Below are 71,471 nucleotides of genomic sequence, written 5' to 3'. Positions count from 1 at the left end.
GCTTTCTTTAGCATGATCTTATAAAATTAGAAGCCAATGAAAATTGAACAGAATTCAAAAAGTTTATTTCTTTAATAAAACTATCAACTTTGCTTTTAAACAATCAAATTTTCACAAAACTGTTTAGAAAAATTTCTTGAAATTTCTAAAATCAAAAAAACTATTGTTAAATGTTTTTTCTTATATTTTAAATTACAATTCCAAACAAATTTTCTCTTGCTCGGCCATATTAAATTAATTTTGTGTCTTAAGTCTTTTGTTTTGCCATTAACAAATCAATACGTGAGTTGTTTAAACTTGCACACACACACTATTATAAGTTATTTTTTTTACATTTATATAAAAATGTAAAATGTTTTAAACAGAATTAACACACTTTTTATACAAAATTGTTGTTGTTGTTGTGGTTGCTGTTCTTTAAATCAAATGACATTTTATTTAAACACAAAAACTCTCTGCATCTAAAGAGCTTTAAAAGAAGTTCTCTCTATTTCTTTTAATGAACAGAGTAATTGTTTAAATTAAATTATTAAACAGTTAACATTAAAAATTATACAGTTAGCAATAAAACAAATTGAGCAAAATTTTCAATTACTCAATTAAATTTGCATAACAGAGAGAGAAATTTTAAAATATTTTTGACAAAAATTACTGTAAATTTGCGTTTTTTTCTTTAGATTTATTATATTTAGGTCTTTTTACAGTTACTTTAATGTAAATAAACTTTAGCTTTTTAAGGTTTGTTAATCAGGTTTGTTATTGTTTTTTTAGTAATAAATAAATAATTTCTATTGATTTGCAAATACAAAAACCTTAAACAAAATTGAAAGTGTTTAAATCATTAAGTAAAATGACTTGACTCATTTAATACAATTTTTTAATAAAAAAATTAAATAAATTATTAAAATATTTATAAACTATTTATTTTTTTATTTTACAAATATAAATTATTTTCTTTAACTTGGTATTCCCCTTTCAAACCAACAAACTGACTCATTACTTTCAAGACCTTTAAAAAATGTTAAACATTAATAAAGTAAAACCTTCAATCAATCCTCTACAACTTCTTTTAAAAACCATGACACATCATTTCATATTGCTTCCCAACGCCATCATGGTTTTAATAACATAAATTATCAGAAAATACAACAAAATTTTTACAGTTTTTTTTAAGAAAAATTGCTTTAAATTCCATTTTAATGTTATTTTAGCGTTTTTTTTTAACTGCAACAAAGGATTTTTTTGCTAAAAGCTAAGAAATAAAATCCACTAAGAATTTAAAAAGAAATCAAACAGCAACAGAACCAGAAAATTAGTCATTTCCCTTAAGGTAAGTTAAACTGCTAATAAAATATTTATTTAAAATTAAATACAAATAATAAAAAAAACTGATAACCTTTAAAATATTTTATATTGCAAATATTATTTATGTCTCGTTATTTGATTGAGGCGTGGATTATAACAATAATTTTAAATGACAATCAATATCATTATGTTTAACAGTATTTTTTTCATTTTTTGCAACTTTCCGGTTTGTCTGGTTAACAGTTTTTTTTTAACTTAAGGAGGACTAACTAAGAAATATACATATATATTTTTTGTTCCACCATATTGTAAATGACTTAAAAATAACATTTATAGTTATTTCCTACTTTCAAACTACCAGCATAATTTTTTTTATTATAACATTTTAATGTAATTCTTATACTATTTTTAGTTTCCAAAATGACATCTGTCCTTTATTTATGGTATTTTGCGGTATATTGGCAATAAAAGTTTACGACAGATATTGTGCACAATTTAGTTGTGTGTTAAAAACTTGCTTTAGACTTTAATTTAAAAGCTGAAGTATAGTATGATAAGCTGCAAACAATGTGCTGTGTTGCTCTCATTATTATATGGTTTAAAAGGTACTTAAAAAGTACCTTTAGAAAAATGAAAAAAGTATCATAAATTCCCTTTTGTAAACTTATATTTCAAAAGATGATAAGAACCGGATGAATAAATCTTCATCCGGTTCTGGTTAAGTTCTAGTTCAGTCCTAGAACTGAACTAGAACTGAACAAGAACTAAACTAGAACTGAACTAGAACTGAACTAGAACTGAACTAGAACTGAACTAGAACTGAACTAGAACTGAACTAGAACTGAACTAGAACTGAACTAGAACTGAACTAGAACTGAACTAGAACTGAACTAGAACTGAACTAGAACTGAACTAGAACTGAACTAGAACTGAAGTAGAACTGAACTAGAACTGATCTAGAACTGAACTAGAACTGAACTAGAACTTAACTAGAACTGAACTAGAATTGAACTAGAACTAAACTAGAACTTAACTAGAACTGAAATAGAATTAAACTAGAAACCTAGATGTGTTTAATCTACATTGCTAAAGTATTTTCACAGCTCCGAGATAAATGTAGACAAAATTCTTAAAAATTTAATTTTTGGGGTTTTTGTTTCAAATTTTGAGAATCGCGGGATTGATTCCTTTGACCTTTTTACAAAAATTTTTAAACTTTTTATTTAGAATAAAAATTTCAAGAAATATTGAAAATTTGAACAGTTTTTAAAACTTGTTCATAAAATTCTTAACGGTAGTCAGAGATGGAAGATTTAACTTAAAAAATAAAATTAAATATGTTACATATTTTTGTATTTAATTAATTTATTTTTTTCAATTTATAAATATTATCTGCTCTACTTTTTGCGATTTTAAACATTTTTTTTTTCAATATTTTGTAAAACTAAAAGTAACAATTAATTTTGAAATGCTACATAAATATTACTTCATGAAACTCGAAACCCAATTTTGAATCAATAAACTATAATTGTTATAAATTAATTAAAGCATACAGGCGAAACCAACAAAGCGGGGGAATTGGTTTAAATAATACAATAGAAACTAAAACTCTTTAAGACGTCATCCAAACTAAACAAGAAATTTAAACAAGCTAAAAACTTAATTTTACAATAAAACTTATGAAAGAAACTATAAAAGTGAAAGTAAAACTAAAAAAACCAAATAAAATTATACAAGCAAAAAAAAAATGGAAAAAACTAGTAACCAAACTGAAGAAAAGAGTTAAAAAAGCTTTTTTTCTATTTTTCAAAAAAGCATTAAAGCGCAACAATGAAATAAAGCGAAAAAAATGAAAGAAAAAAAGCGAATGTTGAACTATTACCACAAACTAAAGCGCACACGCTCTAAAGATACAATTTGAAAACAACTGGATGGACAGACAGACAGACAGACATACTAACTACTAGTACTACTAAGCTATTTATTTGAATTGACCAAGCGAGCATTAAATCTAAAAAAAATTGTATATAAAATTTATTCTACCGCTTTTTTTGTATTTGTTAATAAAACATGAAACAAAAGCTGCAACAACAACAACAAAAAGAAACAAAATTTAACTTAATGTTGTTTTCAATTCGGTTTCATTTTATTTTTCTTTCTTAAGTTTTAAACACGAGAACACCAATATGAATGTGCTAAAATTATTTCATTAAAAGTCTTTGTTTAAAAGTGAGACCAGTTTCATTTAGACTTGTATTTAAAATAATGAAAAATAAAAAAACTGGCTGACTGACCGACCGACCGACCAAAAATACTGGTCATACAAAGAAACTGAAAACTTGCAAAATACTTTATATATTTTTTTGTTTTATATTTTTTAATAATTATTTTAATCTATGGTGGGTTTATATATGTACATATTGTACGAATTAAAACTGAATTTTTTTTCTTTATTTTTTGTTAAATTTTTTGTTGAACTCGTATCCGCCGTGAAGTAGAATTGTATGCAAAATGTTAAGTTTATAATACTTGTTTCACAATTTTTGTTTTATTTGTTTATTTTTTTTTTTTTTCTGTAAATACCAAATTTTATATCCTCATTTTAGAAACCGTTATTATAAACTTGTTTATTTTTAAATTTAATTTCATTTTTAATTGTGATAATTTCTAGAAAATAATACAAAAATCTTAGAAAGCCTACCTTACTTGAAAGTTTGTTTCTTAAGTCTTTTGTTTTAGTCTAGGCATGCAAAGTAATGTAGGTAAGTAATTTCCATATATTCAAAGTAGAGCTACATTTAATTAGACTTGTTTTAAACAGGATTTCTAGAATTTCTTTGTTATGATTGTTTAAAAAAGAAAGTGTAAAAACAATTTTACTTTTTGCGCTATTTATTGCCTGCAAATATCAACTGACTTAAACTAGAGGTGAACTAGAACTGAACTATAATTGAAGTAGAACTGATCTAGTTCAGTTCTTGTTAAGTTCTAGTTCAGTTCTAGTTCAGTTCTAGTTCAGTTCTAGTTCAGTTCTAGTTCAGTTCTAGTTCAGTTCTTGTTAAGTTCTAGTTCAGTTCTAGTTCAGTTCTAGTTCAGTTCTAGTTCAGTTCTAGTTCAGTTCTAGTTCAGTTCTAGTTCAGTTCTAGTTCAGTTCTAGTTCAGTTCTAGTTCAGTTCTAGTTCAGTTCTAGTTCAGTTCTAGTTCAGTTCTAGTACAGTTCTAGCTCAGTTCATGTTCAGTTCTAGTTCAGTTCTAGTTCAGTTCTAGTTCAGTTCTAGTTCAGTTTTAGTTCAGTTCTAGTACAGTTCTAGCTCAGTTCATGTTCAGTTTTCGGTTAGTTTAGAGGCTTAACGTTTGATTTGAATGTCAACAAATTTAACTTTCGGAAAACATAATGTTTTTTTTATATGAAGGTTTCAAATAAGTCACAATATCTCATAAACCTGTTGAGATCGGATTTAGCATTTCTAAATCCTTATGTTTTGGTCTTTGGATTTTGACTTATTCAAAGTTTGTAGAATTGCCTTATAAAATATCTTCGAAGAAAGATAAGTAGTTATTCAGTGGAAAAGTAAGTACTTTCACTTCGATCCGATATTACTTGTCTGCTAAACGTCTTTAGTAAAGTTCCTATGCATTAATCCTTTTAAATATCAGATATCTCTTGAACAGTTTTCAAATTAAAGCCCTTTTTAAAACTTGTGTTTTGTAAGATAGTTAGTTTTGAATATATTTCCTTTTTTAACAATACTTTTCTGAATATATCGCTGCAAAAGTCGTTAAGAAACTTTTATTTTTGAAAATAACTCGATATCTTTAAAATTATAGAAAGAATCAGGCTTAGGGAAAAGTTCCAATAAAAAGTTACACGCATCCAAAATTGCAACGAAATTTGTCCGGTATATCCTTACTATATCCAGTATAGGAAGTATTTCAGAGGATTTTAATATATTATTTCAAATGTATGTTCTCTTTTCCTTCATTTAATATCACGTTACCATCAGTCTCAAGATTTTAAAGTACTCTATCACTTAAGAATACTAATTATGACATCTTTTCTATAATTCTTACCCCAAAAACTAACTAATTAAATATTCTATGAGCATAGTTTGTTTCACACAGAATCTCTATTTTTTAAAAAAGGAAACATACAAATAGTTTATAATTCCTATTTCATTTAGTTTTATTTTATTTTAATTTTTGTTTACTTTTTTTGATTACTTTTTTTCCTCAAAAAACTCTATTCGAAGACAAAGACATTGCTGGAATATATAAAATTTTGCGGTAAAATAATACAAAAACAAAATTTGAACCGGTTTCATGTATTTAAACAGGAAAAATAGTTTTTATTTTTATGAACATAACACAAAACTATTCATTGAATTTTTAACTTGAAATGCGACAATTGTTGGATTTTAAAACATTTTTTATAAAAGAAAAAAAAAACGAAAGAAATCATTATTTAAGACGGACAGATTTTGGTATTTGAACATGTCAACTAATAAAGAAACCAGATAACTTGTAATGTGTAATTCTTTAATACAGGGTGTTTTCAATTTAGTTTAACACTTCAAAAAAACGGAATGACTAATAGGAAAAATATGTTTAGTGATCACTTTGTAAGTATTTACTCTTAAAGTATAATGTCCATTCAATCCTCAATGACTTTTATTATTTAAATTATTTTAAAAACTTTTTTTAATACATTTAATAATGGGTGTTGTAACGTCAATGTTATACATGTTATGGTTATCTATTGTAATTATTGAAAAAAAACTCTACTTTTGTGTTTATTTTTTCTATTGTCCAAAAATTCCGCCCACCTGGTGTAAAAATTCGAATAAATGTACTTTTTGTAGCCAAATGTCTGTACAATCATTTATTTTAATTAAAAAAATTTCATTTCATTGTTATTTCTTTAACTTTAAATTACTTAGCCATTCCTTTTTTGGTGTTGAAATTATTGCTGTTCAATAATAAGTTTTTTAGAAAGTTAGTTTAAAAAAAATTGTAATAATATAAAGTATTTATAAGTAAAACTTAGAAATTATGGGCGTTATTAAGGCTTTACTATTAATGTTTAACAAATTATGCCTTTTTTTATAAAAATTTTAATAATATTTATTATGAAACTACATCTTAATTTGATAAAAAAATTAGCATCTGAACTTTAGAAAATTTTGTGAAGTTCTATAGAAAACAAACGTTTTGAAAGCTTTTCTATGTAAAAAGTTTTGATAGAAAGCTTTTATATAAAAATTTTCAAAAGAAAGCTTATATATGTGAAAAGATTTTCTTTATATAAAGCTTTTCTATAGAGCTTTTTAGAAAAAGTTTTATTTTATAAAAAAGAATAGAAAGAGTTTTATGAGAAAGCTTTAGGCATAAAAAAAGTTTTCTAAAACAAAGTCTAAAGATAACGTTCGATAAAAGCCGTTTCTATAAAATAATTATAACAAAAGTTTTTAAGTGGAAAATGTTTCATAAAAAAGCTTTTCTATAGAAAAAGTTTCTTAAAAAAGCTTTTCTATAGAAAATATTTCGATTGAAAAATTTCTACATAAAAGTTGCGTTAAAAAACTTTTCTATAAAAAAAACTCTTTTAGATAAATAGTTTCATTAGAGGTTTAATAGAAAGCCTTGCTATAGAAAAAATTTCTATGCAAAGTTTTATATAACAAAAAGGTATGAATGCTTTACTATAGGAAAAGTTTCATTAACTGAATTTCTTCAAAAAAAATTTATGTTTCTTCTATAAAAAAAGTTTCTTTATAATGTTTCTTCTATAGAAAACTTTCCGTTTAAATGTTTTTATATAGAAGAAGTTTCGTAGTAATGTTTTTGTATAGGAAAAGTTTCGTTTCAATGCTTTTCTATAGAAAAAGTTTCATTAGAATGTATCTTCTATATATAAAGTTTCGTTGGAATGTTTTTGTATAGGTAAAGTTTCGTTAGAATGTTTTTCTATTTAAAAATGTATCTTTACAACGTTTTTCTATAGAAAAAGTTATATTAGAATGTATCTTCTATAGAAAATGTTTCGTTGGAATGTTTTTCTATAGAAAAAGTTTCGCTAGAATGTATCTTCTATAAAAAAGTTTCGCTGGAATGTTTTTCTAAAGTAAAAGTTTCGTTAGAATATGTTACATTAAAAAAAGTTTCATTAGAATGTTTTTCTATAGAAAAAGTTTCATTACAATATTTTTCTATAAAAAAAGTGTCGTTAGAATGGTTTTCTATAAAAAAGTTTCGTTAGAATGTTTTTCTATTAAAAAAAGTATCTTTACAACATTTCTCTATAGAAAAAGTTATATAAGAATATATCTTCTATAGAAAAAGTTTCGTTGGAATGTTTTTCTACAGAAAAAAGTTTCGTTAGAATGTATCTTCTATAGAAAAAGTTTCGTTAGAATGTTTTTCTTTAGAAAAAGTTTTGTTAGAATGTTTTTCTTTAGAAAAAGTTTCGTTAGAATGTTTTTCTATAGGAAAAGTTTCGTTAGAATGTTTTTCTATAGGAAAAGTTTCGTTGGAATGTTTTTCTTTAGAAAAAGTTTCGTAACAATGCATTTCTATAAAAAAAACTTTGTTAATAATGTTTTTTGTACAGAAAAAAGTTTCGTTAGAATGTTTCTTCTAAAGAAAAAGTGTTCAAACGACACTGTTTCTTTCATAGAAATGTTTCGTGTGGAAACATTTTCAATAGAAAAAAATTCTAAAGAAATAGTTTCAGCAGGTGTAGCACTTTCAATATAAAATAGTGTAAATAGAAAGTTTTTATATAGAAAACAGTTTCCATGAAAAGCTTTATTAAAAAATGTTTCAATAAAAAGCATTTATATAAAAGAATTATTAATAAAAAGCTCTTTTAAAGAAAACAAGCTTTAATAGAAAATAAGCTTTAATAGAAAGCTTCAGGAGAAGACTTTTCTATAAAAATTTCGTAAAAAGTCCTTTTAAAGGAAAAGTTTATATTGTAAGATTTTCTATTAATTATTTTTTCGATAAAAGCTTTTTACATAAAACATTTGGACCGAAAGCTTTTCTATCAAAAACGGTTTCAATAGTAAGCTTTACTGTAGATAAATCTTTTTTATTTAAATTTCTTAGCTGATTTCAAATATGTATTTAATTTCCTAAAATTATTAAAATTAAATTTTTTTTTAAATCTTCATAAATTATTTTAAATTTTAAATAAACGTTTAACCCAATACTAATGTTGTTAATTTAATAATTTAAAAACAAATGTTGCATTTATAAAACACATTTAAATGATATGCCAAAAAATACATTAATGACCATTTGACATTTAACAATAAACAAACAGAACGTAACAAATACAAAATTTATAATAATTTTAACTAAGTAAAAGCTGTTAAAACGTCAAAAGTTTTTATTAAGATGGTAACGAGACAAAAAAAATATAAATATATTATATATTTATAAATAACTTGTTTATATTAACATACATATATAAAGACATAAATAAATTTTAAATAATTTTATTTGCTTTATGTTAAAGCATTTACAACTTTAAAACAAATTTCTTACAAAATTTAAAAGTAAAATATAAAAAAAATTTAAGCTTCGACCGTGACAGGACTCGAACCTGCAATCTTCGGATTCGAAGTCCGACGCCTTATCCATTAGGCCACACGGTCCTTGTGTTTAGCTTACAACGTTTGTTTTATTTAAAACGCAAATTTTCATTAATTTCATGTAATATGGTTAACAAGGGATGCTTCATTTCATTACAACCGACTGACTGAGTTGTGTATGACCTTAGAGAAACCACCCTTAATGATGTTATTAACAGATGCGCATGCATCAGTCAGTCCCCTATAGAATAAAACACATACATACATACATATACTAGACATCTGTATCATACTCTTAATCGGAGTAAGTAGTAACCCGGTAGGAAAATTTTGAATTATTTTAAGTTTGTAGTTTGAAACTTAAATCTTTTCCGGTTTAAGTTTTAATTATTTTTCAGTTTTCTTTAGCTATTTTTTTCACTACAAAACACACCCTTTAATGACCAGTTTATGTTTTATTTTTTGCAAAAAGTTGAAACAAAGTAAAAATGCTGATAAATAAATAACTAATCATACTTTCAAGGTAAACTACAATTTTTATTTAAAACTATTAATTAATGCCAATACCAGCCAGTCAAAGGTACCACCAGCAGTTAAATCTCAATACAAAATGTTTCATAAATATCAAGAAAATTTGCAAATACAAATTGTTACATCTAGACGACTAAATAATGCAAAATCTACATATATTCGATCAAAATATTTAATCTAAACTTAAAATCTATAATTTTATAAAAATTATACATAATTATAGCGAAACTATGTAGTAAAATATATCATAGGTCAAAGGTTATTGCATTTTTCTTAACACTTAATAATTGACATCGAACACATATTTAATTAAAAGTTTTATTAAAATAATCTTTTCATTCAATTTCAACTTGACTTTACTGAGAATCGAACCTGGTATTTCAAATTCGATGTACGATATTCGTTGGATCTTAAGCCTCTAGGCTACAGCAAGCATTGCCTGACAATTCCAATTAAACTAAACACTATATACTCTATACGGCCTGGTTCTTGAAAACTTTACTTTGGTGTTGTTATACCCTACACCACTATAGTGGGGAGGGTATTATACGTTTGTGCTGATGTTTGTAACATACAAAAATATTGGTCCAATACCCACCTTAAAGTATACCGATCGATTCAGAATCATTTTTTGAGTCGATTAAGACATGTTCGTCCGTCCGTCTGTCCGGCTGGCTGGCTGTCCATGTAAACCTTGTGCGCAAGGTACAGGCCGCAATTTTCAAGATAATTTGATGAAATTTGGACCAAGCATATTTTTTAGCACAAGGACGAAGAAATCGGTCCATTATTTCACCTAGCCCCCATACAACCGTACCTCCCGATTTGAACTTTTTATGCTATAATTACGTCAAATATTCTGCTATCTCTCTAAAAATTGGCACAAATAAGTTTTATATAAGTATAAATGATACTGCAGATTTTCGTTAGGATCGGCCTATATTTGACCCTAGCCCCCATACAAACCCCCCTTCAAAAAATGACTTAAACGTCTAAAATTGACTTGTAACCATTTGTATCGCAATGAAACTCAACAAAACTAACTGTTATTTAGAAATATATCCTTTTCCCAAATTTACCGAGGATCGGCCCATATTTAACCTATATAAAGCCTCATTTAGAAATTTTAGTTTTTTATCAATAAATGGCTTAAATATTTTGAAATTATGGTAATATTCAACATAAAAGTTTCTTTACAAAAAATAAAAATTTTATAAAAGTAAAAATTGTAAAAATATACTCATGGTGTAGGGTATCATAGGGTCGGCCATGCCCGACTATACTTTCCTACTTGTTTTTTATATGTTATTGCATTTGATTTTTTTAACGAATTCCCAAATGACTTATTTATCATTGACTTTTAAATAAGAGAAGCCACAAAAGAATTGAAAACCGTCATAAATGATTCATCAACATAATGTTGTTTGTTTGTATTAAATAATTAATTGTTTGTTTGTGTTTTAAATTAAAATTAATTAAATGTAATTTTAAACTGTATTATAGAAATGTCAAACAGAATTATAACGGATTTTTCAGCAAGAAATTTTTTATTTCAAATGTTTTGTATCAAACAAACAATATAATTTTTGAAATAGTTCCTAGAGAACAAGTTCTAGAACTCTCTGGAAGGTGGTTTTAGGGAAGAACTTCTTTTCTAGATTCATAATCTCTAATTTAATTTATATGCAGGTTAATGTTACAAATTTCTCTGAATATATAAAGATGAAGGCTTAGACGCCGCATTAAACGCTTTCACGCGTATAACGCTTTTACGTGTCATTTAAAAGAAGTAAAATTGCCATCAAAAAAAAAGAGCTTCTAAAGAAGTGGAATTTACTCCATGGAAGTGCTGAAAAAGACCTGAAGAAGTAATGATTTGAACACAGGCTTATCATAGGAAGGATGTCCCTTTTTTAATTCATTGCTTCTAAAGTCATTCTCAAGATGTTAAACAAATTTAATACAAAAACCTAAAAATAAAACTTTTCAACTCAAAAAATGTAACAATACAAAAATATATATACCCAGCAAAAGAAGAACTTTCAAAGAAGCGAAAAAGAAGTCGAATTTACTCCATGGAAGTCCTGAAGAAGTGATGATTTTAACACAGGCTTGTCATTCTTTTATTAGATTCCAAATTCACTACATCTTAAGTCATTCTTAGGAAGAAATTTTGATGAACTTTTTTTGGAAGTTATTAGTAAGTGAAATTGTTGCATTCTAGATTACAACTAATTTGACTTAAATAGTATAAACATAAATTAATTACATGCACTTATCAATCAACACCAAAATACAAAAAAACTATACCTTCAATTTTAAACAAAATTGGATTCTTTTCACTTCTTTAAAAGTCAATAAACACCACTTCCATAGAAGGCAAACAAATTCACTTAGTGCTACTTTTGAAGTGGTGATAAATGTTATTCTTTGGAAGTACTTCGTATTATTTTCGCTTCTTCGGAAGTCATTAAACATCACTTCCACAGAAGGTGAAAAAATTTACTTAATGGTAAGTTTGATGTGGCGATTAATGTTATTCGTTAGGAAGTTTTTCGTTTTATTCTTGCTGGGTTTGTGTGCTGAAAGTAGTTTGTTTGTTTGTTTGTTTGTTTGTTTGTTAGTTAGTAAGTTAGTTAGTTAGTTAGTTAGTTAGTTAGTTAGTTAGTTAGTTAGTCAGTTAGTTAGTTAGTTAGTTAGTTAGTTAGTTAGTTAGTTAGTTAGTTAGTTAGTTAGTTAATTAGTTAGGTAGTTAGTTAGTTAGTTAGTTAGTTAGTTAGTTAGTTAGTTAGTTAGTTTGTTTGTTAGTTAGTTAGTTAGTTAGTTAGTTAGTTAGTTAGTTAGTTAGTTAGTTAGTTAGTTAGTTAGTTAGTTAGTTAGTTAGTTAGTTAGTTAGTTAGTTAGTTAGTTAGTTAGTTAGTTAGTTAGTTAGTTAGTTAGTTAGTTAGTAAGTTAGTTAGTTAGTTAGATAGTCAGTTAGTTAGTCAGTTAAATTTTTCAACATTGTAATCAAGTGCCCACTATCAGTATGACTTCTTACAGTTATTTTCCTCTCGGTCTTCCAGTAACCCGTTTCATTCATATCTTAGGCGTTCATGTATCAGTTAGGTTAAAACTCAAATCCGGCGCGAAATTAAAGTTTAGAAAAAGTTTTCGTGACCACAGAATGGAGTCACTAAAACTTGATATAAAGTGAATTTTTCTTCACCCACACAACCTTATGAATGTGACGGGTGAAAGATATATGTGATGGGTTTCATCATGATAGATATTTTGTATTCTTGTTCTTGTCCCTCTTTGTTCGGGAATGTTTTGGGGTTTGTGATATAAACATTGTCCGGACTACAATATTAAAAGTTCATGAATGTAAAAGCTTGTATATGGAACAGCGTCAATAGTAACCACTTCAGGAATTTCATCTTGGATCTTAGAATATCACAATGACCCTGATTACAAACGGAATAAACAAATCGATGTTTTTTGTGATGAGTCTAAAATTTACATATAGAATAAGCATATAAATAGTCATTAAACTCATTAAAGTTCAATTGCCCGTTTTATTAGTTCAAACGAAAAACGTTTTATTAGGATTTTAAATTTAAAATACGCGTATACGATAAACAGCAAGTCACTTTCTAATTATAAAGTAAAAGAAGTATAAAGGTTTTTTAATCATTTTATTACTTTGAAACACTAGAAAAAGCAACAAATCTAAACAAATCTACTTTTTTAACTATAGTTAACTATATTAAAATTGTAAAAAATCGAAATATAGAATTTTCTTAAATTTAAAAATATTGTTTCAAACATAGAATATAAAACGTCTAAAACTACCAATCGAAGTTGTGATTTAAAAATTGTAAAGCTTATTGCCAATTCTTTGGCAATCGGCACCATAGTGTTCTCTCTATGTGTGAGTTCAACAGCAGCCAAAGGTTTCAGCAGTCAGTTATTTTACCTCATAGTGCTATCAACCTCCAAGTATAAGCTATAAATGAATGCATTAAGTGAACATGCTTTCGGTGCAATAATACTCAATCACTAGAACTATTAAGTCCTTGAATACGAAAAAAAGGGAATGTATCGTGTTGCAAGGCGCAACGGTAACAACAACTACAATAACAAAAAGTTAAGCTTTAAAATAACACCCAGTCAGGCAGTCAGACAGACAGACAGACAGACAGACAGTCGGTTATTCAAACGTTTCCATGGCATGACATTAGCAACTTTTTCACTTTAAGCCATATTACACAAAAGCTTAAAAAGATAAACTTTTCGAACAGACAAAACAGAAGAACACGAACTCTATTTTTAGTGGTTTTAAATCTAAAAGAACCTGAATTTAAACAAAGGTACCCACCACCAGCAGCAATGGCGAATGTATTTCTGCAAATAACGTATTATAATAACAAAAAAAAAACTATAGCAATTGTATAATAAATATTCGTAATAATAAATTTAAAATCAGTTTATCAACAGCTTTAAGCAATTTTAATGCGTTGGTACGCGAACCAAAAGCCAAAAGTCGCAAAGAAATAATAAAAAAAAACTAGACTTGCAACACTTAACTTGAGATATTATTTTTTCAATTATTTTCTGTTTTTTTTTTCTTAATGTTTATTTATTTACATATTCGATACCATAATTTTAATTTCAAACTTTATTTTATATTAAGCTTCTCCTGCCCACCTCTTAAGCCCACAAATTGTTGATCACTCTTTTTCTCTCACTATTTTGATCACTCTCATACATTTTAAATCAGTTGTTTATGTTTTAACTTTTTTCCTTCTTCTTTTTCATATCTTTGCAGAGCCAATAAAAACAATTTTTTTGTTTGGAATTTATAATAATATTATTTTTTAACCATACCAACAACAACAACAACAACACATACAGCAACAAAATTGGCAATTTTACGAATTCGCATTTTTTTCTACTATTTGAGCAGTAACTTGGCTGATTTGGCCGTTTGTTTGTGATCGTGTGTTGTGTTTGTGTGTAACCGTGGGATATAGAGAGAGATGTCTAATATAAGACATCGCCCTCTGGCCCCACCGGGTACGGGCGACAGTGATGACAACTTTACAGATGATGAGAGTACACCATTGACACAAGATATTTATGGCGGAAGGTGAGTTGAAGAAAATAACAATAATATGATAATGGCATACATATATACAATGTAGATATGTATGCAGTTGTGTTTAAAAATGTATTATTTAACCATTTAAGTAAGTGTGGACTTTAAAGGAATGAGTTCATTATAGAATTCAATATACATTAGACTGTTGGTAATACAAGATTACAGACAAGACTATAGACTACAATATAGACTAGACTATAGACAAGACTATAGACTAGACTATAGACTAGACTATAGACTAGACTATAGACTAGACTATAGACTAGACTATAGACTAGACTATAGACTAGACTAGACTAGACTAGACTATAGACTAGACTATAAACTACACTATAGACTACACTATAGACTAGACTATAGACTAGACTATAGACTAGACTATATACTAGACTATAGAATAGACTATAGACTAGACTATAGACTAGACTATAGACTAGACTATAGACTAGACTATAGACTAGACTATAGACTAGACTATAGACTAGACTATAGACTAGACTATAGACTAGACTATAGACAAGACTATAGACTAGACTATAGACTAGACTATAGACTAGACTATACTATACACTAGACTATAGATTAGACTATAGACTATACTATACACTAGACTATAGATTAGACTACAGATTAGACTATAGACTAGACTATACACTAGACTATAGATTAGACTACAGATTAGACTATAGACTAGACTATACACTAGACTATAGATTAGACTACAGATTAGACTATAGACTAGACTATATACTAGACTATACACTAGACTATAGATTAGACTATAGACTAGACTAGAGTAGACTGTAGATTACACTGTAGATTAGACTGTAGATTAGACTATAGAATATACTACAGACTAAACAATTGACTTAACTTTAGACTAGAATAGACTTAACTATTAACTAGACTATATACTACAGACTGTAGACCAGACTTTAGACTTGACTATATACTTGACTATAGTCTATAATCTAGTCTAGTCAAATAAAAAGTAAGATAACACTACTTTACAGCTCTGTCCGTGAAGACCCTTGCAGTATTTTAAAGAAGATATACATATCTCTTTTCATATAAGTAGTAGTCATCCATATTAATTTTTATTAATTTTTCAAAGATATCTCTTTCAAATCTACAACATTTTCATACAATGTTGTCGTGCATATTTTTCATGTAATGAAAAAGTTTTCAAAAAATAAAAATAAAATACACAAAAATTATAATTTATGCAAAATTTCTTTCATGATCAAGCCAGGAACAAGAAGTAATAATATAGGAGGAAAAGAAAGAGACACTTTTAACATAGACATTGTCTACATGTAGACTTGTCTAAAGGTTTTATCATCCTCAAAACATCTTCTGTAAACAAATAAATCAAACATTTGTAAAAACAAATCGTTAACAATGTTTTGAATAAATGATTGTTGAGAGTGTCATTAGATACTGAAATTACAGCAGCAGCAGCAACAGGCAGCAGTTGTTGTTTAATTTTTTTTTTTCAATTTGATTGATGATTAAATAAAAATCCAAGCAATTTTATTTTTACATATATACTGCTCCAAACATTAAATAATTATTTATTCTTATGAAATTTTTATCTTTTTACGTGATATTTTTTTTTAACAAGTTGCGAAGACCATTTCATGTTGGAGTTTATATGATTATAATATGAATATTTAAATTTAATTGCTTTAATATCATGATTAAAAGTTAACCAAAGACCCCAAGAAACTAACATTTTTAACTTTAATTTGAGGTTATGACATTTTGAGGTTATTTGGTTTAGGGTAGGTGTTTAAACAGCTACCAAATGTATAATTTATATTCGGTAACTTTGAAATTTAATGACTAAATGTCAAATATTAAGAAATAATTAAGAAATTTTTTTGATTTTTTATGATGTAGCAGGTTTTTTATCTCACGCTTTTTAGGTTTTAGCTTTACAAATTACAAACATTACTTCAGGTTTATAAGTCATTAATTAAGTAATATTGATAACTGTGATCTATTTTTTTACTTTAATAGATCTTAAGCAGCACTTCATAGTTTTTCAATTTTATTAATAAACAAGTAAGAAATTATAGTCAGGCGAGGCCGACCATATAATACCCTACACCTATTACAAAAAGTAAAAAAAGTAAAAGTTTTCATAATAATGCATTTAAGTTGACTTGTACCTTGCCGCAGTTATACATACTTAAGCTATTTATTGTTGAATATATTTGAGGACATTAAGTCAAATTTTGAAGGAGGCTTTTTATAGGGGCTAGGGTCAAATGAGGTCATATAATAAAGTTCATGAAGGTCATCAAGGCTATATATTAAACATAATTATGAACTTAAAAGCCCTATTCAACGGGTTCAGTTGTATGGGGGCTAGGTGAAATAATTGACCGCTGTTAACCATTTTCAATAGGCTTGGTATATGGTTCCACAGAAGATCATATTTCAAATTTCATTCAGTTATCTGTAGCCCTTTCGAGGGTTCAGTTGTATGGAGGATAGGTGAAATAATGGACCGATGTTAACAATTTTCAATAAGCTTCGTTCCTGAGACAATAGAAGATCATTTACCAAATGGCGGACATAGCTAAATCGACTCAGAAAATGATTCTGAGCCGATTGGCACACCTTTAAGTGGGTATAGGACCAATATTATTGTGCGTTACAAATATCAGCATAAACACAATATACCCGCTCAATAGGGTATAAAAAGTTTACCTCTGATAATCGGTGAGATAATGTTGAGAAACTGACTACAAAACAAATTTCGAGCAACTAACTACTAGTCTAAAAAAAGATAAAAAAGAGATATTTTAGTCAAATTTCGGATTTTCTGGATAATGTTTACACGGGCTATAAACGTTATTGTCTGTAAAGAGATCAAGAATCGTGTACTGTTGGGATACACTGTTCTGAAATGAACTCTATTTCAAGGATTATTTATCGTTAGTTGAATAGTTAGTTAGTTAATTAGTTATTCAGTTAGTTAGTTAGTTAGTTAGTTAGTTAGTTAGTTAGTTAGTTAGTTAGTTAGTTAGTTTGTTAGTTAGTTTGAAAGGAGGATGTATACACATCAAATCCGAAGAAATACACCTAGGCCTCTATCGGGCCTGTTGTGCGCTCCTTAACCAGTGCCACGGGTGGGAATCGAACCCACCACCTCCGGTCTACCAGACTAGATCACTAACCACTAACCTACCGGAGGCTACTAGTTAGTTAGTTAAATAGTTAGTTAGTTAGTTAGTTAGTTAGTTAGTTAGTTAGTTAGTTAGTTAGTTAGTTAGTTAGTTAGTTAGTTAGTTAGTTAGTTAGTTAGTTAGTTATTTAGTTAGTTAGTTAGATTCCTAGAAGTATGTAAGATGTGTTCGGTTCAGTCCCTGGCGATCGTCTGCCTCGATTTAAGCAGCTCGTTACAAATGGCCTTACGGTGCTTTATATGCGGAATCTGTTTCATTCAATACGTATGCTATACTTGTACAGTACAGATTTATCATTATATTTTATTCGTAAAGTTTTTTTTTTCAAAATTTAACCCGGATCTTACAAAATTATATTTAAAAGTATCGATAACATTCGTTGATAAAAATACAATTAAACTACTTTTCAAAAAGTTTATCTACATGTAAACATTTTAATGGTCATTTAAAGAACAACGAACTAATTTTAACAACATATCGACCAATATTTTACGAGAATTCTTTATCTTTTTTCTACAAATCAGTAATTTTGTTTCGAAAACAAATTGCTAACACAATGACATCTACACAGATGTAGAATTTATTGTTTAAAGCTTTAAGATAATTAGGTGTGGCTTAATAATATTATTTAGAAAAAAATATGTATAGATTTTTGTTCTGCTATTTTTAAAAACAAATTGTTTTTTTTTTTTTTGTATAATTATAACACATACAAGAATGACGGAAGTTGTAGACATTTGATAAGTTTAAAATAGTGTTATATATTTGAATTGAATTTATATTCATTTTTAGGAAGGTCAAAGGAAATAAATTATTTTACAATTTTTACAAAAAAATTTTTTTTTTTGATTTCATATATTTTTGGACTGTACGATGATAAATTACTTAAATATTAGACTTTTTAAAGATTGCTGTACATAAATATATTTAGTATAGAATTTCTTATTCATCTTACTTACTTTCTAGTGACAAACTGCTTACTTTTTATACCCTACAGCACTATAGTAGGGAGGGTATTATACGTTTGTGCTGATGTTTGTAACATACAAAAATATTGGTCCAATACCCGCCTTAAAATATACCGATCGATTCAGAATCATTTTTTGAGTCGATTAAGACATGTCCGTCTGTCCGGCTGGCTGTCCATGTAAACCTTGTGACAAGATACAGGCCGCAATTTCAAAATACTTTGATGAAATTTGGACCAAGCATATTTTTTGGCACTGGGACGAAGCCTGTTGAAAATGGTTGAAATCGGTCCATTATTTCACCTAGCCCCCATACAACCGTACCTCTCGATTTGATCTTTTTATGTCATAATTACTTCAAATATTCTATTATCTCTCTAAAAATTGGCACAAATAAGTTTTATATAAGTGTAAATGACACTGCAGATTTTCGTAAGGATCGGCCCTTATTTGACCCTAGCCCCCATACAAACCCCCTTTCAAAAAATGTCTTAAACGTCTAAAATTGACTTGTAACCATTTGTATCGCAATGAAACTCAACAAAATTAACTGTCATTTAAAAATATATCCTTTTCCCAAATTCACCGAGGATCGGCCCATATTTGACCTATATAAAGACTCATTTAGAAATTTTTGCTTAAATATTTTGAAATTATGGTAATACTCAACATAAAAGATTTTTTATAAAAAATAAAAATTTTTAAAATATACATGGTGTAGGGTATTATATGGTTGGCCATGCCCGACTATACTTTCTTACTTGTTTTAGCTTAAATTGATTTCACAACATAATTAAAAACTATCTTACCTTTTCTTTTGCAGCCAACGTACTATACAGGAAACAAAAGGCTGGGATGTATTCAGAGATCCACCCATTAAAATAGAAACAGGCTCAACGGCAAATCAAGAATGTCTAGAATTAACTGTAAAAATTTTAAAAATTTTCGCCTATATCTTTACGTTTATAATCGTATTGTTGGGAGGTGTGGTGGCAAAAGGCTGTGTGTTATTTATGACATCACAAATCCGTAAAGATAAGAGAATAGAATACTGTAATAAAGATTTAGTAAGTAGAAAACAACCCTCGCCCCACCTTCGTCTGAAATCATAATAACAAACTAATATTTCCCTCTATCATTCACTCTCTCTCTCTCTTACAGGGTCGTGATAAAACATTTGTGGTTAAATTACCCGAAGAAGAACGTATAGCCTGGATCTGGGCCTTAATTATAGCCTTCTCGATACCCGAAGTGGGTTCTCTTATACGTTCGGCTCGTATTTGTTTCTTCAAAACTTTTAAAGTTCCCAAGACGGGTCATTTTCTGTTTATGTTTATTATGGAATCTTTAAATACATTCGGTACTGCTCTTCTTATGTTTGTTGTTTTGCCGCAATTGGATGCCATCCAGGGAGCCATGTTAACGAATTGTTTATGTGTTATACCCGGTATTTTGGGCTTGATGTCACGCACCAGCAAAGAGGGTAAACGTTTTGCCAAAATGTTAATTGATTTAGTGGCAGTAGCTGCTCAGGTAACCGGTTTTGTTATATGGCCTCTATTGGAGAATCGTAAAGAGTTGTGGGTAATACCAGTGGCTTGTCTAATGGTCTCGTGTGGCTGGTGGGAGAATTATGTTACTTCACAATCTTCCTTTGCCTTAATAAGATCTATGGGCCGAGTTAAGGATGATTTGAAATATACCAGATATTTCAGTCATATGTTTTTGTCTATATGGAAAATTTCCCTATTCTTGTGTTCCGTGCTGTTGATCTATTGGATTCAGGGTGAGGAACCAGGCAATATCTTTGGTTTATTCAGTGATGCTTTTGGGCCTCATAAGATTTCTGTAGATGAATTGGCTACCACCTTGACCAACAGTTTACCCGATACCCTGGATGCCGCCAATATAGATAGTATTGATATCGAGGCTTCCTATAATACAGTTGTCTATGTTTTGCTGATCCAAATATTCGGCGCTTATCTTTGTTATATTTTTGGCAAATTCGCTTGTAAGATTTTAATCCAAGGTTTCAGTTATGCTTTTCCGGTTAGTTTGACCGTACCCGTTGCTGTGTCTTTGTTGATAGCGGCTTGCGGTATTAGAATAGATGATCCCTGCTTCTTCCATGATACCATACCAGATTATTTATTCTTTACAAGTCCCTCCAACTTTAGATTTAATGATTTTGTTACTAATCAAATGGCTTGGGCTTGGATCTTGTGGTTATTGTCACAGACCTGGATTGGCTTACATATATGGACACCTAAATGTGAACGTTTAGCCACAACAGAGAAATTATTTGTAAAACCTATGTATTGCTCTCTGCTGATCGATCAATCTATGGCCATGAATAGGAGGAGAGATGATCAGGCGGATGTTAAAACTGAGGTAACTGAGACATTTTCTTTTTTAGTTAATAACTTTATTAAACAAAATGTAAACAATTTATAGGATCTCTCGGAAATTGAAAAGGAAAAGGGAGACGAATACTATGAAACCATTTCTGTACACACCGATGGCTCGGCCATACAAAGTAAGCCCACCATTAAGTCTTCCGATCATATAACCAGAATCTATTCTTGCGCTACTATGTGGCATGAAACAAAAGATGAGATGATAGAGTTTTTAAAGAGTATCATGCGTATGGATGAAGATCAGTGTGCTCGTAGAGTTGCTCAGAAGTATTTGAGAATTGTCGATCCCGATTATTATGAATTTGAGAGTAAGTAATGTTTAATTAATCATCAAAAAATAATATTAATTTCCAACTTCCCTAAACAGCCCACACTTTCTTCGATGATGCTTTTGAAATTTCCGATCACAGTGATGATGATATCCAGGTAAATCGTTTCGTCAAACTTTTGGTAGCTACTATGGATGATGCCGCCTCTGAAATTCATCAGACCAGAATACGTTTGCGTCCGCCCAAGAAATATCCCACACCTTATGGTGGTCGTTTGGTTTGGACTCTACCCGGTAAAACAAAATTCATTGCTCACTTAAAAGACAAAGATCGTATTCGTCATCGTAAACGTTGGTCTCAAGTCATGTACATGTACTATCTGTTGGGTCATCGTCTCATGGAACTGCCTATACCCGTGGATCGTAAAGATACCATAGCCGAAAATACTTATCTCTTGACCTTGGATGGTGATATTGATTTCAAACCAAATGCTGTAACTTTACTGGTGGATTTGATGAAAAAGAACAAGAATTTAGGTGCTGCCTGTGGTCGCATTCATCCTGTGGGCTCTGGTCCTATGGTGTGGTATCAGCTGTTCGAATATGCTATTGGTCATTGGCTTCAAAAGGCCACCGAACATATGATTGGTTGTGTACTTTGTAGTCCCGGTTGTTTCTCACTTTTCCGTGGCAAAGCCTTGATGGACGATAATGTTATGAAGAAATATACCACGCAATCCGATGAAGCTCGTCATTATGTACAATACGATCAAGGAGAAGATCGTTGGTTGTGTACATTGCTTTTGCAACGTGGTTATCGTGTCGAATATTCAGCTGCCTCCGATGCCTACACTCACTGTCCCGAAGGTTTCAATGAATTCTACAATCAACGTCGTCGCTGGGTACCCTCGACCATTGCCAATATTATGGATTTGCTAGGCGATGCCAAACGTACGATTAAGATTAATGACAACATTTCACTGCTCTATATCTTCTATCAAATGATGTTAATGGGTGGTACTATTCTTGGACCTGGTACGATTTTCCTTATGTTGGTGGGTGCTTTTGTGGCTGCCTTCCGTATCGACAATTGGACTTCTTTTCATTATAATATCATTCCGATTTTGGGCTTTATGTTTATCTGTTTCACCTGTAAGGCCAATATACAACTGTTTGTGGCTCAGGTTCTGTCAACGGCATATGCTCTCATTATGATGGCTGTCATTGTGGGTACGGCTTTGCAGTTAGGCGAGGATGGTATAGGTTCTCCGTCGGCCATTTTCTTGATATCTATGGTGGGGTCGTTCTTTATAGCGGCGTGTTTACATCCGCAGGAGTTTTGGTGTATATCGGCGGGTCTCATATATTTACTGTCCATACCTTCTATGTACTTGTTGTTGATTTTGTATTCCATCATTAACTTGAATGTCGTATCCTGGGGTACTCGTGAGGTAGTGGCGAAGAAAACCAAAAAAGAAATGGAGGCTGAAAAGAAAGCTGCCGAAGAAGCGGCCAAGAAAGCTAAACAAAAAAGTATGTTGGGCTTCTTACAAGGTGGTGTGGGCAACAATGGCGATGAGGAGGGTTCTGTGGAATTCTCTTTAGCCGGCCTCTTCCGCTGTATCTTCTGTACCCATGGCAAAACTTCCGATGAAAAACAACAGCTTACCACTATAGCCGAATCTTTGGATACTATCAAAAATCGAATTGACAGCATAGAACAGACCATTAATCCCCACGATCAACATTCACATCGTCATGGACGCAGACGTACAACTTCGAGTGGTTCCAAAGATCATCATTTACTCTCCTCCGTAGCTGAAAAGTCTGGTGATGAATCTGAAGAATCGGATACTGATACTTCTGTCGAGCCTAAACAAGAAAGAGATTTTCTTACCAATCCTTATTGGATTGAAGATCCCGACTTACGTAAGGGTGAGGTAGACTTTTTGTCTAGTGCAGAATTACAATTCTGGAAAGATTTAATTGACAAATATCTCTTTCCTATCGATAATGATCCAGTGGAACAGGTAAGATCGTCTGTTATGCTATAAGAAAGGAAATTTTTATGGAAATTTCCGAGAATTTTTTCATAAAATGTGGATTTATACATCGTACTTTTGCTGATTTTATTAATATTTTATAAAATTCTTTTACAGCTGAAATGAGATAAAAAAATTAAACCGGGAATTATTTTAAACTACGTTCGAAAAGTTTTTTTTTCAAAATTTTAAAGCTCATTTAGAAGTACGAATCCGATATTTAAGTTTATAGCCTTAAAGAGTATCATTTTATGCTGATCACAAGTTTTGGAACCATTAGGGTCTGATCGGTTCACTACTTAATACTAGGAGTTCAGTATATAACAAACCTATATCAGGGAGAAAGCCCCTAAGTAGTGTAGAAGAATTATTGTATTAAATGTTTAATTTTTAAACCCTACACCACTATAGTGGGGAGGGTATTATACGTTTTGTGCTGATGTTTGTAACATACAAAAATATTGGTCCAATACCCACCTTAAAGTATACCGATCGATTTAGAATCATTTTTTGAGTCGATTAAGACATGTCCGACCGTCTGTCCGGCTGGCTGTCCATGTAAACCTTGTGCGCAAGGTACAGGCCGCAATTTTCAAGATAATTTGATGAAATTTGGACCAAGCTTGTTTTTTTGGCACAGGGATGAAGCCTATTTAAAATGGTTGAAATCGGTCCATTATTTCACCTAGCCCCCATACAACCGTACCACCCGTTTTGAACTTTTTATACCATAATTACGTCAAATATTGTATTATCTCACTAAAAATTCGCACAAATAAGTTTAATATAAGTATAAATGACACTGCAGATTTTCGTTAGGATCGGCTCTTATTTGACAGAATAACTTTTATTAACAATAGGTCCGATTACTAACAAACAGGACCAACAATGTCAAAATTTGGAATAATGCTTAATAATAACATCGTAAATATTCCAGATTTTTTTAATGGGACTAATCCTTTAGAGTTTTTATAAGATGCATTTTAGTGAAAAGATCTTACGAAAATCAATCATCTATAGTTTGGAATGTAGAAATATAAACTACCACTCCCTGGTCTGGAATGGCTACACTAGGCTTAATCACATCTCAAAAAAACACTTACACCACTAACCTTTCTATAAATTCTACACTTTTTTTAGGCGAGAATTGCTAAAGATCTTAAAGAATTGCGTGACTCATCGGTATTTTTCTTCTTTATGGTAAATGCTCTATTCGTATTAATTGTATTCTTATTGCAATTGAACAAGGATAATATACACGTTAAATGGCCCTTTGGTGTACGCACAAATATTACGTACGATGAATCCACACAAGAGGTAAATTTTTACAAGGGATTTCAACGAGCTAAACGTCTAAATTGTTTAAGGTCTCAACACACACACACATATATAAATAAAGTTATAGATAGGTCTAGCGTATTAGGTATAAAAGACGTTTACTGGTCGAAATCCCTTTTGAACAAAACATACTAACCTATTATTTTTTTCTCTTTTTCTTTTTTTTCTGATATTAAAATTTGCAAAAAAAACCAAAAATTATCAAAATTTCATCTTGAATTTAAACAAAAATTAAATCGTTAAAAATACAATATGCTTAATGCCTTGATGTGCTGCTGACTGCGAAATTCGTTAAAAACTGATAAACGTATTCATTATTGTAACATAAACAAAAAAAAACAAAAAATCATTTCTACATTTTGCTTACAAATGTTAAATCAGGCTCGTATTGCCGCCGATCTAATTGAATTGAGGAATAAGTCGGTCTTCGCCTTTTTCATGGCCAATGCCTTGTTTGTCTTGATTGTATTTCTACTGCAATTGAACAAGGATAAATTACATATTGTTTGGCCACTGGGTGTCAAAACCAATATAACCTACATTGAAGAAACTTCCGAGGTTTTTATACAAAATTTATTTACAAAAAAAATATATATTGTTTTTTTTTCATGTGTTTTGTTGTGTTAAATAAACCTGTGTTCTTCCTATTTTAATCTTCCTCCCACACACCAAAAAAATAAAAATAATAAATACAAAATATCCTTGCTCGCCTTACTACTTAATTAATTAATTAATTTACTATTCTTCTACTCACAATTTAATTGTTTAACTGTGTATTTTAACTGTCAACAAAAATATTTAATTAATTTTTTACCCTCTCCTTCTTAAAACATACAAATTTAAATCAGTGGTCGGCTCAAAAGGGAACAAGCCGTTAACACTTAAACATAAACACAGCTTTATGGAAAGCTAACAAGCTAGAGTTTGCTACTATTTGCTGAGCCTTTGCTTGTTTTGTGTACATGTGTATGTATTTATACTTATGTAAATAACCGTAAATCTCGGCCTCTGGTATCTAGGTTGGCCGACTACTGATTTTAACACATTTATTATATACTGGGTAACTTTTGTATTTAAAAACCTAAAAAAAACACATTTTATACAGTTTTTAATAATTTCATATTAAAAAATCTGTTCATATAATTTTGACACACACTGTTTTGCATCATTTATTTCCTCCTTTAAAATATCCCACCAATCAATACTGTCAATTCAATATTCGTTGTGTTTCGTTTTGGGTGTTTTTTTATTGTTATTATTACAGAACTAACACTGTTATTGTGTTTTTGTATTTCTCTAATTTATTTGTTATTTTATTTTATTTTATACATACATTTGTTGTATCTGTGTACATTTGTTAATAAATAATGTTTGAATGTTTTATTGTAAAATAATTAATACTTATTGTTTAAAAATAATTTTAACATAATATTTATTTATAAACATGGACTATATATAGACTGGAGGATAGGGCTGCATTAGTCGGTATATAATGTATATATATAAAAATATTTTAAAATGAAACTGTGTAAAAAAAATAATTTTAAATGTCATATGTATGTATGTAGTACTCTTTAAAGTTTATATAGACTATACTATAGACTACTCCATAGAATAGACTAGACTGTAGACTAGACTAGACTAGACTAGACTACAGACTAGACTATACAATAGACTATAAACTAGACCATAGACTAGACTATAGACTAGACTATAGACTAGACTATAGACTAGACTATAGACTAGACTATAGACTAGACTATAGACTAGACTATAGACTAGACTATAGACAAGACTATAGACTAGACTATAGACTAGACTATAGACTAGACTATAGGCTAGACTATAGGGAAGACTATAGACTAGACTATAAACTAGACTATAGACTAGACTATAAACTAGATTATAGACTAGACACTAGACTAAACTATAGACTAGATTATGGACTAGAATTTAGACTAGACTTTAGACTAAACTATAGATTAGATTATAGAGTAGACTATAGATTATACTATAGACTAGACCATACACTAGATGATAGAATATACTATAGATTAGACTATACACTACATTATAGACTAGACTATAGACTAGACTATACACTAGACTATTGGCTAGACTATAGACTAGACTATAGACTAGGCTATAGACTAGACTATAGGCTAGACTATAGACTAGACTATAGGCTAGACTATAGACTAGACTATAGGCTAGACTATAGGCTAGACTATAGACTAGACTATAGACTAGACTATAGACTAGACTATAGACTAGACTATAGACTAGACTATAGACTAGACTATAGACTAGACTATAGACTAGACTATAGACTAGACTATAGACTAGACTATAGACTAGACTATAGACTAGACTATAGACTAGACTATAGACTAGACTATAGACTAGACTATAGACTAGACTATAGACTAGACAATAGGCTAGACTATATACTTGACTATAGACTAGACTATAGGCTAGACTATAGACTAGACTATATACTATACTGTAGACTAGGCTATAGACTAGACTATAGACTAGACTATAGACTAAGCTATAGACTAGACTATAGACTAGGCTATAGACTAGACTTTAGACGAGACTATGGACCATAAAATAAGCATTTAGAACTACTTTAATGATTAAATGACGCCAAGTGATTTGGTGTTCAGGTGGGAACGCATCGAAACGTTGACAGACTTACTTGTCAATAGAAGATTTCAAGACAGTTCGTTTTAAAAATTTGCAATATCGGCCACCGATTAAATATAGGTCTTATTAAAGTGGCCCTGATATACAGTTTTACGAGATATCGCAAACTACCATCAGGAAGCTTGTTCTACGATCGAGAAGATGCAATATAGATTCATTCTGTGTCTTTATAGATCATATTAAAAAGATGCAAGTTTCATTAGTATAAATTACAACAGAAGTTCAAGTGTATATATAGTCCACAATATTTTGAGAAGATGCATGTTACAAGTTTTTAAATATACTTGTACATATATTCTTGAAATAGTATTTTCTTTTACCAAAACTATTTTATAATCAGAATCTTTAATCAACTTACTTAAAAAAAAAATCAGATACAAAGCATGCTAATAAATAAAATTATTTAATGCTTGCTTCCAATTTTAAACTCTGACTTCAAAAAACATTTATTAAATGCAAAAAACATTCATCATTTTTTATACAGACAACAACAATATCAGATCCATCATATTCATATTCAACATTTTCTTTGAGCTTAACACGCTCCACATATCCCAAAACCTCCTCCCCATACAAGAAATCTATTCTCAATCATTTTACATTACAAAACTACTCTAAATGGTGGTTACTACAGAACTCATACAATTTACATTTATCTGGGAATCTGGGAGAGTGTTACAAAAATAATATTAAAAAAAATCTGTCAGCACCCTTCTTCAGTTAATTCAATCAGAAAACAAGCATTAAATATCACTTACACATGGCACATAAAAATGTTCAAATTTTAAACTTTCATGGTCTCATGTGAAACATATTTGTACTATTAAAACTTTTGTAACTAACTTTTCTTGTCGCAAACATGAACAATTTTTCAAAAAATATTAATTTAAATTTGTTATTTCTTTAATTATTCTAACAAAAATAGGTTCATATATCGAAAGAATATCTACAATTAGAACCGATTGGTTTGGTGTTCGTGTTCTTCTTTGCCTTGATTTTGGTCATACAATTTACGGCCATGTTGTTCCATCGTTTCGGCACTTTGTCCCACATTTTGGCTTCGACCGAATTGAATTTCTTTAAAAAGAAATCTGAAGATCTTTCGCAAGATGCACTGATAGATAAGGTGAAGAGTTTAAAGTTCAAAAGTCATTTGATATATTATTAACAAGTAATATATATTTTTTCATTACTTATAGCATGCTGTCGAAATCGTTAAAAATCTACAACGACTGCAGGGCATAGATGGAGATTATGACAATGATTCAGGTAGCGGTCCCGATCGTATTGCTAGACGTAAGACTATACAAAATCTGGAGAAAGCAAGACAACCTCGTCGTCAAATTGGTACTTTGGATGTGGCCTTTAAGAAACGTTTTATGAAATTGACCGCTGAAGCTGAAAATAATCCTTGTGAGTTAAGACTCTGTTTGAATTGATTTGAATTGAATTTAATTTTCGAAAATTATTTTTATTAGCTACACCCATTTTAACACGACGTTTGACCATGCGTGCCGAGACTATAAGAGCTCTGGAGGTTCGCAAAAACTCCGTTATGGCTGAGAGAAGAAAATCGGCTATGCAGACCTTGGGAGCCAAAAATGAATATGGCATTGCTGCTGTTTCAACTGTAGGTTTTTATAACGATATTTTAAAGGAACAATTTTAAATTTATCTATATAATTTTAGTTGAATAATAATGGTGGTATTCCCAATGTTCGTAGCGGTCGTGTATCTAATGCTGGCATTAATATAAAAGATGTTTTCAACGTAAATGGTGGTCCTTCCGAGGTAAATAGTGTAAAGCATTTGTTTATATGTAAAGTTTTGAAGTAAACTTATTTGATAACCATTTTTAAAAATAATTTTAATTGACAATAATTAATTGAATATGACATTAATTAAAATGCATTTGAATAAATTACTTGGTTAGTTGGAGGTAGTTAGTTAATTAGATATATAGATAGATATATAGATAGATAGATAGATAGATAGATAGATAGATAGATAGATAGATAGATAGATAGATAGATAGATAGATAGATAGATAGATAGATAGAAATGATTCAGGTAGCGGTCCCGATCGTATTGCTAGACGTAAGACTATACAAAATCTGGAGAAAGCAAGACAACCTCGTCGTCAAATTGGTACTTTGGATGTGGCCTTTAAGAAACGTTTTATGAAATTGACCGCTGAAGCTGAAAATAATCCTTGTGAGTTAAGACTCTGTTTGAATTGATTTGAATTGAATTTAATTTTCGAAAATTATTTTTATTAGCTACACCCATTTTAACACGACGTTTGACCATGCGTGCCGAGACTATAAGAGCTCTGGAGGTTCGCAAAAACTCCGTTATGGCTGAGAGAAGAAAATCGGCTATGCAGACCTTGGGAGCCAAAAATGAATATGGCATTGCTGCTGTTTCAACTGTAGGTTTTTATAACGATATTTTAAAGGAACAATTTTAAATTTATCTATATAATTTTAGTTGAATAATAATGGTGGTATTCCCAATGTTCGTAGCGGTCGTGTATCTAATGCTGGCATTAATATAAAAGATGTTTTCAACGTAAATGGTGGTCCTTCCGAGGTAAATAGTGTAAAGCATTTGTTTATATGTAAAGTTTTGAAGTAAACTTATTTGATAACCATTTTTAAAAATAATTTTAATTGACAATAATTAATTGAATATGACATTAATTAAAATGCATTTGAATAAATTACTTGGTTAGTTGGAGGTAGTTAGTTAATTAGATATATAGATAGATATATAGATAGATAGATAGATAGATAGATAGATAGATAGATAGATAGATAGATAGATAGATAGATAGATAGATAGATAGATAGATAGATAGATAGATAGATAGATAGATAGATAGATAGATAGATAGATAGATAGATAGATAGATAGATAGATAGATAGATAGATAGATAGATAGATAGATAGATAGATAGTAGATAGATAGATAGATAGATAGATAGATAGATAGATAGATAGATAGATAGATAGATAGATAGATAGATAGATAGATAGATAGATAGATAGATAGATAGATAGATAGATAGATAGATAGATAGATAGATAGATAGATAGATAGCTAGATAGCTAGTTAGTTAGTTAGTTAGTTAGTTAGTTAGTTAGTTAGTTAGTTAGTTAGTTAGTTAGTTAGTTTTAGTTAGTTAGTTAGTTAGTAAGTTAGTTAGTTAGTTAGTTAGTTAGTTAGTTAGTTAGTTAGTTAGTTAGTTAGTTAGTTAGTTAGTTAGTTAGTTAGTTAGTTAGTTAGTTAGTAGGTACTTAGAATTTTATATGAGTGTTCGTGACGAAATTAATATCTAGTATAATATTACTCCTAAGATATTTGATTCTAACTTCGACGATATCCTGCCAATTCAGAGAAAGTCTTTAGGCATTTCACATTCCGCAATCCGCTGAATTTGTTCTGCCAAAATTATATGGTCGTGCTCTTTACCATTTCATTTGGCCTGTAACCTTGAATTGGTTGATTCTAAGGAGACTTTTTTCCCTCCTCTCATTATGGTCGCCCTGTAAGATTTAAGTGGCCATACGTACCGTTATTCCAATTGGTTATATAGGATTCTTTCGTTCATGTTGTTAATTCAGACCGATTGATTTTGTTTTCTTCAGGTTGACAATAGTTCTTTCGTTGCCAATTATCCCTGATTGGCCTGGTACCCATGATGCAGATCTTATCACTGAAAAGGTTTACGGTTACGGATCACTAACAGTCCAATGCGCGCTTAGATTTTTCCTAATAAACTGATATCGACCTCATGAAAAAATTTTGCTTTGAATATTTCACAAAATCATTTTATTTTCCTGATGTTATATTTGTAAATCCAGGTATCGAACTCGCAACCTTCAGACTTATAGACTACAGCTATTTATCTATTCCTAACTATTGCCTTTTAAATTATTCTTTTATTTTCCCATTTCAGCAAATCTATGGTTCAAATAATGGCGCCGTTAACCAGGGTTATGAACATGTTAATGAAGATGACGATGGCAATTCTCTCAGATTGACCACTAGAAATCCACCACAAGTTACCTGGGGTACAAACAGCAGCAATACAGGACGCATGTAAAGACACACAAACGTGTCTGTAAAGGACAAAACAAAACACAGTGAAAACTAAAACTATTTTAATTTATAAATAAATTTAGTTTTATTAGAAAGAAAAACATTTTTATTATTAATATTAAATAATTAATAAGTTCGTTTAAAGTTGTCACAACTTAAAAGTCTTCCAATTTCCATATTTTGCTGTTTTTGCTTTTTAAACATTTTAAAACTCCCTACTGCCTTGAAAAATGAAAAACTTGACAATAAATTTAAGTTTATATTTTTTTAAATAATAATATTGTAAATAGTTTTTAAAGTTTAAATTTAATCTTAAATCACACAACGAAATATATTTTTGTTTTTTATAAATATTTAAAATATGAATTTGTACTCAAAATATAATTAAGCTAATCACACTGCCGTTAAAATATTATTTCCCTGGAAAAGATTAGCCAAATCTGATTCGTTGCTGAGGGGAAATAGTTTTTTTTTTTTGTTTTAATTTATAAATAAATCAATTTATTATTAAATGTAACTGCAGTTTGTTTTTATATTTCTTAATTTTTATAATTGATAAGGCAGTTGAAAATATTTTATATTGATGTTTTTACTTTTACTGTAATTAAAATTTTTTGTAAACATTTTTTGTTTAATAAATAAAAAAATTGTTGCTGTAGAGTTGCCAACAATACCAGTGTAATGATCCTTAAATAAAATACTCATTAGAATGTCAAATTGTATGCAAGGAAAAACAAAACAATTATTAAATTATTTAGTTAAATAAATTGTAATTATTTGTAATTTAAATAAAAAAATATTAAAATGTATGTATGATTTTTTTATGTTTAGAATACTTTAATAAATTTTTGAAAATTTACTAAATTTTATCGTTTTTTTTCAAATTTTCACAGAAAAAACACAACGCTGAGAATTCCAAAAGTTAAAGAGCAAAAAGTAACAAACAATTAATCCTATTATATTAGACCCTATATCAAAAAGTCTAAAGTCTATTCGAAAGTCTAGTCTATAGTCTAGTCTATAGTCTAGTCTATAGTCTAGTCTATAGTCTAGTCTATAGTCTAGTCTATAGTCTAGTCTATAGTCTAGTCTATAGTCTAGTCTATAGTCTAGTCTATAATCTAGTCTATAGTCTAGTCTATAGTCTAGCCTATAGTCTAGTCTATAGTCTATAGTCTAGTCTATAGTCTATAGTCTAATCTATAGTCTATAGTCTATAGCCTAGTCTATAGTCTAGTCTATAGTATAGTCTATACTATAGTCTAGTCTATTGTATAGTCTAGTCGATGGTATATTCTACAGTCTAGTCTACAGTATAATCCTTAGTCTTGCATATAGTCTATAGTCTAGCCTATAGTATAGTCTATACTATAGTCTAGTCTATTGTATAGTCTAGTCGATGGTATATTCTACAGTCTAGTCTACAGTATAATCCTTAGTCTTGCATATAGTCTAGTCAAGAGTTTATGGTCTAGTCTATAGTCAAGGCCATGGTCTAGTGTATAGTCTATTCTCTGGATTAGTATATATTCCAGTCTGTCGTTAAGTCTCTATTCTAATTTATAGTCTAGTCTAAATACAAGTCATTTTTCTGAGTCTGGCTTATAATCTAGTATATATTCTAATCTATCGTATAGCCTATAGTTTAGTCTATATTTTAGACTACAGTCCAGTTTTAAATCTTGTATACAGTCCGGTCTATTGTATAGTACTTTAAAATTCAAATGTAACACTTTTTTTGTAAAAAATAAGTTTCATTTTAAAAATTCACATTTTACATGTCCACAATCAAAAAGTGCGTGTTGTAGAACAAAAAGTACCAAAAGATTTACTTTTATTGATTATCCTACCATACGCATCCTTTGTATCGAATTATATATCTTAAGGTTTAATATTGCAGAAACCGTAAAAGTACCGTTAAAGAACGGAAAAGTGCGAAAAATCTTCTGAAAACTGATATTAGCACACAGACGGAATGACATACATCTCAAGAAAATATTTCACAATTTGATTAAAAATTCCATCTTATTTTTGGTGCAACCAAGATCAATAAATATTCCATAATACTTTTTTGTTTATACTTTTTTGTTTATTTAGTTGAAAGTTTTACAATAATATTTTCATTTCGATTAAAATTCAACTAAAATTAAAATATTTCCTCTAAGAATAAAATAAATACATTTACAATATACAATACATACAATCGTTAAGGATATGTATGCATTTATTCCTTTAATATGTTTTCTTTTTGGGTGCTAATACTTTTGTTTAGGGGAGGACGTGGATGTACTGGTATTGTATAGTTAGTATAGGTGATGAACAGAGGGGGAGGGTGTAGGGAAGTTATTGAATATACATAAAGTATGTTTGAAATACTAAACAACTACACAAATATTTCATATATACAATATTGATTTTTAAACTAAATAAATTTCAACACTAATGTTTTAGTATTTCTAGCGGGGCAAAGCGATTTTTTTTAATTTGATAAACAAATTCCCATCTATGGTTAGTTTAAACTTTAACATGATTGCCTTTTTTGGCTGCAATAGGTAGTTTATCGCCTTCCAAATAAGGATTTACAGCAGCCGGAGCAGCAGAAAGACCATAAAGCTTCTTAACGGGAGCATTGGAACTGTCTATGCCATTGTCATTTTGGAATTGATGCATTAGGAATTTTTCCATAGTCGAAGCCATTTCACTATTGCCAGAACTGGTGTCCTGACCAGCGCAATCAAACATATGTTCACTGTCACAAGTGCAATCTTGGGCAGCTTGGTATTCACGACTGAAGAGAGCAGTATTTTCGAATTTCGAAATACAACCTTCATCTTCTTCATAGCCAAAGGGACAGGGATTGGGTGGATTACAGTAGGCTGGCAAACTGGCATCGGTTTTAATGAGGGTGGGGAAATGATTGGGTGCCTCACCCATACCACCCGATACATACTGATGACCCCACAACGAGCTGTGTTGCAAAAATTCTTGATCGCGTATAGAGGGATTTGGGCCGCCGGGGAATACATTGCGATATTCATAATCCTCGGGTATATTCTGACTGGAAGAGCGTGACACCATGTCTAAACCTTTAGGCAAATCAGTATCCACATCGAAATAATTGCTTAGAGGATCATTATCCTTGTCCATGCGATTGAGCAGCTCGGTCAGCAGTACATCAGCAAAAATGCTTTCCTTGGATATGGGTGCATAAGCCAAAACACTTTGGCCAGCTGTTAAAACCATAAGCAAACAAAGAAATTTGCCAGACATATTGTTAGAACCTTTAATGAAAAAAAATTAAAATATATAACTATTTAATAACAAATCTAATATAAAATAACTATAATTTCTTAATAATTATTTGTTATTGTTTCTTTATTAATTTTAATTAAACTTGCCTTTTATCTGCAGCAACATTATTTTGTTTCGTTATCTGTATAATCGTATATTGATTTTTCTCCGGAAACGTTGAATTCGCCAGCACAACAAGTTGCAGAGTGTTAAAGGTTTTTTTCTAGTGTTCTATTACAAAATTACCAAAATATATTAGTATATGTAGTATACTTAAAGGATGCCACTGTGTTAGTTTAGCAGAATGCTACTCACTACCAGAGGGCACTTTACTGATAAAGTAGTTTTGCAGATAATACGGTTCTTCAAGTAAAAAAGTTGCCATATTGCTTAAAATTTTATGTTTATTATTTTATTAACAAAATACCTAGGGATTTAAATGCATGCTAAGACAAGTAGTGGAAATTTGAGTGAGCATGGCCAACCATTTGATAAGTTTATTATTTTATTAACAAAATACCTAGGGATTTAAATGCATGCTAAGACAATTAGTGGAAATTTGAGTGAGCATGGCCAACCATTTGATACCCTACATCCATTATAAATTTAAAATACGTTTAATTATTTGTAATTAAGCATTAATGTAGAATTTTACTTTAGCTCCGGTATTTAAGCAATTTATTGACTAAAAACAAGCTTTTTCGGGGTACAAGGCATATTTGCAACGATTACAACACAATTTGGTTGATGGATTTGTATTGACAATTTTGGAACCAAATGCAAAACTGGGAAATTTTGGAATTTTAGATTATGTTTCCTAAGCTTGAAATTTTAAAATAAGAAAGGTAAAATTCGGAAGTCCTTAGGGGCGAAATATTCTAAAATGTTCTGTGTAAAGATATATGTAATAAAATAGTCATATGATCTCAAAGGAGATCATTTTTAATTAAAAACAGCAAAAATCTTATTTGTTCTGAATTATTTTATTGAAAATCCTTTATCATTGAGAAGCACAATAATATTGGTCTTATAGCCACCTAAAAGTATACCAATCGGCTTAGAATTATTTTCTGAGTCGATTTAGATGTCGCAATTTTGTAGAAAATGCTTAAGATCGGTCCATTATTTCAATTTTGCAATTTTGGAGACAATACCATGAAATTTGGCACATGATCTTCTATGAGACCAGATACGAAGCCTATTGAAAATGGTTAAAATCGGTCCATTATTTCACCTAGCCGCCGAATAGGAATTTTAAGTTCATAATGATGTTTGTATCTCAGCAAAAAGCTACAAAACCAGCTTCTATCGAAGCCTTAGTGACCCTCATGAATTTTATAATTATAGGGCCGCATTTAACCCTACCCCCTATAAAAAGCCCCCTTCTAAATAATGTCCGCAATTTTATTCAACAATTAATGTTGTAAGCATATGTGAGGCAAAGTACAATTCAACATAAATGTAATATGAAAACAAAATCACATTTTATTTTGTAACATGTGTATTGTAGTATATATGGTCGGCCTCGCCTGACTAAAATTTCTTACTTGTTTTTAATTGTGTTGATAAAAAACTTTTTGTTTAAGTCAACCAAGTTGATGTGTCGACAAGGTGTTTAAAGTTTTCGATGAAAATGAATTAATTTAATTTGTGTTCCAAATTAAATCAATGTAGTCTGTACTCACATCAAATTTTAAATAAATAAATTAAAAAAAATGTATTCACTTATGAAAATTATTTTTAGAACCGTTTCGAAATAATTAACAAAAAATAAACAATATAAAACTTTTTTCGAACAAGTTAGCACAATCAACATCTTTTTATTTACATATCGATAAATTAGAAAAATAACCGTAAAGTACTAAAATAATTTAATATTTAACGGTTGATTTTTTTTAAGAAAGAAATACAAATTTGAAAATATGATGTATAAGAAATATTAAATGAAAATTTTCAAAAGAGGTTATTTTAATTTGAAAAGAAAGGCATTAGTAAATTCCTTACACGTCTTCCTGAAAACCTGTCAATGACAAAAAGGGTATTACAGAGTTTTGCTGTCATCTCGGCATACTAAAGGTATTTTTAGACTACAATACTGAGTATTAACACACTTCAAATTAAAACATTATGAAAATAATTCGGATTTTCAAAAATCTATCCGAAAAGTACATTTCATGTTTACACTATAATATTTGTAATATTTTTTATCCAAATTTTAATTGTTTATGTACTTTTCGATCTTATTTTTGTATGTTAATACCCAACACCACCTTTATGGGGAGGGTATATTGGGTTTATGCTGATGTTTGTAACATACAAAAATCGGCTAAGAATCATTTTCTGAGTCGATTAAGCTATGTCCGTCCGTTCGTCTGGCTGGATGTCCATGTAAAACTTGTGCGCAAGGTACAGGCCGCAATTTTCAAGATAATTGGATGAAATTTGGCACACACGCTTCTTTGGGCCCAAGGACGAAGCCTATTGAAAATGGTTAAAATCGATCCATTATTTCGACTAGCTCCCATACAACCGTATCCCCAAAATAGGGCCTTTTGGCTTATAATTAATTTAAATGATCTATTTTGTTAACAAAATTCGACAAAACTTAGTTTTATAGAACTTTAAATGACACTACCGATTTTTATAATGATCGGGCTTCATTTGACCCTATCCCCCATACAAACTCCCCTTCAGAAAATGACTTAAAGGTCAAAATTCACTTACAAACACTAAAAACACTTTAAAATTCTACATGGAAGAAGACTTAACTCCCCCTACCAACATTTTTAAGGATAGGGCCATATTTTGCCCTACTCCCCTTTGAGCCCTCTTGTAAAAAATATATTTTTTTGCAAGAAAAAGTAAAAATATTCCGAAATAAAATTAAAAAACAAACCAAATGCTTAATTTTTTTAAATAATCCCCATTTTTAACATACATACTGACTGGTGTAGGGTATCATATGGTCGGCTACGCCTGACTATACATTCATACTTGTTTTTATTTTAAAATATTTTCTAAAATATTCATAGAAATAATCCTAATTTTGGATTATCCACAAACGCCTAAAATTGCCATATTGTAATATGGCATCATTCTAGATTAGAGCAGCTGTCAGTTTGTCTAATCATAACAATAGAATTCTATGTCTGCATCAAATTTTAGCAGTAGTAGAGCAAAAAAAAACAATCTTTACGCGCCCTAAAAATAAATTTCTTTTTTTTTTTTTGCAACAGCTTGGTGAAAAATTATTAAAAATATATAAATTTAGTTACAATATAGTTATAGATAATAAACAAAAAAAATGGCAACAAAAGAAAGCACAGCACAAAATTGGAAAAGACCAGATGAGGTGGGTAAACAGTTTTCCATCTAATATTAATTTGCATACTTTTAATACTGTTTTCTTTTGTAGCTCATACGTTTGCAGAGGCTAAAGCAACGCAAGAAACAATTGGCAGCACGTTTTAATAATAATAACAACAATAATAATAACAATGTAAGAGATGTGGTCACCGAAACAGATAAGGCCGCCTTATTGGAGGCAAAAATGGCACAAAAACGTAAAAATCCTTTTGCCAAGTAAGTAGAATACTAAGGCATATTATCTATTCCATTGTTATTATTGTTTACTATTGATTTCAGAGCTGCTGACAATTCCAAAAAGCCCAAAACAGAAATCAAAGATGAAAATGAAGATTCCTTAATGGGTTTTATTAGTTCTCCTGCCTTGCCAGTACGTGAAGCCTTTGTTAAGGAAACACCTACTCGTCCTAAACCAGCCAAACTTGTACTACAGCCTTTTGATCCCAAGGCCTTCTCCAAGCTATTGCAAGAGTCTTCTAATGCTGTCATAGCTGGAGCAGAGGATGATGAGGTGGTAGAGGAACAGAATAAAACAAAACATTTGCCCATGGATTGGAGCTTGAAGACAAGAGTGCGTTTCTTTTGCCGTTCAGAGCTACCAGCCACACAACTAAAGACCAGTCAATTGGCCAGTGGTCTTACTAGTTTTGTTCGTTGTATAGATACGCAAACGGAAGGATGTGGTTTAGACATTTCACCCGCCACCAGATTCAATCAGGCTACTTACTATTGGCAGCATCCTCACATACCCTGGATGACATTGTTTCCACGTAATTCACGCGACAATACCGGCATTACTCTAGGAGAAAGAGAACGGAAATCTTTGGCAGAAGATTGGGATTATAGTTTTAGGGGTCTATTTCAACTTTTAAGAGCTCGGCAATGTGCCTATTTTTATTTGTGTGCCAATACATTTACAGTGTTATTTCGGGCAGCTGGCACGGGAGGGAGAGCAGAAATACATGCTCTTATGTCGCCCACCACAAGAGGTATGCGTCAGGCTTTAAGGCAAGAAGGTATAGAATATACTATGCCTCTTAAAAAAGATGGCGGGTCAGGTCTTAACAAGTCGGTAGACGGAGAAGACAGTAATAGTAATAACACTTTGCAGAATGGTGAGACCATAAAACTAGAAGCTAATGAGGCTGAAAACGAAGGCGAGGAAAAGAATGAGGACGATGAAGACGAAGATGATGATTGGCTGGAAAGTTTAGAGGTGGATGCTAAAGAAATACGCAAAATTCAAACAGCTCATCAGCGTAAAATTAAAGCTCAGGAAATGTCTGAAGATTTCAGTGACAATTCTTTAGTCCTTATTGAAGGAGTGGAGTGTCAGGGTTTCTTTAGCTTTTTGCTGAATGCCAAAAGTACCATAAGTACAGTGGGACGTTTGGCTGGAGTACCACCCACACTCTTGGCACCGGTAGCCTTCCCCAAGGCTACAATGCAGCATTTAAATACCCGCTCTAGCAAAGTGCGCATGGATGGTGTAGACTATTTTAGCATAGAGGTAAAAGGTATTATAATGCCTTCATTTCTTCCGTACGTCTGTCAACTACTAGGCGAAACAAAGGACACCTTTAGTGCCACTTTGGCCTCCACTACAAATACGCTGGCCTTTAGCAAGGCCACACAAAAACTTCTGGAAGATTCTGCTGGCCAGAGTCAAGCACAAAATGCAGATGATGAAGAACAAAAACCTTTGGATGATGATAATGAAGCTGGAGAAGTATTTGGTAAAGAGAACTTATCAGATTGTGGTTTGCAGGCGTGCGTTGTGGAGAATATGTGCCGTACAGGCCATTTTGCCGTTACACTTTTGGAGCGTGTTTGTTATGATAAAGAATATGGTTATGCTTGGAGCTAGTCGTAGTCTTTTATACTTATACGATAATTTTTTAGTGTTTTTATATTTATTTTCTGCAATAAAGATTGTCTATATGTATTTTATTTAAAAAGATCCTATACAAATATATAAAAAGAGAATTTTATTCCATTTGTGGGTAAAGTGGAAAAATTAGATTTAAATATGTTAATTAATATTTTAAAAACGTACAGGACATTTCCACATATTTCTACTTATCAAAACAGTCTATAGTCATAAACGTTATTATTTCTACAATCTAATTTTGCGATCCCGTATAATGCTCATTTTTTCTGGAAATTTCTCTTTAAATAAAAAACGGCAACTGATTGAATCAAAAAAGTTATTACAATTTCATAAAAATTTAAAATTTGTTTTATTAAAATACAAACTAATCTTATAATCTAACATCTCCCAGAAAAAATCGAATTTTTCCCACTGATCAAACTTTTTAATGATCAACAATAATCAATTCATCTATACTCCAGTCCTCATAAGAGTGATCGGGTAAAAATCGTCTTATAATAATGGGAATCTTTTTCTGTTTCAATTCTTTCATGGCAATCTGCAAAGGATCAGTTTCACCCTCCAGTTCCACCATAATAGGAGCACACATAGCTATTTGTAAGGCTCTGGTACCCAAAACACGCGCTCTTTCATATTTAGTCATGTATTTGGTGGTGATACGTTTTGATTTGGGTACACCACCTCCCGCATTGCCAGGTGCTATTATTTCAATATTGTCCACTTCCTCCTCTTGATTAATGTCGTCGATATTGTCTTCCTCATCAACATCATCGAATTCATCACCGCCGACACTAAAGCAAAGAAAAAAATGAAAGTCAATCACTTGTAGGATTCGCACAAAAACGTGGTGGTTAAGTAGACCATATTTTATGGGCATTCTCTACCACTTGTACGACGAAAATTTAACAAATTTTTACTTACTCATCATTATCGAAATCTCCATCATCCATATTTATTAGTTAATTTATTTAAACTTTAGCAAATAATAGAAAAATAATTAATATTAGCGAAGCTAAATTTTTTTTCTAAAATTATGTGTTTCTAAAACATAACAAGCTAAAATGAAGAGTTGTAAATTTTAGTAGGAAATTGTTTCCAAGAGCGTTGCCATATTACAGCGAAATTATAACACAGTGGTTAAAAATTGTCAAAAATAAAAGATTACAAATCTCTGCAAAAATAAAAGATTTTTAAAGAATTTCAAAAGTATTTTTATAAGAAAATTTGTAAGAAATTATCATATAAAATATAGTCATAGAAGTAAAGACGAAATGTAGTTAAAAATTTAGTTTTTGTTTATTTTTAAAAGTTTTAATTCTGAGGTTAAAATATGTCGAAGAAAAGAAGATATAACAAAGGCAACCCCGGTGTAGGCCTGTGTTTTTTGAAAAAATGTCAAATGTCAAAATAATTTAAAAAGTCCAAAAACAATATTCATTATTTTATAAAATTCAATTAGTTGACATAGATCAAATCTAGGTTAGTTCGATTCAACGATGTTACGATGTTTTTGATTTATATATTATTTGTGTTTACACGATTGCTTTAAAACAATAACAATGTAAGATGGAAACAGCTGTTTCACTTTTTTATGTGTGTTTACATAAAAAATACCTCCCTGATTTAATGCGACTTGCTTGTTTTTTTTAATCATTTCAAAAAATGAAGAGAGCCATATAACTGTCAAATTTTCCATCCGTATTTTCTCTAAATATGTGATGGTTTCATTAAATATTGCCACAAAGTATACAGAGGTGTCACTTTTGACATATTGAAAAGTCTAAAATTAGCATTTGTTAGATTTTGAAATTGTTTGGTGGGAAGAGGTATATAAAATATAGCTAAAAAATCATTGAAATCGTTTTGTGCGAAAGAGAGGGAAATAGCTTTTTGCTCGTGACATCTCTATATACCCTGTGATATTGCGTTTAGACGATTCTGTCCATTTTATTCTACATAAAATTTTGACAGGGGTGCTGGGGTGTGAAAGGGACTTTATATAAATGACGGGGTATATATTATTACATTGTAATAAAAAGTAAGAAATTAAAATAGGGCAAAAACATAATAGTAATTGATGACGTTAGCAGAAGCTGATGATTAAAAAATTTCCTATTTTTTTTGATCTAAAATTTATGTATAAACAATTTATTTCACTCATAAATTGTTTTACAATGTAAAATTTACATGCATTGTTTCCTAATTGCCCAAGCGAACACACATATTAATTAAGATTCACACCATACAAAAACATTTCAATTACAACCAAATAATATGTATGCCCGGCTTTTTCCATCATTAGTAGCAGCCCAAATACTCAATTTATTTTTTTATAACAAGTTTTATGACTGCGATTTCCAATGGATTTCATTCTTGAAAATGTGTGGCCAGACGTTGTAAAAAAGTTGGTATATAAAATTAAAATTTTAATATTTAAATATAATTTAAGGTACTGTTAGGATAAAATATGTTTATTGTGTTTATATTTTATCAAAATTTATTTTTTTAAAAAGCTAAATTAGAGATCTTAATATGTTTAAATAACCTAGGTAATTTTATTAAAATAAATTGGGGGAGATACGTTTACAACACTCTGGCTTCACTGTTTTTTATTGCATTTTTAATTTTAGTCTTTTTTTCTCACTCAATTAAATAGTTTGAGGGAGATGCCACACTGTGATATTCTTAAAATTTCCCAAATGTTTTATTTTAACATTACGAAACATCGGACAAAAGGAAAATATTTGCAATGAAAAATATATTATTATGAGTACTTATTTTCCATAATTTGTGAGTTAAATATTTCTTCATTTTACACCTAATATTAATAAAACTCTGTCAAATTTTTCCTAATGTACTAGTTTTTTGTAAAAATGTAGTTAAAATATATATTAAGAATTACATAATGACGTCTGAGGAATAATCAGGTGAATCTATTTTAACAGCTGATGTATTTTGCAAAACTCTATATAAAAACAATTCTTAGAATAAATCAAGCTTTCATTTTAAGGGGAACATCAGTACCTTATTTCTCCATAGAAACGAGCTCACCTTAATAAAAACACATACATATATTAATATAATTTAGAGAAATTGTATTATTAACTACTAATTAAATAAAAGCTATAAACATTTCCTTAACACAATTAAAAAGAAGTATGAATGTATAGTCGGGCGTAACCGACCATATAATACCCTACACCAGTCGGTATGTATGTTAAAAATGGGGATTATTTAAAAAAATAAAGCATTTGGTTTGTTTTTTAACTTTATTTCGGAATATTTTTACTTTTTTTGTTGGCAAAAAAAGAGATTTTTTAAGAGGCCTCAAAGGGGAGTAGGGCAAAATATGGCCCTATCCTTAAAAATGTTGGTAGGGGGAGTTAAGTCTTCTTCTATGTAGAATTTAAAAGTGTTATTAGTGTTTGTAAGTGAATTTTGACTTTTAAGTCATTTTCTGAAGGGGAGTTTGTATGGGGGATAGGGTCAAATGTAGCCCGACCATTAAAAAAATCGGTAGTGTCATTTAAAGTTCTATAAAACTAAGTCTTGTCGACTTTTGTTGACATAATAGATCATTTACCCCCCTATTTGGGAGGTACGGTTGTATGGGGGCTAGTTGAAATAATGGACCAATTTTAACCATTTTCAATAGGTTTCGTCCTTGCCAAATTTCATCCAATTATCTTGAAAATTGCGGCATGTACCTTGCGCACAAGGTTTACATGTACAACCAGCCAGCCAGCCAACCAGACGGACGGACATAGCTTAATCGACTCAGAATGATTCTAAGCCGATTGGTATACTTTAAGGTAGGTATAGGACGAATATTTTTGTATGTTACAAACACCAGCACAAAGCCAATATACCCTCCCCACTAAAGTGTTGTAGGGTATAATCACCCAACCACAATAATCTCACTATCTGGCAACGTTAAATGTTTACCTATCTTTTTTTAACTCAACTGCAGGCAAAACAGAGAAAATATATTTCTCCAACAATTTAGTTTAATTCTTGCTCTCAAATTGAAATGTTCGGTGGTGGTTTGTAACGGTTAGAATACGGTTTGTTTAAATGTCGAGTGATGATGAATGATTATTAAAAAAGGGAAAGAAAAAAATTTCGCTTTAATAGCGGTGTGTGCAAATTAATTGAAAAGGTCAACTTAAAAATAACAAAAAAATCTGTTTAACAAGAAAAAAAATAATAATCAGTAATAAAAATAATAAAAAGTAAACGAATGGATACAATAAGAATAATAAAATTAAAATAACAATACAAAAGTTGTTTAAAGTAACCTTAATAAAAAAATATTTTTTCAACTAAGTGAAAAAATCATTAAATTTAATGTAAAAAACATGTGAAGTACATTTTCAATTTATCGTGCACATTTTTATTATTTTCTGAAAGAACATTGGAATCAACTCAAACACACTTCAAACATAAATAATAAATTGTATGTATGCAGTTTTTTATAAATTTATTTCTTACGTTTACATTCTAAAAAAATTATTTGCATTAAGTGCATTCTTTGGTTTATAAATATAAAAAAACAACGTTACAATAAAACTTGGCAAATAGTTTCTTTTTTATATTTTTATACAATTGTATAGAAAAAAACTAACAACGGAACAAATTTGCAAACTTGAAATAACTACAACAGTAACAACTGCAAACTACAATAACAACAAATAAATTACTTTTTGTTTTGTTTTTGTATTTCGATTTCTTTTTGGTACCTGTCTAATACCAGCACTAAATTGTTGTTGTATTCAAATGGAGAAAACGGATATATGGATATTTGACAACTAGTTAGAGCGACTGACAACAAAACGGGTAAAAAATACAAATTATTGGAAAAACAAAAGAAAAAAACAAAACATTACATATATTTTGTTGTGTAATTAACTAGTAATACATAGTAAGAACTTGGAATAAATGTTGTATTTTATTATAAAAAATAGAGACTAAACTTTATAATCGCCTCTAGACTATACTATAAACTACTCTATAGACTGGACTTTAGACTAGACTAAAGACTAGACTATATACTAGACAATAGATTATAGACTAAGAAAAATACTAGACTATATACAATAATATAGAAGAGACTATATACAAGAATATAGAAGAGACTATAGACAAGAATATAGAAGAGACTATGGACAAGACTAGACGATAGACTAGACTATAGACTAAACTATAGACTAGCCTATACTCTAGACTATAGACTAGACTATAGACTAGACTATAGACTAGACTATAGACTAGACTATAGACTGGACTATAGACTAGACTATAGACTAGACTATAGACTAGACTATAGACTAGACTATAGACTAGACTATAGACTAGACTATAGACTAGACTATAGACTAGACTATAGACTAGACTATAGACTAGACTATAGACTAGCCTGGCGTTAACATTATACTTATTCTTGTGGCGTTTGCCAAAAATCATCTAAAGTATATCACTGTACGTATAACATTTTGTGGATTTTTTTCTGCAAAGAGATTAGGAATTATATTCTTGTTAAGAAAATCTATTTGTTTTGTTCCTTTATTTACTTACATTTGACATTTTCACAATTATTAAACATAGACCGCAAGTAGAAATTAATAATTATTGTAATTGATAATAATTTGTTAACATTTTCATACATACAACAAAATTAATGGTTATTTAATTAATTGGACCATGTAGTTAACATAGAATTTTAATAAATACTTAAGACTTAATGTGTCCGAAAAAAAATTTAACCAAAATCAAACTTTTAAATTTTCTAAACAAATGTATATTTCCTTTGGCACAAAGTTGTTTGTCCTAAGCAATTTTATTGATTTTTGTTTCATAAAATTAACCGTATAATGTTTATTATTTTCTATTTTATAGATAAGACAAAAAAATTAATTTTCTATTATTTTAGTATACATGTACTTTAGTTGTTCATATTTTTGTTGTTGCCACTTGTACTTCTAAACGTCAAAATGTACTCGGCAGGGTAAATATAAATACAAATACAAATTGTTTGTGTTATTATTTTGATAAACAGTTCTTTTTTTGTTGTTGTTTAATAAATTAAACTGGCAAAAAAATAGAGCAAAAATTTTTATTTAAACTACAGCGGAGTTCGGAAATTTAGTGGTAATATATATAAAAAGGAATCAAAAAGGTGAATATATCATTGATTACATGTGTTCTGACTGACTATTTCAAAGTAATGTATCAAGTAGTGTAATGCACCTAATGTCGGCATGACCCAGTAGTCGGGATTTTTTTGAATAAAATTGTAAATAAGTACGAGAAACAGTACAAATTTATTAAGGTTCCATCTATATTTGATAGAAAATATGGTGTTTTTGCTCCATGAAATGAGTAAATTTGAGTAGGTTGAATAATTTCGTCTCTATTTAATGTTATTTAGTGACTACTTTTCAGCTTTTTCAGTACTGTCAGTTTTCTTAAAAAAAATTGTTTTAGTGCCACCTTAAACAAGTAAATATTAATATTAAATTAAATGATTTATTTGACAAAAATTGGTTTTAATGAAAGAAAACAGTTGAATTATTCATTTTAATGTTAAAAAGTTATTTAAATATACATTTTTTTTGTAATTTTAATCCCTGCCGCCATTAGGGGCAAAATTTTCTATGAATTTCTATTGTCGGCATCGAGGTGCCGACTGCTGGGTATTAAGTTTGAACATACGTATTCTATAGTCGGCACTTTAAAATTTTTAATTTCTCTATAGAAAATTTGCTATATTATTATGAAAAATTTGTATATAACAATTTTCTCTTCAAAAATTATATATATAAAAGTTATTTTTGTAAAGAAAATTTATGTATAACACTTTTTTCTAAAAAAAATGTATGTGTATTACAATTTCCTCTATAGAAAATTGATTGTACAACATTTGTTTCTATAGGGAATTATGTGTATACAATTTTTTCTACAGAAAATTCTAGGTATAACAATTTTTGATACAAAAAATTATGTGTATAACAGTTTTTCTATTAAAAATTGTGTGTATACCCTATTCTTTATATAGAAAATTACTTCAATAATAGCTTTTTCTGTAGAATATTAACATTTTCTCTACAGAATATAATTTTCTATACAAAAAATATGTGTATAACAGTTTTTTTCAATTAAATCTTTTCTATATTGAAATTTTTCTACCAAAAATTGCTTCTTAACTGTTTTACTACAAAAAACATGAGTATAACAGTTTTTTTCTATAGTAAATTCCTAATATGACAATTTTTCTATAGAAAAATGGTCTTATTATAATATCCTCTACGAAACTTACGTTTAATTTTTTTCTATAGGAAATTGCATATTTTTATACAAGATTTTCTTTAAAAAACAGTACATATATAAAAAATTACTTTTTTCTCTAACAAAAATTAAAATTTTGTATAGAAAATAGCTTATATAACTCAATTTTAATAGAAAAAAAATTATTATGTATAATTATTACAATTATAATTATGTTTATAACATATTTTTCTACAGAAAAACGATATTATTACAGATATTTCTATGGAAAAAATTTAATTAACCATTTTCTTTGAAAATTGTGTATTTATCACTTTTTTCTATATAATTATGCTTTTTTTTCAAACAAAAAATCTACTGCCGACTATAGGGACATTTTTTGCCGTACTTATAAGGATCGATCCTTATAAAAATTGATGGGGAGATTTTGGCTCGCACGAAACTTGTTTATGTAGAATTTTGTAGTAATGAGCGATGAATTCATTGCCTAAAGGGGACCTTATTTGGGGGGTCAGACAATAATGGACCCATCCTTATAAAATTTATGAAAATGATTTTAGTTGCTATAAAACTTTTGTATGTCCAATATTATTGTTATATATATGCTTCTTAAGGTAGATATGAGCATTAAAGTCGTTTTCTGAAAGGGACCTTATAGGTGGGATAGGGTCAATTATAGACTAATCCTTATAAAATTCTAAAAAGAGATTTAAGTTTCGGTAAAACATATTTGTGCCGAATTTCACTGCTATCGATGCTTCTCTTAACCAGTTATGGGCGATAAAGAAATTTTTCGAAGGGGACTTTATATGGGGGTTAGGGTCAATTATGGACCGATCCTTATAGAATTCTACGGAGAGATTTATGTCCTCATAAAGCATGTTTGTGCCAAATAAAACCTCTCTTGATTCTTCTGTTAGGCAGTTATGGGCGATAAAGTCATTTTCTGAAGAGGACTTTGTATGGGGGGTTGGGTCAATTGTGGACCGATCCTTATAGAATTCTACGAAGAGATTTATGTTCCCGTAGAACATGTTTGCGCTGAATTTCACTGCTATTGATGCTTCTCTTAGCCAGTTATGGGCGATAAAGTCATTTTCTGAAGGGGACTTTATATGGGGGGTAGGGTCAATTATGGACCGATCCTTATAAAATTCTACGAAGAGATTTATGTCACCATAAAACATGTTTGTGTCGAATTACACCGCTATTGCTGCTTCTGTTAGTCAGTTGTGAGCGATAAAGTCATTTTCTGAAGGGGACTTTATATGGGGGGTAGGGTCAATTATTGACCGATCCTTATAAAATTCTACGAAAAGATTTATGTCCCCATAAAACATGTTTGTGCCGAATTATACCGCTATTGATGCTTTTGTTAGTAAGTTATGGGCGATAATGTCACTTTCTAAGGGGTGCCTTATATGGGGGCTAGGCGAAATCGTGGACCGATAATGCCCATTTTCAATACCAAACGAACTAAGTCAACTATAAGTAACTGTGCAAAATTTCAGCTCACTAGCTACTTCTGTTTGGACTCTATCGTGTTTTCAACAGACAGACAGACAGACAGACAGACGGACAGACGGACGGACATGGCTAGATCGTCTTAGAATCTAATAAGGACCCAGAATATATATACTTTTATGGGTCTTAGACGAATATTTCAATGTGTTACAAACGGAATGACAAAAACAATATACCCCCCATCTTTTTTGATGGTGGGTATAAAAATCATCGCAATAGCATTTTCCGACTATTTAGGGGGATAGTTTGAAAAAGAGCAAAACGTTAAACTGCCGACTACTGGTACATTTAGCCTATAACAAGTAATAATATAATATTTTTTTTGTTCAAAAAATATTCAACTTTGACATTAATTTTTTGTTCTCATGTGTGCATTCACACACTTTTGCAAGTATGTATGTAGAATTAAGTAAATTTTAATGATAAATTAGTACAATTGTATTTGTATTTTTAACAATCGCAAACCACAGATATAAAGTTATAAAGTTAAATGTTGAAAATAAATAAACAAACAATTGTATCTACCTTTTTCCGATTGTGGGTGAGGGACAATGTTTATTTGATTTTAATGTTTAATAAATGTATCGCAATTGTTCTTTAGAAAAAATACACTATTAAAGTTAAAAACATATGTTTTTTTTTTTAACTTAATGTTAATGAATATTCATATGTAAATATATGAACTCAATTGGAAATTTTACATCCCTAGAGTCTTATAAACGTCAGTTACATGGAAAAATAAAAAAACCAGATGACATAATTTTATTATATCATGTAGGTATTTAATATAATAGATTTGTAGGTTTACAAGTGTTTTGTGATAAAAACTAGGGTTCTATAGTTGAAACGAAAAGTCGACTTTTCGACTTTTTGCATTTTATGAAAAGTCGACTTTTCGACTTTTTGCATTTTATGAAAAGTCGACATTTCGACTTTTCGTCTTTTTGCATTTTATGAAAAGTCGACTTTTCGACTTTCGACTTTTTGCATTTAGTTAAAAGTCGATTTTTCGACTTTTTTCATTTAATTAAAAGCCGATTTTTCGACTTTTAATATTTTATAAATAGTCGACTTTTTCGACTTTTTCCGACTTTTCGACTTTTTTGACTTTTTCCGACTTTTCGACTATTTTCGACTTTTGACTTTTTTCGACTATTTTCGACTTTTTCCGACCAGAGTTATAAAGTTGCCAGAAGCGTAAATTTATAATGTTGCCATTTAAAATTATATTATTATTTTTATTTATTATAAATAAAAAAAACCACGACTTTATAAAAATCTCTGAATGGGGGAATCAGAAACTCTTGATGTTCTGGCCATGAAAATACAGTGCGATGTTCGCTGGACTAAACACATTTTTCAAGTGTGGAAAGAAGCATTCAAGTGTCTCGATTTTTTGAAACGGTATATTTTACTCCATCTGATCTTCGTACTATTTACACCGCTTATATCCGACCGAAAATTACTTCGGAGCTTCGAATTCTATTTTGGAGCTACTCGACCGCGTATATTGTATATACGCGATCGAGTTTATTCTTGCGTAACACACGTCTTTCTTCAAGAACACACTTTTGACTTTTTTCGACTATTTTCGACTTTTTCCGACCAGAGTTATAAAGTTGCCAGAAGCGTAAATTTATAATGTTGCCATTTAAAATTATATTATTATTTTTATTTATTATAAATAAAAAAAACCACGACTTTATAAAAATCTCTGAATGGGGGAATCAGAAACTCTTGATGTTCTGGCCATGAAAATACAGTGCGATGTTCGCTGGACTAAACACATTTTTCAAGTGTGGAAAGAAGCATTCAAGTGTCTCGATTTTTTTGAAACGGTATATTTTACTCCATCTGATCTTCGTACTATTTACACCGCTTATATCCGACCGAAAATTACTTCGGAGCTTCGAATTCTATTTTGGAGCTACTCGACCGCGTATATTGTATATACGCGATCGAGTTTATTCTTGCGTATCACACGTCTTTCTTCAAGAACACACACATTTGTGGTAGATTGGCCAGTGGACCGCACAACACATTACAGGGAAAATTCATTCTTCAGCTGTACTGTTCGTATGTGGAATAAACTTCCTACGGAGGTATTTCCTGCCACTTTCGATATAGGAAGAATTAAATCAAATGTCCACAAACACTACACCCTCTCTAGTTCCAACACAATGCTTCGCATAAGTAGGGGTCATCCCCTGAGTGCTATATTGATTTGAAAATTGTATAAACGAGAATTTCACTTAAAGGGCGATTGATTACTCTTCTTTACCCTCCTTGAGGTAATTAATGCAGCCGTGCATAACCTAACCGATGCTCTGAATCTGAACTAGATGCGGAAAAATTTGAACTAAAATTTACTTCTGGTTTAGTAGTGATAGAAAAAGAGGAAAGCTCGGATTTTCTAACTAGATTACAAGGGGACAATGAAAATTTTATAAAAATACGCCCAGGAGACTGAATTTTTAAATCATTGAACAATACTTTTAGGGCAATTTATTCTATCCCTGAAAGTATAGAGGTGAATGATGCATAGTGCATAACCTTACGTTTACTTTCTGCTCAGAAACTGATATCCTCTAGCATTTACTTCTGCTTCTGTGGTTGAAAATGGAAAGCTCTGACTTTTTCGCAAGAATACTTGGAAACACTGAAAGGACGATCTTATTTCGGCGTTATAAAAACTACATTTCTAAGAATGATCTAATAAATACGAATTAAAGTGTATCAGATGAGATATTAGTTTAGTCAAAAGTCAAAAGAATAATGTTCTAGAATTTGAAATTTATCTGAAATTTCGCTGGAAATAACTTGACGAAATGCTCTTTCTTTATCTCTCGTAAAACATATTGTAGTGAGTCCAATGTCGGTGAAGCCCATACTTGTACACCATTCTAATGTATTCCAACCTTTGTTCCCTTGTCTAAAGGAAAAAATATCCATTAAAACATTACTTTCCATCTTATCCCATTATTACTGAGTCATCTGATCTATTCAGATAATAATGTTTTAAACTGTAAACTGACCAATGTTGTAACTGTGTTTGAGGAGTACATGATCCATTTAGGTAATCCTGAAACTCTTTGTAATTACTATTGGTGTATATGATCCTTATATTATATAGCACCAAATTGCGAATTATTCACTCTCAAAATTTCACCAAGAAAGTATTTTAGGATTACCTTTAAGTAATCCATTGATGGATTTGTAGTTGACACCAAAGTGTTAATACTTTTTCAATAACAGTCGTTGTCAAAGTATGTACGGATAGTTGTAAAATTAACAATAAAAGTACACAATGTTATCAAATCAACAGGGAAAACACTAGCATTAATGTAAAGTCGGGCATGGCCGACCATATGATACACCAGTGGATTATTTTTAAAATAATAAACTATTTAATTTGTTTTTAACAAAAAAAGGAATTTTCTACAAGATGACTCAAAGGGGAGTAAAGGAAAATGTGGGTCTATCTTCAGAAATTTCGGTAGAGGAATTTACGTCTACTTCAATGTTTTCTATGTAGATTTATTTAGTGCCTATATGCCAATTTTGAATTTCAAGTCATTTTTTAAAGGGCAGTTTGAATGGGGGCAAGGGCCAAATAAGGCCCGATCATTACAAAAATTGCTTGTACCATCTTAAGTTCTATAAAACTAAGTTTTGCCTATTTTTGTTGATATAATAACACATTTAATGGTAAAATAATGGACCGATATCAACTAAAAGAATAGTATCTGCCAAATATAATCAAATGATCTTGAAAATTGTGACCTGGTTTATATGGATACACAGACACACAGACGGACTGACGGACATTGCTAAATCTTCTGAGTTGATTTAGTTATTCTGAGCAGATTGGTATACTTTAAGGTGGGTCTAGGACCAATATTTTTTGTTATTACAAACATTAGCACAAACTCATAATACCCACCGAAATGACAACAATGCCAAAATGACAACGACGTTTGGTAAGCAAACTTTTGACAAAGGATTGTATTTCTGTACCTTGATACCGCTTTTTCTCTCTGTGTATTTATATCGTTTTATAAAAAATTACTTTTTAACGGTGGCTACAACGCAATTTTTATCAATTTTCTGTCTTATGACACACAAATTTATTAAAACATTTGTTATATTATTTCAAAAACGTCTAAAGAACTTTTATTTAATATTAGTAATTTTTTTGTATTTTAAAAGAATTATTAATCTAGTTTATTTACATAATAACATTTGTCTGTATTTAACCATATACTGATTGATATTTTATCAAATAAATATACTTTTTTATGTAAATATACGCAGTTTCTGTTGTTTTTTATGTATTTTGTTTTCTTTTAAGAAAAATAAAACAATAAAAGCGGAAATGTTTTCAATATTATATATCTTTGTTATTTAGGCACCAACGTGTAGAAGAAACGTTTATCTTTTATGTTGTGTGTAAAATGAAGGTTAGCCGCTAACTAAATCAGTTGTCATCTACCATAAAAAAAGTGGTGAACTTGAACTTGTATCACGATTTTTAATACTAGGTTAATATACATACATATGGACTTCGAGTTTGTATGTTTGTTTCTTCATAAAGTTTGGTTTAAAATCTATTCATATATAAATATAAAATTTTTTATATTTAGAAACATATGCTTAATATTTTGACCAAATAAGAAAATTTCATTATTTACTCATTACTATTCTACATTATAAATTCAAAAATAATAGTTCCAAGTCTACATATTCTATGACGTTCTAATTCAAGTTTAAACTCATTAGAGCGAATTATTTTAGCATGTTATTAGATTTGTACTATTGTGTTTATATTATGGTCTAGAAGTAAAGCAGACAATTTTCAGTGATAACCTTGTTCAAAGATAATAGAAGTTTTTATTTGCACGATAACTTAGCAAATCGCTATAATGTATGTGTCATTATTTACTTAACGCTATATACATATATTATTTATAATAAATATAGCAATTGTTTGCAAAAACTTAGAAATATTTATTGTGTTGTGATTAAAAAATTAAAATGAAATCAGTAGCACAAATCTCTCCACTGTAAGTGAAAATGAACAATAACTTTAAAGAATCCTGTCTTTATAAAAATGTGGGTTTTCATTTGATAAATACGGTTCAATTGAAATTGAAAACACGGGAATGACTGGTTCATTTTAGAAATTTCTCAATCTGGATGTAATTACAAATCGGGTGAAAACAGTGCTACCTCTAGTCTGACGGTGTCCTAGAGAGTTACATTAGCCCTGGTTAATATAGAGGTCCCTTTGGGGTTGGCGAATTATTTGCCGAATTATAATGTTTGTTAAAAGAGATGGTAGAATCTATATTTCAGGAGAAAAAGACAACATATACACCGTAGGGGACTGTGGGAAATGAGTTGGTGTTAAGATTATATATAATAAAACGTGGCTCCCGAAGAAACCTCAACCAACTGACCAGCCAGGACATAGTCCTGCATGCAACTGGCCACCCGTAGTACCAGATTATTGGGTGCTTGGTCTGACATCTTTCATCTATGCAAGTACTAAGCCAAACAGTAGACTGTAACCAATTTTTGGTGCCGGCCAGACTAGAAGTATTGGCCACCTCTTTATACCCCGGGATTGCAATAACACCAAGGCGGAGGCTTCACTAAGGTAACATGCCCCCGGGGGTATGCTATATGTATATAATGAATTGGCTTTTAGAATATGTGCTCTTGGATCACCGAAAAATTACATTTGTTAAGGTAACAAATAAGGCTTTTTGGGATACAGCTGCAGTAAGTAGAAAATCAATAAGAAGTGACGGGGATGCAAATACTTCTACTCCATAATATTGCCAAATGCTTGATCTGTCTTACATGTTAAAATTTGAACTATTGCTAAGATTTTGAGAAGAGGGCGAGAACTATATAAAAACTTTAGTTATTAACATTAATTTTCCAAACCCTCAAGGCTCAAACTTAAGAATTTCAAAATTGTTAAAAGTTTGCTATTCACTGCCTATTCCGAATATTCAAAGGGAATTTAAATTCCTTGTTCTTTAGACCAAAACGATATTCATACTCTTCTGGCCGCGAAGTCAATTATGATTAACAAATGAGTAAAATAAAAAAGGGGACTTCTTTCAGATTATCTAAAATTTACTGCCGCTGACCTTTATGGTGGAAGATCTTGACTCTCTTGTCTCTTACAAGCTCGGGTATGTCTGATGGGTTCGTTAACCACAATAGTTATTAAAGAAGTTGTTAGATAAAGAAAATCGTGTTAACAGCTTCTATATAACTGCCCTGATATAGGAGAACACGCTAAAGATTGTCTTAAGATGAATCTAATTAAATTTGTCAAAAGAATGAATAGGTCTACAGGAATCACAAGATCGCTAAATTACAGATCAATCATTAAAATAATATCGCAATGGACCATATGTTCTCCGATTATTATCAATATATTGCGATTAAATACCCTGTACACACGTGTAAAGAGTAGACTGGTTTATTACTAGTCCAAAGTGTGTCCTACCTGTTAAAATTATAGGACCCGTGTTTAAAAAAAATTATGCCAGGGTATTAAAGTAACTACCCAGAATGGATGCATTTTGGAAAGCAGGAAACTAATAATGGCCGGCTATGATAAGCATGATCGCAATTCTGCGCTCAATTTCACGATAGCAAAACTTTCTTAAGAAATCGATCAGTTCATAAGTAGGGTAAATAGGGCTAAAATTTACAGACTCGTTTCCATTAACAGGAATATTTTCAATTCATCCTTTAAGTGCTGTATTTGAGAACGATTCCTAGATATAACGCAGTATCTAAAAGTCTGATCTTCACATCTTTAAGACTGTTTAGAGTAGTCGATCTTATTTGGTTTCACTTATTCAATATATAAAGAGTTATTTAACTTTTACCGTAAACTCATCAAAAACTTCATCATTCCTGGAAATAACTAAGTTTTCCCCGAAAATTTTAAAAAATCATATAAACGAGAAACTCTAGATCACATTAGTTCTATTTTATAGTTAATATTGTTTTATAAATTTGTTTAATAGTTAATTAAATTTTAAACACTTTCTGTTTAACTACATGCGTGTTTTTTCCCATATACTGATATCAGACATGTATGCTTCTATTAAAATAAAAATAAAATCTTTTTATCTGATGATTAATTATTAAAATTGTTTTTGTTAACTTTTTTAATTTAATTTATAGAAACAAATATGAAAAAAGGTTTACACCTATATTATACGGTGTTTTGTTTAAAATCGTTTAGTTTTTAAAAAAACAATATCATTTAATTATAATTTTACATCAGATTTTTAATGGCTGTGAACTTTACAGTGAGTCTGTGTGTTCGTCTATAATATGAATAGACATTTCTTTTTAATTTTTTACTTATTAATTGTTTTTGTACTGTTTTTAATTAAATTTGTGTAAATTTTAATTGCTAATTTTAATCTTGGGCCTTTCGCTGTTTTTAATCTTAATTGTAAATGATAAATGTTGAAAAATGTTTTGTCATTTAATTGCAAAAATTTTTACTAAAAATAGCTCTAAAATATTTTAATTTAATCTTAAAAAATGTTTTCAAAACTAGTATTTTATTAACTACATATTTATATAAAAATAGTACTAAAACATATAGGTACTAAAATGTACTTTATGTTATGACAGCTGTCATATTACTAAGAACAATATTATAACAATTTACAATTCTCTTTAATTTAATTAAAATATCCAAGGTTTTTTGCAAAATTTTAAAATTATTAACATATTTTGCAAACAGGTTAAGACAAAGAACACATCTTTAATTAACTTTGGAAATATCACTTAAAGATCATATCACAAAAAAAAACAAGTTAGAGTGTTATATTCGGCTGTGCCGAATCTTAAATACCCTCCACCAGCTACTTCTATGTTACTACTTTTCTAATTGATCAAATATTTGTAGAAATAAGTTTTCTCATGTCTTTAATAGAAAAAATCCTAAAAGGTAAATCTATTACAATTCCAAGATTTATTGAACATTATAAATTTGCATGTATGTATGTGTGTGAAAGATTTAGAGATTTTCAAAATACAAATACATATATAATTTTGTTCTACACAAAATTATGTTCAACACAAATTTATAATGCTCTTTAAATACGGTTAAAAAGCTTTTAGGGGCTGAACCTAGTATAGGAGAAATATAATTTTTGTATACAAAACTAATATTTTTGCCAAATTATGTATCAATAGCTTCATTTGGTAATAAGTAATATGCGATTAAGAGATTTTCGTAAAATGACTTTGTATGGGAGCTATGTCCAATTATGTATATATAGACAAAACTTCAGAATTTTGTATCTATATCGTTACTTGGCAATAAATATTGTGAATCTAAGTGATTTTCTGAACCTAGTATGAGAGCTATGACAAATATTTGAACCGGTTGTAAAACAATTTTATAGTGAATTTATGTATATAAGAGCAATATTTTTGCTAAATGTATGGATATAAATATTTGGTTATGAGTTATGTGCGTTTTTTCTGATTTTCGGAAGGAAACCTTGTATGTGTGTTTTTCTAAAAGGGACCTTATATGGGAGCTATGATCAATTATGGACCGATAGAGAAAACAATATTATTTCTCTGTATATGAGCAACAATTGTGCTAAACTTTATATGGATATATTATTTAAGTAATGAGTTATGTGCGTTTAAGTGATTTTCGGGAGGGGACCTTGTATGGGAGCTATGACCAATTATTGACCGATCCAAATAAACTTCCATTATAATATTTCTGTATATAAGAGCAATACTTGTACCAAATTTTATATGGATATCTTAATTTAGTAATGAGTTATGTGCGTTTAAATGATTTTCGGGAGGGGACCTTGTATGGGAGCTATGACCAATTATGGACCGATCCAAATAAACTTTCATTGTAATATTTCTGTATATAAAAGCAATACTTGTACCAAATTTTATATGGATATCTTAATTTAGTAATGAGTTATGTGCGTTTAAGTGATTTTCAGGAGGGGACATTGTATGGGAGCTATGACCAATTATGGACCGATTCAAAAAAAACTTTCATTGTAATATTTCTGTATAATGATCAATACTTGTACCAAATTTTATATCGATATCTTAATTTAGTAATGAGTTATGTGCGTTTAAGTGATTTTCGGGAGGGGACCTTGTATGGGAGCTATGACCAATTATGGACCCATTTAAAAAAAATTTCCTCTGAATAAATTCTATTGACATGATATTTTAATTTCTAAAATTTTGTGAAGATATGGACATTACGACGGAATTTTTTAACAAAAAACCAAATTTCTGGGAAAATGTACTTTTGTATGGGAGGTATATGAAATTGTGGACCGATTCTAGCGATTTTCCGCAGAGATTAAGCTCTTGTATAGAAACAGATGTTTGGTGATTTTTATGGAATTATCTTGCATAGTTTTCGAGAAAATTACATCAGAATGTGTAAAAAATGCTTATTTTTTCGAGGTTGTTTTAAATTTTGATTCATAACTTTTCCCGATGTGAACCGATTTTGCTCATTTTCAATACCAAACTGCTTAGGATAATAATAAATATTTTCTGAATTTGGTTGATGTCCTTGGCTTAGTTTTAACGTGAGCGTGTTTTATGCAGACAGACGGACATAGCTAAATCGACTCAGAATTTCATAGGGACCAAGAATATATACCTATATACTTTGTTGGGTCTCAGATGAATATTTCTTGGTGTTACACACGGAATGACAAAGTTATATATACCCTCTATCACCACTGATGGTGGTGGAGGGTATAAAAACAGAATAAATTGTGTATCTTATAGAACTTTGCACTCATAATATTTATCTGACCGACTAATGTAGAAACCAGTTACCGATCGTTTTATTTTTTTACTTAATGACTGTTTAAATTTTGTTGTTGTTGTTGTCGTTGTATTCTATACGATCACCTCAAGTCATTAAAATGTTGACTGAATTGGTGAATACAACTGGTATTAACATTTATTACTGTTGTTGGTTTCAGTTGAAAAGATCATCGTTGTTGCCGCTGTTACGAAAACCAAAAAAGTACAACTTTAACTAGAAATATATAAGAAAAAACCAGTTTTATTTTATACTTAAAAAACAGATTCTAAAAACAACTCGTAATAATATTATGGTATTTTTTACATTTTTTTTATTTTTAGCACTTTAAACTTTTTCTTATCGAAAATGTAAGATGGTGTCTGAGAGACGTGAATGAGTTCAAATTGCATGACAAATACAAACACAAACACACACAGACAAACAAAAACGCGCAAACTTTGTAATTGTTAGATCGAAATCGTAAAAATAAAATCATCAGGAAATTTTTTTGTTTTTGCAAATGCAGAAATAGAGATGATCAAAAGCAATATGGTTTATACCCACAGTAAAACCGATGACATACTTTTAAATAATTTTCAAATTAAGAAAAAACGTTATAAAGTACTGCTCAATTATGATCATATTGTGTGGGAGCGTTTAGATGTGAAACGCTGTCAGCGTGAAAACGATGGAAAGAAACCGACATCAGCGATTTCAATAGCAACGACCCCAGCGGCAACAACAGCAGCAGCCATACAAAAAGGTTTGTATTGTTTTTTTAGTTATAATTTACATGTTAAACTGTAAAATTGGGTATGGGATAAAGATTTTTCGTGTTTTTTAATAAAACGAATATTTAAAACATTTCGCTACATTTAAGCTTGCTATATATATTGTATACATATGTATATCTCTGCTAAGCCGACTTTAAAAGCCAAAATTTGAAGTAAAACCTTTAGACCAGATTACTCTAATCGGAGCAATATATCATACAACATTTCAGGCAATAGAATATTCTACAGTCCAGAAATAGACCAATCTATAGTTCGAGACTATAGATATAATAATGTTAAATTTTAAGACAACACTTTGTCAAATTAATGTCTTCCAGGAGGTGATTCCATCCAAGATAATGAAATTTGCGAAACTGACTATATCCTACTTGTTTTGAGCCACAAGCTGAGGAGGTAAGAATACACAAATTATTCTGGACTTTTCTTGAAAGAAACCTTTTTGTTGATCATTCCGAAAAATAAACGTCAATTAGATCTAAGCCGCGAAAATCCAAAGGGATTCAGGTTCCAGCTAAGTTGGATTTGCCCTGCAGTTGCAAACTTGTTAAACATTGTGTACGCCTTTACCACACATAGCACAGAGATATTCAACGGTTACACCGTCCCGATCTAAGTTTTGTCATTATAGCACGACGAAGTAGGTTCTCCATTGCAGTAGAATATTACTGCGGTGGAGTCTTCCACCGCTTTTCGGTGGATAGCATTAAAACTGTCTTGTATGAGTTTTCATCATCTATATAGGTATATCATCCAGGTGTTCTTAGATGTCGCTTTCATACATACGAACATCTTTTCTGACATTCCTCGGGGCGGGGTGATGGTTTTCAAACTCTGTTAGATGTTGGTTCAGATAGCCCCTCCGATGACATTCCAGTATGAACTGCATTGTAAGCATGATGTTATGTTCCATAACTGAAAGCTTTTTCGGCGCGTCATACAGATGTTACTGTTACTGTTTTTAGGGATGCGTTTTGACAGTTTTGAATAGAAGTACAATTGAGTGTCGCTAACTATTGGAGTCCACACTGTCGTTGTGTAGTTAATCATCGACCGGCCAAACGTTTCGTAGGTAGTTAAAAAGGTTTCTTTATCCATTTCTCAGTTCTAGCCATACTTTCTTTGTCCAAGTGGTAAACAAAGTTGCTGAGAATTTAAGTGGTGATATTTTTAAATTCTTTGAATGGAAAAAGCTAAACAGATCGTATAGGTCACTGTTTACCAAACCGCAGGTCATATCGAGCAGTCATCGGCGGAAAATATTATTTAGATGCCGTCCGGGGCGTCTTGTTTAATTCTACAAGACTTCGATCTCCGGTTATCAAACTTCACAAATGACTTTCGTCCACACATATATTTCACTAGCCATCTCTTGGTGTTGCCGGGGAGATCAGATGTAATAATACCTCTGAAGAGAATGGCGTGACTAATGTAGTAATGGAGATTATATTGTGTTGACGATCTGCTGGATATAGGTGTTGTTGCAAATTTTGAATTCACAGCTGCAGTAAATGACTAAGAATTTTTTTTTTTTAAATTATCCCGTAAAATTATTTGTGAGTTGTCGTAATAAAATCAGCATTTTGTTACGCCTATTCATTAACATGAACAAAAAACTGACAATTTTTCTGCCGACATTTTGTCAAGTCCCAACAGTTCGACAAAGAGTCAGTGCATACGAAAAAGACAGTAATTTCCACTAATAGTTAACCACCTGGATGATCGTAATACGTATGTTTTGGGTCATTCATCACGAATGTACCCTTTGTAAAGGAGAACGAAGACATTCGTCACTTTAGTGTCCTCTTTGTAAGCGGGAGCGGAGACAGTCGTCTCTTTACTGTCCTCAAGTAACCTAAAGATTATACTCTTAAAAGTAGTTTTTCTGTTGTATTTCCGAAAGTAGTTATTTAACCCATCTTTTGAAGAAATGATTATTACTTTCTACTAATATGCCACCATCTTGTTGACTCAAATTTATATCTTTCGGGTCAATCGTCACATTATTGTTTCATAGTATTCTAGAGAGTAGACACTTGAAATTTTTAAATTTTAGTTCCATTAAAATCATAACACCTGGCTGACTCCAATTCGTATGTTTTTGGTCTTTCGTCACAAATAAACTCTTTGTAAACCAGAATAAAGACAGTCGTCACTTTAGTGTCCACGGTTTAGTTTCCAGCGGTTTAGTTTTGTGCGTGAAAGGGTTAAGTAAATCCATCATGTATTTTAGTAAATTATTTATTTTAAATCTCATAGTTTATAATTGCATTACTCATGCATTTAAATTTAACTTTTCCCCCTTTTTTCAGAAGCCGAATATGAAAGAGAACAGTTATCACAGAAAGCAGCTTATGGTTGCTTAAGTAATGTTTTACATCTACACGATGTGATAAGAGTCTCAAAGGGTGCCACAAAATCTGCCAGTATACGCAATGCGCACAAACCACTAGAGACGGCCGAAGAATTGCAACAGCAACAGGTTACAACGCCAACCGAACAATACCTATCAATTTACTATGGAGAACGTATTGTGGCCTCAGCAACCGATTGCAATCGTTGGCATATTCGCCGTTTGACCTTGCACAATAATGATCCCTATATTGTGGCCAAATGGTATGATAATTTGAGGAAGTTAATGCAAAAAGATACCAGTAGACGTATACAACGTTTGTTGGTATTTATAAATCCTTATGGTGGACGCAAAATGGGTTTGCAAATATACGAAAGAAATTGCAAGCAAATTATACAGTTAGCGGGTATAGATGCTTCCTGTATTATTACTCAAAGGGCCAATCAAATACGTGATATTCTGATGACCCATGATTTAACGCCATACGATGCGGTCTGTTGTGTTGGTGGCGATGGTACAGTAGCAGAAATGATTAACGGCTTGATTGGGAGAGCAATGAGAGATCAAGGTTTAGATTTGCGTCAACCGGAATACATTCCAAAACCTGTTCTACCGGTAGGCATAATACCAGCTGGTAGTACAGATACCATAGTCTACAGTTTACATGGTACTTCAGATGCACAGACAGCAGCTATACATTTAGTTTTAGGACAACGTCGTGGTCTGGATATTTGTAGTGTAAGGAATCGTGATGGCATAGTACGTTTCTGTACCAGTGTTATGGGTTATGGTTATCTGGGTGATGTTGCAGCTAAAAGTGAAAAATACCGTTGGATGGGAACGAAGCGCTATGAGTACACCGGAGTACGGACATTTCTCTTGAATCGAGGTTATGAAGCAGAAATTAACTTACTTTTAAATGAAGATGAACATGATGCTAGTAGCTCTTCAACTAATACCATTACGCCTCCTTACAATGACATCATTTGTCATGCCAACTGTCAGCGTTGTAGAAGCGATTCCTATAAATCTCCTTATGATGACAACGATGAGAAACCTTCCTCATCTAATTTATCTCTTTATGCCAGGGAAACTAATAATGACGATTGCACAATAAAATCGCAACAAAATCCTCTAGAAAATGAAGAACATTCCCGTAATTTTGATCGTAATATCTGTGATAAAAACTATACTAAACCCATGGAAAAACAAACACAAATTAAGGATTTAATTGAAAAGCCAGAGGCAAATATTAAACCCTCTTCACCCAGCAGCTCTTCATCATCCATTAATATGCAACAGCAAGCATCTGAACAGCAAAAACAAGAGCTAGTAGAGCTGCCACAGGAGCAAAATGTTATTGAACCGAATGTTAGAAATCCCCAAAAATGGCGTATTATACGTGGTGAATTTTTCATGATAACTGGCGCAAATATAACATGTGCTTGTACACGCAGCCCTAATGGTATCTCCAGATATTGTCATTTAGGCGATGGCCATTTAGATGTGGTTCTAGTACGTAAAACTAATCTGTTCAATAACATACGTTTGGTGATCAATACCATGGGTCGTAGTGGAGATGTGGTAAGTACAGTTTTATGATAGATAGATAGATAGATAGATAGATAGATAGATAGATAGATAGATAGATAGATAGATAGATAGATAGATAGATAGATAGATAGATAGATAGATAGATAGATAGATAGATAGATAGATAGATAGATAGATAGATAGATAGATAGATAGATAGATAGATAGATAGATAGATAGATAGATAGATAGATAGATAGATAGATAGATAGATAGATAGATAGATAGATAGATAGATAGATAGGTAGATAGATAAATAAATAGATAGATAGATAGATTAATAGATATATGGATAGATAGATAGATAGATAGATAGATAGATAGATAGATAGATAAGTAGATAAGTAGATAGAAAGGTAGATAGATAGATAGATAGATAGATAGATAGATAGATAGATAGATAGATAGATAGATAGATAGATAGATACAATATTTTATATTAAATTCCTTTCATCTCTTATTTTTCAGAGAAACTTGCCATTCGTTGAAGTTTATCGTACTCGGCAATTTATGTTTAAAACAAAAACAAATTCATGGCCACAAGATTACAATAGTGTGCGCGGATCTTGCCAGCCTATAAACGAAACTTATGCCGAACAAGAAACGGCTGCAACAGATAAACTATACTCATCTTGGAATTGTGATGGAGAAGTTGTTAGTGATTTGGAAATAACCATGACGTAAGTTGTAACTATGTAAAACCCTGATTGGCATTATTTTTTTAAATATTTTATTTTTAAATTTCAGATCTCATCGCCAGCTTTTGGATGTTTTTATGCGCGGTCCCTATCTGTATAATCCTACTAAAAATATGGCCAACAAATCGGTATTTTGTTGCTGTTGCAATTCTTAAGTTAGAATTTTAGAATAAATAGTCGTGTTAATTATTTTAAAAATAAGATATTTGTGTGTGATATGTATGTTGCTTTCAATTTTTATAATGGTTTTAAGCCGCTTTTTTATAGACTAGAGCAACTAGATATTTTTGTAAAAATTCGAAATTTTTTATTTAATTAAATTAATTTATGTTATAAGGGTAATTATTAAAAAAGGATATTGGTTTTTCTTTTTTGTAATATAAAAAATGGGGTTTTAATTTAATTATAATTTTATGTTTGTTTATAATTTCCTGTTGAATCTATAATTTTTAATTTTACATTCCCTTTGTTATTGAAAGTATTAATTAGTTTTCGTTATGAATCCAATTGCCAGTAGTTTTATTTAGTTAAATAATAAATTATATATATTTGTATGTATATTTTCAAAATTTGCAGTTTTATTAATTTGATATACACAAATATTAAATATAAATAAATGTTTATACTCGTAAAAATTAAAGTGTTTTTTTTAAATAAATAAATAGTAAACACGATTCTGAACAGTTTTCATAAAAATGGTTAAATGTAATGAACACGACGGAGCCAATTTTGTTGCATGGCTCCGCCGATCCATTTTTCTCAAGTACACGAGCTAGGTATCTAAAATCTGACCTTTTGCTCAACTTGTGAGATCCATAAACATCACTTCCGTTTACAATAGCCTCTGTTCATTCGGAAGCAGCATCATCACGTGTACTCCAAAGAGACCTCTCCAATAACTGGGACACTAAATTTTGTACAGAGGGTCATTTAAAGACTGACGATACAATGGACTTCATCAGATACTAGTTCCGGCGGACAAAATTGTTTTAATCATACCAAAGTGGGTGGAAGTGAATGTATGTATGTTAAGATTAGTTTTAAGAAGATCCCAGATATTTGGAAGATTTAAATCTACAATACAAACTTTCCTAAAGTTTTCTATTAAAAATCAGCCAAATCAAAGATACATATACAAAACGAAGATACGAGCAGGCTTTCAAAACAATTTACATAGTTTCGGAAAATGGATTTATTGTTAAAACACCCCTTTAACAATAAAACAGTATTTTGCACATATTTTTATTTAATATCGTTAAAAAATTGAAAACATAACTGAAAACCGATTTAAGTAAGCATCAGCCGCCGCCGTTGTTAATGTTTGCCGGCGCAGATCTTTAAAAGAAATTAAAAATCTACTCCTCTTTTCCACAACGGTGTATAACAAAAATTTTGTTTGTCATTCGAAAAATACAACACTACAAGCATTGAACAACTTGCAATTTTTCAGTAAATTTGCGAGTTTAATTTAGGAAATAGTTAACAATAAAACAAAAGAAATAACTATGTATAACGGTAATCAAATATTTCAACAACAATTCTGGACCAATGGACCAGCACCCGGCCAATTCTATAATTTCACAGGAGGCTATAATGGCCTTATGAATAAGGCCCAAAGTAAAGAGTTTACAACACCCGGTCTCTTTGGAACACAGCACAGTTCGTAAGTGTGACAAAATAGAAACATCAACTTTTATTAAATATTAATTTAAATTTATTTTACTTTAAAAGTTCTCCCATTACCACCGGTACCTCTGTGGTGGGCATTAAGTTCGATGGTGGTGTTATGATTGCTGCCGATAATTTGGTTTCCTATGGCTCTTTGGCCCGCTACCAAGATGTTCAACGTGTGTTTAAAATTAACGAGAAAACCATTATGGGTGCTGGTGGTGATTATGCTGATTTCCAGTCGCTTAAACGTAGTATTGATCAAAAAATGGTAGAAGATATGTGTCATGAAGATGAGATCGATATGAAACCCAAATCTTTGTACAACTGGTTGACTCGTGTATTTTACAATCGTCGCAGTCGTTTCAATCCCTTGTGGTTGGAAATGGTAGTGGGTGGTGTAGACCATGAAGGTGTACCCTTTTTGGGTCATGTCGATTTACGTGGTCGTGCGTATGAAGATGATGTGGTGGCCACCGGTTTTGGTAAGCATTTAGCTTTACCCTTGGTGCGTGAACAACTTGTCGAGGGACAAAAGTTAACACAACAACAGGCTTCAGAAGTGGTGAGTTTTATATCTAAAAATTATTTGTTATCAATTTATTATATATTTTTTTGGTAAATATCTATTACAGTTGCGTAAATGTATGGAAGTTTTGTACTATCGTGATTGCCGCTCCATGCCCAAATACACGGTGGCTGTTTGCACCAAAGAAGGCAGTGTTGTCCAGGGTCCTTTCAATGTTAATGAAAATTGGCAATTGGCTACTATGGTTAAGGGTTATTAATTTTCTTTTTTTTTTTGATAAAATTGTATTTGTATTTTGGAAAATTTAAGATTTTTTGTAAAAAACACTTAAACAGAGAGTGATTTTTTTTAAATATAATTTAAATAATTTACAAATTGTGAAAGTTTTATTAGATTTTTAAAGTGTAATGTGTTTCTAATAGGAATAGCGTACAATTATAATGTACAGAATATGCATAATCGTAAAACATTGATGCAGAATAATAATAAATTTGCCAAATGGAGAATATTTCGACTCGAAATTGCCCATTGGGGTTGATTTCATAATGCATAATGGTATGAAAAGAAAAGGAAATTTTAAAATTGTTCCCGATATATGTTCTCTATCAACTTTCAACATTCTACAAGACCTTTTGAGAATGACGAATTGATTTAGTTTACTCAAGAGTAAAAGCTCCGATCAGTATAAGAATGGAGCGCATGGTATCGTTTGCCTAGAATTGCATTGTTTTGTAAAAAGCGGTAACATTAGACAAGTTTTTTCCACAACAAATCCTTTTCTAGCTTCTTTAAAAATATCTATATTTTAAGAATAATTTTAATATAATTATAATTTCGTTTATTAAATTTTGTTCTCCACATGATAATTTATGATTTTAATCCTAATTAATTAAATTAATAAAGTATCTTTCAAATATTGGTATGTTTGAGAATATCTAAAGACAAATACAAAATATAGAAAAAGGATAAAGTGAAAACAAACAAATAAAATCAATACTAATTACATTCATTCAAATGATACGAGATCCTAAACCAAGATGGGGTTCAATTTGCAAAATAATGACAAAATTTACAATTTGATAAAAGCAAAGAAAATAAGAAAGAAAAAACTTTGATAAATATAGCAATAAATGAAACTAATATGGGTTTCTAATACATAATATAATAATAATTATAAGCAATAAAATATTTTTTTTAAAAAGGCGTGATTTTTGTATCTAAACCGCCACCAATTCTTAAGCAAAATGCCTTTCAAATAATGTCATTTTTTAATTAAGCATGGTACGTCTATCGTAGATGTGACGACGTTGTTCACGCACTTGTCTCTTCCATTTGTCCTGTTGATGACCCACCCGATTAAGAACATTGGCTCGAGCATTAAGTTCTTGATTTGCTGTAGAAGGCATAGAAGGAGAAGCAGTAGTGGTATCATCCTAAATAAGAGAAAGAGAAAATTAGAAAATAAAAAATACATATTTAGTAAGCGCTTTAATATTTCAACAAAACAACACTAAAATTAATACAAGCATTTTAAAGAAAACTACTAAGGTAAATTTAAAGAAACAATAACAATTGATGACACCAGTGGTTTAATAAATGGAAGAAATGAAAATTTTAAATGCAACAACAAATACATATAAGAAATAAAAATTGTGCAAAATATAACAAATAAAAAGAAAAAAGAAATTTTGTAATAAAAAAACTAAAAATTAACAAAAAACGAAAAAAATCAGTCTGAATCTTTATTATCTTCTACTAAAAGGCTATATTTAACGCTAGCATAACGTTTCATATGTACATCTTCATTGGTGTGCTCCTGATAGTTGGCCTTGACACGTTTGTTTAACAGCGGATCCAGGCACATAAGGAAAAGCATGTATATCACTAGTATGGATATAATCCAAATAACAATTATTACAACGACCTGGAAATAAGAATAGATTATAAGTGATATAAATGATAAGGATTACGTTTGTTGTTATAAACTTGAACGGAATTATCTATATATCTATCTATCTATATATCTATATATCTATCTATCTATCTATCTATCTATCTATCTATCTATCTATCTATCTATCTATCTATCTATCTATCTATCTATCTATCTATCTATCTATCTATCTATCTATCTATCTATCTATCTATCTATCTATCTATCTATCTATCTATCTATCTATCTATCTATCTATCTATCTATCTATCTATCTATCTATCTATCTATCTATCTATCTATCTATCTACCAATCTATCAATCTATGTAGCATTTTTTGGGAGTGTTATCTCTTACGCAAAAGTTAATTTAACCTTTTTTAGAATACATTTTGTAAAGTTCTTACCTTAATTAAGGTAGTATTACGGGCTTCATGTTTACATTTACATTCTGGGCAGATTTCCAAAGCCTTACCGTTTTCTCCCAAACGTGGTAATAGTGCCCCATCGCACACGCTAAAATTAAAAAAGCATTAATTAAAACGTCACAATTTAAGAAAATATATTAATAAATAATACAAACTTTACTCAAAACTTTTATGAACTAAAAAAATTAACACTTCTGAGAATTAGGTAAAAAGTTATGGTCAAACTTAGTCGACCATACGAAATTCTACACTAAAGTATTCATTATTTGTCCAATGTTTTGGTTTTAATTCAATTATGTTCAATTCAATTATGTTATAATGACCAAATTATAATTTAAGTTATATGTTACAAATATAAACACAAACTTGAAATACCTACTCTTCTCTAGTGGTGTAGGTTATCACAACAATAAAAACAAAGAAATATAAACAAATTACCATTTGGGAGCTGTCGTTGTATTGGCTACTGGAAGTTCCGATTTAGTTAATACCTTAACTATGGGTGGTTCAGCAGTACTACTAACCAAAGCTGGCTTCTGTACCTTTATCTCCGTTCCATTTGTTTGTGTGGCATTGTCAGCCTGAAATGGAGTATTTATCAATTAACAAATTTTGGATAAAGACGTCGGAACAAAATAAATCTTACCCATGTCACGCCAATTAAAAAACATGTTGCCAATAGTATTGTAAATATAAATAATCTCTTGTACTCCATTAATTTTTGTAACAATTGAATCTTTATTGTGTTAATAAAAGTGGGCGACGGAAAATAAAGAAAATTTCGCGAAAACTTTTAATTTCTTTATTTAATGTGATCAGCTGTTGAAAGTGTTGTAAAATGTTAGTAGTGCCAGTGTAGTAAAGTATTAATACTAAAGTGCAACTTGCAAAGTATGTTGCCAGATATTGTGTTTTTACAATTCTCTGAGGCGGACGAAAAATTATCATAACTTTTGGAGATAAGTTTATTTTAAATAATATAAATAATAAAATAATATAATATAAATATTCCAATTCTTCAGTTAACTCTGTGTACAGCTCTTTCAATTATAATTTTTTTTATTATTTGGCTACATTTTAAAAATATTTTTTCTTTCACTTTACAACACTACACTACTTTTTTTGTTATTATCTCCGCTGTCAATATAGAAATAATTTTTGACATTTGTTTGCGTGTCTCTCTCTTTTTAACATTATTTTCTTAGACGTTGATATTTTGGGTGGTTTTTCAATAACATTTTGCGTAAACAATAAACTTTAAATAAAATTAATTAAATAACTACTTAAATCTTTAAAAAGACATAGAAAAAATGAAATACAATAAAAATTACTTAGTTTCATTAACAATATTTGCAGTTCTATGCAAAATACCAGAGGCTATTGGTAAGTAACGAAACAAACAAATGTGGCTGGCTGTGATTGGTCATTCAACCGCCCCCTTTTAGAAGAAATATAAAAACTATAGCAATAGCGTAGCAAATTGTTGTAAAAGTAATTAAAACTATTATTTTTCTTACAGGAGCTAAAACAAATTTCGTTACTTGTGGTTCCATAATAAAACTCCTCAACTCTGATTATGGCATGCGTTTGCATTCACATGATGTTAAATATGGTTCTGGTTCAGGACAACAGTCGGTTACCGGTATTGAATTGAAGGAAGATGTCAACAGTCATTGGGTGATTAAAGCTGCCACTAATAAATTTTGTGAAAGAGGCGAACCCATTAAGTGTGGTGACACAATACGTTTGGAACATTTAAGCACAAAAAGAAATCTACACTCGCATTTCTTCTCCTCTCCACTATCGGGCGAACAAGAAGTTTCCGCTTATGGTGATAATGGTGTTGGTGATTCTGGTGATCACTGGGAATTGATTTGCAGCAACAACGAATGGGTACGTGATGCTCATGTACGTCTACGTCACATTGATACGGGAGCTTATCTTTCCATGTCTGGTCGTTCCTTTGGTCGTCCTATTTCCGGACAAATGGAAGTAGTCGGCGCAAGTAATCCTTCACATGGCACAAGATGGACTACGGCCGAAGGTCTTTTCATTGTACCGAAAGAAAAAGAGACTGAATATGCTCACACTGAATTGTGAGTTGTCGGTGCTACTGCCCCTCCATTAACTACTTCATTTTCTTCTTAGTAGCAATTGTGTGTTTGCTTATTTTTTATGAATTTTTTTAGTTTAATTATTTACTTATATGATTTCATATTATGTATTTTTGTAAAATCCAAAGTTGAGTTTTTGGTGATGATGACAATTTTATTAATTGTTTTTTTTAGTAATTGTACACTGTGCTCACATTGATTCAAGTTCCGAATAAAAAAAGAAAATATATTGAAAGTACTGTATTGTATTAAGAAAAGACCAAATAAATTGAAGTTTATTTTTTATTTATGTTAATTTATCTTAATTTCTGATGGATAGATAGATAGTTAGATAGATAGATTGATTGAAATATAGATAGATAGATAGATAGATAGATAGATAGATAGATAGATAGATAGATAGATAGATAGATAGATAGATAGATAGATAGATAGATGAAATATAGATAGATAAATTGATAGATAGATAGATAGATAGATAGATAGATAGATAGATAGATAGATAGATAGATAGATAGATAGATAGATA

General features: G+C 30.3%; 8 protein-coding genes and 1 non-coding gene across 12 annotated transcripts; 5 read left to right on the top strand and 4 right to left on the bottom strand.

Moving 5' to 3' along the window:
• Positions 1 to 1,188: 1,188 nt before the first annotated feature.
• LOC111677908 (chitin synthase chs-2) lies at positions 1,189 to 32,427 on the top strand. Of its 3 annotated transcripts, XM_046947727.1 has the most exons (13): positions 1,190 to 1,330; positions 14,242 to 14,562; positions 19,563 to 19,806; positions 19,901 to 21,130; positions 21,194 to 21,464; positions 21,524 to 23,454; positions 25,186 to 25,362; positions 28,439 to 28,639; positions 28,713 to 28,782; positions 29,584 to 29,727; positions 29,793 to 29,944; positions 30,004 to 30,105; positions 31,476 to 32,427. In XM_046947727.1, the coding sequence occupies exons 2-13, from the start codon at positions 14,453 to 14,455 to the stop codon at positions 31,620 to 31,622; spliced, it is 4,779 nt and encodes a 1,592-aa protein (XP_046803683.1). In that variant the 5' UTR covers positions 1,190 to 1,330; positions 14,242 to 14,452; the 3' UTR covers positions 31,623 to 32,427. The 3 variants fall into 3 exon arrangements, with proteins under 3 accessions (XP_046803682.1, XP_046803683.1, XP_046803681.1); XM_046947726.1 differs by lacking the exons at positions 25,186 to 25,362; positions 29,584 to 29,727; positions 29,793 to 29,944; positions 30,004 to 30,105 and adding exons at positions 24,607 to 24,783; positions 28,992 to 29,143; positions 29,203 to 29,304 and having other exon boundaries at positions 1,189 to 1,330; positions 28,713 to 28,926; XM_046947725.1 differs by lacking the exons at positions 29,584 to 29,727; positions 29,793 to 29,944; positions 30,004 to 30,105 and adding exons at positions 28,992 to 29,143; positions 29,203 to 29,304 and having other exon boundaries at positions 28,713 to 28,926.
• On the bottom strand, positions 8,891 to 8,963 carry Trnar-ucg. The gene has a single exon. It is a non-coding gene; the product is annotated as a tRNA-Arg (tRNA).
• Positions 32,428 to 33,693: 1,266 nt separating the features above from the next.
• LOC111677904 lies at positions 33,694 to 35,124 on the bottom strand. The gene is made up of 2 exons (XM_023439113.2): positions 35,017 to 35,124; positions 33,694 to 34,899 (listed from the first exon to the last, which is right to left on the bottom strand). Exons 1-2 carry the CDS (start codon positions 35,033 to 35,035, stop codon positions 34,133 to 34,135), a joined length of 786 nt encoding a protein of 261 aa, XP_023294881.2. The 5' UTR covers positions 35,036 to 35,124; the 3' UTR covers positions 33,694 to 34,132.
• Positions 35,125 to 38,007: 2,883 nt separating this feature from the next.
• On the top strand, positions 38,008 to 40,246 carry LOC111677901 (protein downstream neighbor of son homolog). The gene is made up of 3 exons (XM_023439110.2): positions 38,008 to 38,261; positions 38,325 to 38,491; positions 38,555 to 40,246. Exons 1-3 carry the CDS (start codon positions 38,214 to 38,216, stop codon positions 40,140 to 40,142), a joined length of 1,803 nt encoding a protein of 600 aa, XP_023294878.2. The 5' UTR covers positions 38,008 to 38,213; the 3' UTR covers positions 40,143 to 40,246.
• Positions 40,247 to 40,491: 245 nt separating this feature from the next.
• Positions 40,492 to 41,248, bottom strand: LOC111677907 (DNA-directed RNA polymerases I, II, and III subunit RPABC2). The gene is made up of 2 exons (XM_023439115.2): positions 41,088 to 41,248; positions 40,492 to 40,957 (listed from the first exon to the last, which is right to left on the bottom strand). Exons 1-2 carry the CDS (start codon positions 41,114 to 41,116, stop codon positions 40,591 to 40,593), a joined length of 396 nt encoding a protein of 131 aa, XP_023294883.1. The 5' UTR covers positions 41,117 to 41,248; the 3' UTR covers positions 40,492 to 40,590.
• Positions 41,249 to 44,176: 2,928 nt separating this feature from the next.
• On the top strand, positions 44,177 to 64,840 carry LOC111677899 (ceramide kinase). 2 transcript variants are annotated; one of them, XM_023439105.2, is made up of 5 exons: positions 44,177 to 44,622; positions 59,178 to 59,599; positions 61,940 to 63,564; positions 64,042 to 64,253; positions 64,321 to 64,840. In XM_023439105.2, exons 2-5 carry the CDS (start codon positions 59,371 to 59,373, stop codon positions 64,424 to 64,426), a joined length of 2,172 nt encoding a protein of 723 aa, XP_023294873.2. In that variant the 5' UTR covers positions 44,177 to 44,622; positions 59,178 to 59,370; the 3' UTR covers positions 64,427 to 64,840. The 2 variants fall into 2 exon arrangements, with proteins under 2 accessions (XP_023294873.2, XP_046804300.1); XM_046948344.1 differs by lacking the exon at positions 44,177 to 44,622 and adding an exon at positions 58,973 to 59,058.
• Positions 64,841 to 65,666: 826 nt separating this feature from the next.
• LOC111677903 (proteasome subunit beta type-4) lies at positions 65,667 to 66,843 on the top strand. Its single transcript, XM_023439112.2, has 3 exons — positions 65,667 to 65,934; positions 66,003 to 66,504; positions 66,575 to 66,843. Exons 1-3 carry the CDS (start codon positions 65,777 to 65,779, stop codon positions 66,725 to 66,727), a joined length of 813 nt encoding a protein of 270 aa, XP_023294880.1. The 5' UTR covers positions 65,667 to 65,776; the 3' UTR covers positions 66,728 to 66,843.
• A 437-nt stretch (positions 66,844 to 67,280) lies between these two features.
• On the bottom strand, positions 67,281 to 69,664 carry LOC111677902 (uncharacterized protein CG1161). Its single transcript, XM_023439111.2, has 5 exons — positions 69,475 to 69,664; positions 69,267 to 69,409; positions 68,808 to 68,916; positions 68,267 to 68,392; positions 67,281 to 67,901 (listed from the first exon to the last, which is right to left on the bottom strand). Exons 1-5 carry the CDS (start codon positions 69,541 to 69,543, stop codon positions 67,737 to 67,739), a joined length of 612 nt encoding a protein of 203 aa, XP_023294879.2. The 5' UTR covers positions 69,544 to 69,664; the 3' UTR covers positions 67,281 to 67,736.
• A 356-nt stretch (positions 69,665 to 70,020) lies between these two features.
• On the top strand, positions 70,021 to 71,231 carry LOC111677905 (stromal cell-derived factor 2). Its single transcript, XM_023439114.2, has 2 exons — positions 70,021 to 70,211; positions 70,348 to 71,231. The coding sequence occupies exons 1-2, from the start codon at positions 70,139 to 70,141 to the stop codon at positions 70,926 to 70,928; spliced, it is 654 nt and encodes a 217-aa protein (XP_023294882.1). The 5' UTR covers positions 70,021 to 70,138; the 3' UTR covers positions 70,929 to 71,231.
• Positions 71,232 to 71,471: the final 240 nt, after the last annotated feature.

The sequence above is a fragment of the Lucilia cuprina genome, chromosome 4, assembly GCF_022045245.1.
Source record: "Lucilia cuprina isolate Lc7/37 chromosome 4, ASM2204524v1, whole genome shotgun sequence".
NCBI classification, from domain to species: domain Eukaryota; kingdom Metazoa; phylum Arthropoda; class Insecta; order Diptera; family Calliphoridae; genus Lucilia; species Lucilia cuprina.
This window is presented reverse-complemented; position numbering and strand designations above follow the sequence as displayed.

Coding starts and splice junctions, on each gene's coding strand:
- LOC111677905 (XM_023439114.2), top strand. CDS start 70,139: ATGAAATACAATAAAAATTACTTAGTTTCATTAACAATATTTGCAGTT. Junction 70,212..70,347: donor CAAAATACCAGAGGCTATTG/GTAAGTAACGAA, acceptor TTTTTCTTACAG/GAGCTAAAACAAATTTCGTT.
- LOC111677902 (XM_023439111.2), bottom strand. CDS start 69,543: ATGGAGTACAAGAGATTATTTATATTTACAATACTATTGGCAACATGT. Junction 68,393..68,807: donor GTAATACTACCTTAATTAAG/GTAAGAACTTTA, acceptor TCTTATTTCCAG/GTCGTTGTAATAATTGTTAT. Junction 67,902..68,266: donor AGGAGCACACCAATGAAGAT/GTACATATGAAA, acceptor TCTCTTATTTAG/GATGATACCACTACTGCTTC.
- LOC111677899 (XM_023439105.2), top strand. CDS start 59,371: ATGATCAAAAGCAATATGGTTTATACCCACAGTAAAACCGATGACATA. Junction 59,600..61,939: donor AGCAGCAGCCATACAAAAAG/GTTTGTATTGTT, acceptor CCCTTTTTTCAG/AAGCCGAATATGAAAGAGAA. Junction 63,565..64,041: donor TGGGTCGTAGTGGAGATGTG/GTAAGTACAGTT, acceptor CTTATTTTTCAG/AGAAACTTGCCATTCGTTGA.
- LOC111677901 (XM_023439110.2), top strand. CDS start 38,214: ATGGCAACAAAAGAAAGCACAGCACAAAATTGGAAAAGACCAGATGAG. Junction 38,262..38,324: donor ATTGGAAAAGACCAGATGAG/GTGGGTAAACAG, acceptor TTTCTTTTGTAG/CTCATACGTTTGCAGAGGCT. Junction 38,492..38,554: donor CGTAAAAATCCTTTTGCCAA/GTAAGTAGAATA, acceptor TATTGATTTCAG/AGCTGCTGACAATTCCAAAA.
- LOC111677908 (XM_046947726.1), top strand. CDS start 14,453: ATGTCTAATATAAGACATCGCCCTCTGGCCCCACCGGGTACGGGCGAC. Junction 28,927..28,991: donor TGAAGCTGAAAATAATCCTT/GTGAGTTAAGAC, acceptor TATTTTTATTAG/CTACACCCATTTTAACACGA. Junction 29,305..31,475: donor TAAATGGTGGTCCTTCCGAG/GTAAATAGTGTA, acceptor TTCCCATTTCAG/CAAATCTATGGTTCAAATAA.
- LOC111677907 (XM_023439115.2), bottom strand. CDS start 41,116: ATGGATGATGGAGATTTCGATAATGATGA. Junction 40,958..41,087: donor GGAGATTTCGATAATGATGA/GTAAGTAAAAAT, acceptor TCTTTGCTTTAG/TGTCGGCGGTGATGAATTCG.
- LOC111677903 (XM_023439112.2), top strand. CDS start 65,777: ATGTATAACGGTAATCAAATATTTCAACAACAATTCTGGACCAATGGA. Junction 65,935..66,002: donor TTTGGAACACAGCACAGTTC/GTAAGTGTGACA, acceptor TTACTTTAAAAG/TTCTCCCATTACCACCGGTA. Junction 66,505..66,574: donor AACAACAGGCTTCAGAAGTG/GTGAGTTTTATA, acceptor TATCTATTACAG/TTGCGTAAATGTATGGAAGT.